At 29.3% G+C, this 65,556-nt stretch overlaps 4 protein-coding genes and 2 pseudogenes across 4 annotated transcripts; 1 reads left to right on the forward strand and 5 right to left on the reverse strand.

Annotated features, from left to right (window-relative positions):
• Window positions 1–22,202: 22,202 nt before the first annotated feature.
• Window positions 22,203–24,256, reverse strand: LOC110631765 (berberine bridge enzyme-like 21). The gene has a single exon (XM_021779723.2). It carries the CDS (start codon window positions 24,050–24,052, stop codon window positions 22,433–22,435), a length of 1,620 nt encoding a protein of 539 aa, XP_021635415.2. The 5' UTR covers window positions 24,053–24,256; the 3' UTR covers window positions 22,203–22,432.
• Window positions 24,257–31,120: 6,864 nt separating this feature from the next.
• LOC131175256 (VQ motif-containing protein 4-like) lies at window positions 31,121–33,975 on the reverse strand (annotated as a pseudogene).
• An 8,506-nt stretch (window positions 33,976–42,481) lies between these two features.
• Window positions 42,482–44,283, reverse strand: LOC110631759 (berberine bridge enzyme-like 8; annotated as a pseudogene).
• Window positions 44,284–46,185: 1,902 nt separating this feature from the next.
• Window positions 46,186–48,063, forward strand: LOC110631749 (berberine bridge enzyme-like 8). Its single transcript, XM_021779701.2, has one exon. It carries the CDS (start codon window positions 46,314–46,316, stop codon window positions 47,853–47,855), a length of 1,542 nt encoding a protein of 513 aa, XP_021635393.2. The 5' UTR covers window positions 46,186–46,313; the 3' UTR covers window positions 47,856–48,063.
• A 2,172-nt stretch (window positions 48,064–50,235) lies between these two features.
• On the reverse strand, window positions 50,236–52,033 carry LOC110631740 (berberine bridge enzyme-like 8). The gene has a single exon (XM_021779689.2). It carries the CDS (start codon window positions 51,986–51,988, stop codon window positions 50,378–50,380), a length of 1,611 nt encoding a protein of 536 aa, XP_021635381.2. The 5' UTR covers window positions 51,989–52,033; the 3' UTR covers window positions 50,236–50,377.
• An 11,461-nt stretch (window positions 52,034–63,494) lies between these two features.
• LOC110631876 (tetrahydroberberine oxidase-like) lies at window positions 63,495–65,473 on the reverse strand. The gene has a single exon (XM_021779893.2). It carries the CDS (start codon window positions 65,307–65,309, stop codon window positions 63,684–63,686), a length of 1,626 nt encoding a protein of 541 aa, XP_021635585.2. The 5' UTR covers window positions 65,310–65,473; the 3' UTR covers window positions 63,495–63,683.
• Between the last annotated feature and the right edge of the window lie 83 nt (window positions 65,474–65,556).

Raw genomic sequence — 65,556 nt, forward strand, 5'->3', positions numbered from 1 at the left:
TGTGTTTAGATTGAAAAAAAAAATGAAGAAAAATAAAAAAAATCAATAATAAGAAAAAAAAATATTTTTCTTAGGAAGTGAAATTCTAATTAATATTTGATTAAGTATATCCTACCAAAAATATCTTACCAAATATTCATGGCAATTTAAAAGAAATTAACAACAAGAATAAAATCTTTAATATTATGCTTAAATTAATCGACTCGACTCAACTCAACTTAATTAAATTTTTATCTTAAAAATTTAGAGTCGATTATATGAATTTTCTTTCTCCATTCTAAATGATTTTGGATCAACCAACAATATGATAAAAAATTAACCAAGTTCCATTTCAATAGGCTATTATACTTTTTTTAAAGTAATCATAATTAAGTGTAATTATGTGTTTAATGTACTTAATCGCCACTAAAATCTTCTATGCCTTGGTTGGGAGTGCAGGGGTACTCTGATTATTCCTGAAGAAATTCTCTGGATCTCGAGTGGGTTGGACATGCTTAGGACTGATATTTTAGAATGAGAAATTTTAATAAAATTATCATAGTTTTATTAAAATATCAAATTCTATCTCTAAGCATTATAAATATGCGTTGCCTACCGATAAAATAAAAACTGCAGTCTTCACTTTCGCCAATTTCAAAATTAAAAATATAATAATATAAAAATTATATTATATAAAAATTATATTATATAAAAAAATAACATAAAGAAAATAAAAAATGAACTTCTAAAATAAATGTATTCCTATATATTCATTAAAATGGTTATGTATTAATTAAAAAAAAAAAGTTTCTCCAGAGTTTTTTTTTTTAATAATTAAGGAAACTTATTACAAATTTATAATCTATAATCTATACTAAATATAAATGTGGGAATGGAGAACATTAATTTTACCAAAAATGCCATTTATTTTTTAAATTAATTATAATTACATTTTATTATTAAATTAATTTTAATATTTGTACAAACTTAAAATTCTTAATTTTAAAATTTATATAAATTTAAAATTTTTAGTTCTACTTATACTTAATTTTAATTAAATATAAAATTTTATTAGAAGTAATTACATAAAATAAGAAATTAATAAATAAAAAATAAAAAAATATAATTAATCTACAATATATATATATATATATATATATATATATATATATATATATATATATATATATATATATATATATATATATATATGAAGAGGGGACATTAGCTTATGATTTATATTATTTTCGAAATTAAGTTTTATTTATAAAATAAAATTCCAATTCAAATAGAAGTCTACACTAAATTATATAAATGAATTATAAAATAAATTTTAAATAACCGAAGTTATATATTGTCACGACTCAAACTATGTGTCTGACTGGCACTAAGACTTGGGTCAGCATAAGGCCCCCAAAGCCTGTAGTCAACTAACTGTTCCTAGCCCAACCATGAAACCCATAACTATAGTCCAATTTTAATAAATCAAACAGATAGAGTCCGACCATAAATTAGGTTATCCAACGGGAAGTTCTTAGCTCACCCAACTTGTGAATACAAAATATATCAAATTGGGGAGCTCAACTCACCCTCACAATCCTTAGTCAAACACATAATCAAATGGGAGCTCAGCTCCGTCTTCCAAACACAATCTATCTCATGTATCCATTCAAATTCATATAAATAATATTACAACCCTAGAATTTAGTTATTACAAATCCAAATAAATATTACACTACTGATGCATGCGGAGTTTTAGAATGAAAATAAAGAAAGATGGCAATGCAATTAAACTTCTTTGACTAAACCTGTGAAAAAGAAGACAGGTTATTCTCAAAAAAAGACCCTCCTGTAACCTGAAAAAATAGAGTAAACAAGAGTGAGCATTCGACTTATAGAGTAAGATATTAATTTTAAATACAATTTCTATAATCATCTAAGGCTAATGCATCCCTAAGTATGAAATGCAACATATACAAACATATTTAACCAAATTCAAACAATACTTGCATAAAAGATAATTTGGAGCACTCACACACCTGTGTGTCACATCACTGTATATAAATATGAGAGCTAATCCCCTATACAGCTCTCTTAGTCCAATACCTGCCAGTGAGATCAACTCAAGCCAGACTTTCTCTTAATAGTCTAAATGCGAGGGTTAGTGAAATCAACTCAAAGCCGTACTCATCCTGACTTATCCACAAAAAGGATAAAGTCCCAACGAGTCAAGCTCCAGCCGTTCTACCTGTCCTCCCCATATCCAATATCACACTAAACGCACGCCGACACACGCACACAGCTCCAAATTACCTTAAGGTATCATCTACAATAGTTTCATCAAATAAAAATATAATACAAGGCATGTCTAGTATTTAACTACATAAATATATTTATAAGTGAATGCATGAGCATGTCTTAAATATATAATAATATTGAAATTGTAAATAAAATCAATATATACTCACAGATCAATCAGAGACTACTGTGACTACTAGGTGGAGGAAGATAGCTGACACTGATCATCTAAATAATTATATTATGAATTTATTAGTACTAACTCAAATAAAAAATTTAAAGAGGCAAAGACACCTTAATTTATGCCGAAAATCCGGCAAAATTTTTCCTGTATCTAGGACTTACCCAACCTGCAAAGTAATTCAAACAACACTTCTAAGACCGCAAGCCTCTAGCTCACATATTATCAACATCACATGGCCCCTCTCAGGCCCTCCAAATTAGACCAAATTCAGGCATTCAAATAATTCAACTATAATTCTTAAAACTAATATTTTGCAAAAATATCCAAACTAGCTCTAAAAATTCTAAAATTATGTCCCGCGGTCCACAACAATGTTATAATACTATTATAAAAGGAATTACAATTTTCTAACTACCCACGAATATTTTATGAATTTTATTATAAACTCAGCATTAAGTAAATAAGGCAATTAAGAGTTCGGGTTTATCGATGCCAATTCTAATGCTTGGAATGCGTCCAAGGGGTCTGAAAATGGTGAGATAGATTGTAATATTGACCTACTTCTAAAATGGGTCCAACAGCTCGTCTGTCCAGATCGAAAATGCAGATCTGGGCATCGATAGAATTTCTGCAAAACAAAAGTATCTACGCGAAGCCCACAATATCAGGAGTTAGAATATAATTTTTATTTTATTAATTAAACTCAATAAAGGCCCAAAAAAACTGCAAAATTTATGGGACCCACCATAATTTTGATATTGAAAAAATTTGAAATTTACATCACCACGAAGCACTCGCCGAGTAAAGTGTGCCAGTAGTCTCGGAATTACCGTGGGGTTCCCGGTTTGAGAGAAATTTAGTCCAAAAGTCGAAATTAGCTAAAATTTCCCAGGCTTGATTCGGACAAATCGCTAAATGAAAATTTGTATTCTTAGAGTCTTTAGAAAGCTCTCGAAGAGTAGAACATGTTTGGGACTGGACTCGGTCCAATTGATAGCCGAATTGATCGAAATCAGGCCCGGAAGTCCAAACGGTGTGCTCCACGATAGGCAGTCTTTGGTGCATTTTTACGACCACTAAGGGAGGCGATTGGTGGCCAGGAAGCTACCCCATGGGGCACCGCCTTGGGGGGAGCAGGGGGTAGTGGCCGATTGGCATGGGGAAGCGGAGGAGAGAGAAAAAAAAAAAAGGGAGAGAAGGAAGATGGGCAAATGCGCGAGGGAGGGGGAAAGGAAAAAGAAATGGATCGGTTTGATTCAATCGATCCAATTCAATCCGGTTTGATTTGATTGGTTTGATTCAAGGCACCTAAAATTTGATTTTTCAGTTTGATTCAAAGTGCTCGAAATTCGATTTTTTACTTTACCTTGGGACCCACAACGAGACTCGAAAATTTCAAAAAAATTACAGAAAACTCAGAAAAATTTGTGAAGTCCAAATATTTTTTTAAATTTATTACATGATTTTTAAATTAATTTTTAAAAATCAATAAAATTTATTGTCTAAACAAATCAAACCCGATTTTAAAAAAGATCAGAAAATTTCAATTTAATTGTCATAATATTTAATAAAATAAAATGTTATAATTTACATATAAAATAATTATTTAAAAAATTATGGTGTTACATATCTAGAATTGAAATTCAAATAGGTTATACTTCTACAGTTAGCATTATATAAAAATCTTGATAATTTTAAAATTTTTTATTCATAAATTACAACATTAAAATATAATATCAAACAAATCGTAACTAAAATAAAAATTTTTAAAATAAATTAAGATTCTTAATAAAAAAAAAGTTTTGCAAGAAATTTGTATTTTTATAAATTCTCTAAAAAAACCATTAACTCAATAAGTTAAATTAACTAAAATAATATAACATTTATTTGATAATAATAAATACGAATCTTTCAATTATTTCAGTTGAAAGGTATATATTTTACTAAACTCTTGCAGCTCAACATTATAATGAATTGTTTATTCTTCTTGTGCATGCTTTGGTGTTCCTGATTTTAATTTTGGTTTATAGTTGTTTTTTTGGCTCTGTTGTGGTCAAGTGTTTTTTGTTTTGGCCTTCTCGGTTTGCTTCATCAGCGTTTCATCTTTTAGCTGGGTTTGGCATCATTGGGATTGAGCTTCTATGATTTGGCTAGCTTGTATCACCAGGTTCTGTTTTAAGGGATAGTCGTATTGCCCTTTGTCTCTGATAACTATTCAAGTTCTACTAGTGAGGTTCAGTGCTTTGCTCTGGTTGTGGCTTACTCAGTTTTGTCCTGCTGTTTGGGATTGATTCGGCTTATGAGTTGTGGTTTAAAGGGCCTTTTAGTGTTTTTGGACTTTGTTGTGTTAGTTCGCGGGGTTGTTAGCCATTTGTGTGTGGACCACTGCTTTCGTGCTCGTCGGGGTTGTGTAAAGCGGAAGCATGATTTTGTGGTTCCTGTTGCTTGCTTACTGTTTCCTAGTCTTCATCTGTTTTTGTATCGGCTTGTTTTGTTTGAAGATGGTTTCGTTTCTTGTCTTGTGTCCTTATTTCATTTGTTCTCAGCTTTTGCATCTTTGATTCCTGTTTTAAGTTCTCTTCTTTGCATCTTGCTTGTTTTTAGTTGCAGCTTTTTTAGGCTTGCATATTTGTAGATGTTGTCTTTGATTATTAATAATAATATCTCTTTGCCTATAAAAAAAAAATTATGAAATCTTGATATTTTTGAATGTTTATTTTATAAATTTTTATATTGAATATTAAAACCATAATGCCAGAAAAATCGTAATTAAAATAAAAATTTTTTAAATAAAAAGATTCTTAATAAAAATAATTGATACTAAATACATAAATTAGTGGCCAAAATCCATCGCTTCTTACCTTTAGCAATCATGTATTTGTTGTTAATATCATTAATATCATTTTTATATAAAAAAAGTATATTTTATATGTGATTTTATAAGATTTTAATTTTTTTATATTTATTTAGTTTAAATGTAGATTAATTATAATTTATTAATATCTTTATGTGCATGAATATATTTTTTATTTTTAATTTATTAATCAATTTTAATAGTTGATTTTTGCCATAAGATTATAAAAAAATTTAATTATATTTATATATATACATATTTATATAAAAAAGTTATGCTTCTCTCAATATTTTAAATTATTATGTTTTAAACTTTTAAAATAATAAAAATGAGAGTAAGATACAAAAAGAAAAAGCAATTTAACCACTCAAGAGTATTAATTATATAATTAGCATGAATTAATTAAAAATGCATGAATAAATTTATATTTATATTCTAATCTATAATGTATTTATAATATATATAATGTAATTTATAATTAAAAAAATAAAAATATTTATTAAATATATTAAATACGTTTTAAAATTATTTATATTAAACAATATAATAAAATAAAATTTCAAGATATCAATGAAATGAAAATTTTATAATTATAATATACTAAACTACAAAATATATTTTAAATTTTTTTTATTTTTTAATTTTGTAAATAATTTTTTTCACATTAATCTCAGAATGCAAACTAATATTATTTTAAATCATAAAACAAAAATATAATATAGATAAATCAAATTTTTTTTAAAAGTAAAATAACAAAATTTAAATAAATTTAATTCAATGAGCTTTCATTTTTATTAATTTATTTTAATTCTTAAACATCTTCACTCATTTATTATTATTATTATTATTATTATTATTATTATACATTTAAATTTATAATTATGTTATTATTTTATACAACACATGACTTTCATAAAATATAATCCAATAAAAGTATAATAATTTTAAATTAATAAATATTTACATCTATATAATCAATTAAAATAATGTTAAAATTAATATTTTAATTTAAATAATTAAATATAATTTTGATAACACTATAATAATATTATATCATATATAAAAAAATAATAAAAAATTATGTATAAAAAATTAAATAACAAATATGTATAACGATAACAATTATGTACAACGTCCGTAGTAGAAAAATTCAGTATATATAAGTGCATATATAAGGAGGTAAACTTTTGAATGGATAAAAATAATATTATTTTTTTTATTATTTACAATATTAGAAATTTGATAATACAACAAAAATAATTTAAAAAAATAAAATCATATTATTTATTATATTTTGCGTTAAACCAAGAGAAAAAGAAGTATTTTATGACCAAAATAATACAATCTTATTTAGACAAGTTATATTAAATTATATTTGAAATGAATTACTTGAAAATTAAAAGATTTTTATCCACAATATAATTAATTTCTATTTTATGCTTTTAACAATTAACATAATAAATTAAAGTTAAATTAACTATTAAATTAGAATTATATTACTAAATAATTTTTTACCTAAACAAACCTAATCTTTTCTATTTAGTAATTATATAACTTTAATCTCATAATAACCAAATTTGCTCATTACGATTCTCAATTATTATATCAAAATTTTCAGTTAATTTTTCCAACCATGCTATTTATGAGTGGGAGTAAAATTTTTTTTTTAAAGAAAATAATAGAAAATAACCAAAAAGAAAGCTAACGAGGGTGCCTATCCTATTTGTGTAAAAGACTTTGATATAAGAAAGCAATCACAATCGCTCATATTAAAAACTGTAATATTAAAATTTTAATAATTTATAATTATTAATAAGATTTTTTCACTATAATTTTATTATAATTTAATAAGTAATCCTGAACTATATAAAATTTATTTGTAAATAAATTTTATCAATTTAATTTATTTTTCGTTTAAATTAGCAAACTTTACTTTACAATTATCTTTTATTTATTTTCTTAATTTTTCTTTTAAAGTTTATTTCAAATAATAATAATAATAATTTATAATAATCTATAATATATATAAATATATAAATAAGGGATCAACTTTTAGACGAATAAAAATATCCTTAAATTTTATATTATTTATAATTATATTATTTTAATTATTTATATTAATTTTAGAGTTTCTATAAATTTTAAATTTCTAACTTTGCTTATAATTATACTTAACTAAAATTTCCATTGTAACCTGAGTCAAAATATTATAAAAAATTAATAAATTCATATTTCCTTCAAAAATCATAAATTCATGTTTAAAAAAAACAATTCCAATTTAAAAGGTTTTTAATTATATTAATTCTCTAAATTTTGATTAATAAAATTTCATATTTCTGAATTCCAATTTGGAAACGTAAACATAGCAAAATTACAATTAAACTTCAAACAAAAAAAAAATTAATAATATACTTAATTAAAGAAAAAGAAAATTTGTAGAATTGTAAAAAGGGCTTCAGCAATGAAAATTTTTTTTTTCAGACTTTTGTCAATGATATATGTAATTTGCTGATTTAAATATATTTATTAAAATATTATATAGATGTGATCGAAAGTCTTTATAAACAATTAGGAGCAGATACATAATTAAAAATGGAGGAGGACAAAAATTAAATAGTCATATAATTATTATAATTAATAAAAATTTACAAATTATACTTTTATTAAATAATAATCACAATTTTTTTATAAATCATGTATTTTATTAGCTTTAAATAATCAAGAATAACTAAATAAAAAAAGTCTATAAATCATAATCAATATTTATTATAATATTATTTTAGCCATTGATTAGGACATTAATTTTTAGGGAATTTAATTTAGGATTTGAGGATTAAAGAGTTAAAGTGCTATAAAAATAATAAATTTGAGGTTCAAAAGTTTAAATATGTATAGATATATTTTTAAATTAATTTTTGTTTTAAAATAATAATTTATAATTATTATAATAAATAGTAATTAAAAATTTTGACTCTATAGTATAAAATAAAAAAGAGATAAATTTTTATATCATAAAAATTAGATTTTTTTGCTTAATATTTAATCTATTTTCATGATTAAGGTAAAACTAATTTCAAATATTAATTAAATAAAATTATTATTTTTAAATTTAGAGAAAAGTTTAGAGGCGAATTAAAAAAATTAATCACTAAAATTAAAATTTTTAATAATTTAAACAAATGTAAAAAGAGAAAGTAATATTAGAAAAAAAAAAAGGGAACGTGAGTCTATCCATATACAACATTCATAATAAAAATATAGAATTAAGTAAATAAAAATTAATAAAATTTAATAGATACAAATAATTAAAATTTTCAATTATATATATATACACACAAATTGGAAGTAGGGGTGGCCATTGTAACACCACTCACCCGTCTACAGTGTAACCGAGTAAGGTGTGCTACATTTGACCGGAGTACCCTATTTTATCTTACTTTATTTTTTTTAAAATTTTGTTCTTGTTTTATTTTAATATCAATTATTTTTCTATAGAGAAACTAGCGGAGTTTTTTCTGTTTCTATTACCATTTGGCATATTTTACTATTCACCTGCTTGAAATTTCATCAATATTTTCACAATAAAATCTCATTAGTTATTTTTATAATCATCTCATCACACATTCAATTCTTGCAACTCATTTGCATACATATCCATTCATACTCAATTTATGTATCAAAATTCTCAAACTTCATAATTTACATGATCTACAAGCTAATTTCATAACTTCATAATTTATATGATGTACAAATTAATTACAATACCATAATTTACATTACAATTAATAACTAATTATAAATATATAAAATAACTTTTGTGAGCCCTATCTAGATGCATTGCTGAGGAGGTGACAACTTGAACACTTCTGACACTTCTGCAGATCCGGACTCTAAAATCTCAGTTTAATATCCACTGGGCTTTATCTTCAGTACCTGCGCGAAGGAAACAAATCCATCGTGCTAAACATTTCTGCTTAGTGGCGCAATAATATAACAAGAAAATAATATATACAAATAAGAAAAACTGAATTATAATTCTAAAGTATAATTTAGATCCTTAGGTATCAATTAAATTTGGTATGATATTTCTAATATCAACTATCTTATATTTTATTTTGTCCCTCTTTGGAAGTGCTGAGTTTATACAGTAATAATATTCGATATACAGATTAATTTTAGGAGTATTATATTTTTAGTTTCTATAATTCTGAAAATTTTATTTGTACTACCTGATTCAGTTATGTTTCCATTGCTAATCTTTTTCCTCATTTCATTCAATACTTTCTAATATTTTTAATTACTAATGTTCTTAAATAATTTCAATAATTTACACTGCTCAGGCAACCTATGACAGGCTAACTAAACTGGATAACGGGTCGTTGGCACTAGACACCGCGGTGCCTCGAGCCGTCATACTATGGGACGCAGAACGTCAACCACGTATGCAGTTAGTATGGCTAAAAAGCCATGATAACATATAATCGGACATAAAAGTCATGAGTGTGGGTATAAAGTTATGAGTGCAGACATAAAGTCATGAATACAGGCATAAAGTTTTTACGTAATATCGCAAAAACAATACCTTATTTGCATGCCAATCTATCCAATCTGACACACGTGTCTAGGCAATACATGGGCACATAGTACCATTAAATGTTAATATATTAATTTTTTATGACTTCATTATTTCATGACAAATTCCAATTATAATTTATAACATTTCAATTCTATTCCTAATAGAAGTATAAATTTTTAAAATACATTTCTACATAAATTTTACCTTCATCATAATTCATATATTTATTCATTATATCATTTGTGTTGATCACATTTCACAACACCGGTTCTCATGTACCATTGTACTCAAAATACTTTTCCTTTCTATAATAATGAGAACTAATGTCTCATTCATACATTAACATAATTCATTTATTCATTACATTATTTATATATAAATTATCAAGTAATCCATGAACATTTCATGGATATCAACCTCACTATCTATTTATCATTCAGCTAATTTATTACATCAATTTACAGGTACCTAGGTTCAAGCATTTTCATTTATATGTACCTTGATTCAAGTATTTTCATTTGTATTCATAAAAGAAACCTAAGTCTCAAATATTATTTGCACATCCTTTATATCTTTAATATTTCATTTATAGTCATTTATAAATCACATTTCAAATTAAATTAACAATATCCCCTAAGTTCTACTTGTGATGAGAATACAACCCTCATCTACACATTTACATAATTTAAACATTCATTAAATCATTTAAGTGGGATACCTTTCACTCCATTAATTTTGATTGTTACTATTCACTTGGCCATTCCTATATAAAAGTTGACTTTTTAATTGATAATAGATTTGGTAAGCCAAAGTTCACCAAGATACCTCATTTTGCATTTTATTTTTTGTTGGCATTGATTTCCAATACCATTTTAAAGCTTATTTTATGTTATTCAAAATTTTCAGATTTCATACTTTAAGTTTACTATTCATTGGTCATTGTTACAGTAGAAATTTGATAAACTTCTCTTCATCAAAGTTGTTTCTTTATGTGTCTTCTTTAATTTTCTTTTTGAATCACTTCATTTGGAGTTTTGTAGCTCAAGTTATGGTCAATTTACCATAACTGGCCGGATTGGTCCTTACCCAGATTTTCTGGGCAAGTTTGGTTCTGCCAGATTTAGTGTTCTAACTTGGACTAGCAATTTGAATTGGTTAGGTTCAGAATTTGAGTTTGTGTTCTTCATGAAAGTTGTTCTAAATTGTCTAATCTTTCTATTGATATAAAATTCATGTCATTTGGATATTTCTACGCTGAGTTATGGCTAAATGAATAAATACTGTTCATTTGGTCAATTTCTAGGACCATCAGGTTGGTTACTCGGATTTGATCAATTTTTAGGGTATTCTAAGTTTATTTTCTGGGCAAGGTTTCTTCATCAAAGTTATGCCATTATGTGTCTAATTTCATGTTCAATTAGCCTTGCACCAATTAAACCTACAGCACTCAAGTTACAGCTGCCCAAACTTGCTGGATTCATATCTAGCCTTGTAGGTCCTATGAGGCAGCATACCCAACCTCAAATTCAAAGCCATAATTCACTTCAATTCCTCATCAAACACAGCCAAATGGTCACTAATTGATCATTAGGACTTTTATTCACCAACACATGAGCAAAACCTAACTTCATGCCTCAAATCCTAATTCTCAAATATCCATTTATGCACATACATCAATTCAACATACTTAATGATGTTATAAGTCTCATATTCACATTCAAAGCCACCCATAAACAATTTTAATTCATTCAAAACTCATCAAAAACTTCAATCATCAAGGCTGCCTAAAAATCCTTTAATTTCCAACTCAATTCATGCTCCCAAAATGAAATCTGTACATGATATTTTTTTTTTTTTCCTTAAAAATTCCAACTCAAATCATGCTCCCAACATGAAATCTAAAAGACAAAGTAAAGAGAAATAGCACTAACCTCTTTGAAAGCTTGATAAACTTCTTTTTCTTTCTTTTTTTTTGCTGCCTAGGGGTTGTTCAAGGTGCTAGGATTAATTTTTGTGAAGACAACTAGTAGGTTTGGGGTGCGATAAGGAAGGAAATAAAGCTCAAAAATTCATCAATGGTGGAAGGCTCATGGAAGTGTCTCGGCAAGCTGAAGAAGAAGAAGGAAAATCTGATTTTTTTTTTCTTTGATTTTTTTTCTCTTTTAATTATTTTAAGAAAGCTTATTGCATTGTGATTTGTGGAGGCATGTTAAATGACATCATCTTATGTCATAATTCTAATTTTTATTCATTTTCTTTTCTTTTATTTCCTACTCATTTTCAATTTAATTTTTAGCAATATTTATTCATATTTTATGTTATATAATTCACTTACTTAAATGGACAAGTTGGTCAGTTATTATCTCTGAAGGTAAAATGACCAAAATGCCCTTAGTTTGGCTTAAGGAGCCAAAATCGTCTGTACTGATTGATAAAATTCTCCTAACCTTTTCTTGGCATTCGAATGTTACCTAGGGCTCCGTAAGTCTTCTCTGGCATCCCATAAATTATTTCACGGGATTCTCCTTGGGTTTAGGGTTACTAGCTGTCTTCACCGCTACTTCCCATTAGGGTCACCCATCACTAGGGCACCGGCCCATTTAACTTTATTGTATTTAATTTCTAAAATTTTTCCTTAATTTTTCTTACATTAGTTAAATTATTTATGACTCTTCACTCTAGTCTAAATATAGTTCTAGATATTCTAGCTGTCCAGACCGACACCAGTCACCGGAACAGTAGAATGTACGAACTTACTAAAGTGAGGGTGTTACAATTCTTCTCTTCTAACAAAAATTTTGTCCTCGAAATTTACCGGGTGTAGGTATTTGAGATAATTCATTTACCTTTCTATTGCTCCCACTGTCTACTCCTTTTATATATATGGTATTATTTAGTCTTTTCGAATCTATCATTATACACTTAGGCATATCATAAAGGAAGGATACTTTACCTCAAATTCACATTTGGGGCATCTTTCTCCTCTCCAGCTTGGGTGACATTTGCAAGTGGTGTTACTATTGCACCTACTCCTTCCACGACCTCTGTCTGGGTGTATGGTAAATTCCTCTTAGGACAATCTTTCAGATGATGGTCCATAGCCCCATATCTATAACAGGCTCCAATCAATCCTCTACATTCACCTTTATGCCAATTGTTACAATAGCCACATTTTCTTGCTAGTCTTGGTTCACTCACCACTAGTATCTCTAATTGACCTCTTCTGGGTATAGGCCAAGGTTTAGGTCTCCTACTTTAATCAAATGTCTGACTTAACTGTTCTCTCGGCCTCTTATTACTAGACTGTCCAAATTTCCTCTTTTGTTGATCACCACTCCTCTTCTGTTCCTCTTCATGAACACAGCTAATATATTTCTTTCTGAACTCTATTAGAAAGAATTCCCAAGTCACCTCGGCTGGTGGCATTATCTTGGTTACGACATCCCACCATCGATATGCAACTTCTTGTAGTAGTGAAACTACACACTCTAAACTCTGTTCTGGTGTGTAATGGAGCTACTGCAGGACTCTTTCAGTCCTTTCTAACCAATACTCCGCAGCTGAAGATTCGTCCTCCTTTTTATCATTGAAATCTACAGCTCCGTACTTCCTAATTTTTCCCAAAGGTGATTTTTGCTGAGGCGGTGGTGGAATAGCCCCAGCCATCTGTCGAAAGAATTCAGTCATTTGCTCAAACAAGGCCTGTTGGGGTTGTACAAGCACCTCTTGCACTAGTGGAGCAGGATCTCCCCGATTTCCAGCATCTCTCCCAGTCAGGATATGACTTACTACTTCTTCCTGTACTGCCCTCTGCGATTCTAGGTCCATACCTTAACCTAAAATAACCAAAGAAAACAAATCTGCATTAGTTTCACCTCAACTCATATGAATGCAATGCATGTTATGCACACAATCTTATTCTATCTATCGATGATTAGGAATGCCTAAACCGTGCTCTAATACCAATAAATGTAATACCCCTCACCCGTTTATAGTGTAGCCAAGCAAGGTGTGCTACATTCGGTGTCGGAACACTCTATTTTATCTTACTTTATTCCTTTAAAAATTTTGTTCTCGTTATATTTTAATATCAATTATTTTTCTATGGAGAAACCAGCGAAGTTTCCCCTGTTTCTATTACCATTTGGCGCATTTCATTATTCACCTGCTTGAAATTTCAATAATATTTTTATAATAAAATCTCATCAGTTATTTTTATAATCATCTCATCACACATTCAATTCTTGCAACTCATTTGCATACATATCCATTCATACTCAATTTATGTATCAAAATTCTCAAACTTCATAATTTACATGATTTACAAGCTAATTTCATAAATTTAAAATTTACATGATGTACAAATTAATTACAATACCATAATTTACATTACAATTAATAACTAATTATAAATACATAAAATAACTTTGTGAGCCCTATCTAGATGCATTGCTGAGGAGGTGACAACTTGAACACTTCTGACACTTCTGCAGATCCGGACTCCAAAATCCCAGTCTAATATCCACTAGGCTTTATCTTCAGTACCTGCGCGAAAGAAATAAATCCATCATGCTAAACAGTTTTGCTTAGTGGTGCAATAACAAGAAAATAATATATACAAATAAGAAAGACTGAAGTATAATTCTAAAGTATAATTTAGATCATCGGGTATCAATTAAATTTGGTATGATATTTCTAATATCAACTATCTTATATTTTATTTTGTCCCTCTTTGGAAGTGCTGAGTTTATACAATAATAAAATTCGATATACAGATTAATTCTAGGAGCATTGTATTTTTGGTTCCTACAATTCTGAAAATTTCATTTGTACTACTTGATTCAGATATGTTTCCATTGCTAATCTTTTTCCTCATTTCATTCAATACTTTCTAATGTTTTTAATTACTAATGTTCTTAAATAATTTCAATAATTTACACTGCCCAGGTAACCTATGATAGGCTGACTAAATTGAATAACGGGTCATTGGCACTGGACACCACGGTGCCTCGGGCCGTCATATCATGGGACGCAGAACGTCAACCACGTATGCAGTCAGTACGGCTAAAAAGCCATGATAACATATAATCGGGCATAAAAGCCATGAGTGCGGGCATAAAGTCATGAGTGCGAGCATAAAGCCATGAATAGAGGCATAAAACTTTACACAGTACTGCTAAAACAATACCCTATTGGCATACCATTCTATCCAATCTGACACACATGTCTAGGCAATACATGGGCACATAATACCATTAAATGTTATTATATTATTTTTTATGACTTCATTATTTCATGACAAATTCCAATTATAATTTATAACATTTCAATTATATTCCTAACAGAAGTATAAATTTTTAAAATATATTTCTACATAAATTTTACCTTCATCATAATTCATAAATTTATTCATTATATCATTTGTGTTGATCACATTTTACAATAATGGTTCTCATATACCATTGTACTCAAAATATTTTTCCTTTCTATAATAATAAGAACTAATATCTCATTCATACATTAACATAATTCATTTATTTATTACACTATTTATATATAAATTATCAAGTAATCCATGATCATTTCATGGATATCAACCTCACTATCTATTTATCATTTAGATAATTTATTACATCAATTTACAGGTGTCTAGGTTCAAGCATTTTCATTTATATGTACCTAGATTCAAGTATTTTCATTTGTATTCATAAAAGAAACCTAAGTCTCAAATATTATTTGTACATCCTTTATACCTTTAATATTTCATTTATAGTCATTTATAAATCACAATTCAAATTAAATTAACAATATCCTCTAAGTTCTACTTGTGATGAGAATATAACCCTCATTTACACATTTACATAATTTAAACATTCATTAAATCATTTAAGTGGGGTACCTTTCACTCCATTAATTTTAGTTGTTACTATTTACTTGGCCATTCCTACACAAAAATTGACTTTTTAATTCATAATAGATTTGTTAAGCCTAAGTTCACCAAGATACCACATTTTGTATTTTATTTTTGTTGGCATTAATTTTCAATACCATTTCAAAGCTTATTTTATGTTATTCAAAATTTTCAGATTTCATTCCTTAAATTTAGTGTTCCATTGGTCATTGTTACAGTGAAAATTTGATAAAATTCTCTTCATCAAAGTTGTTCCTTTATGTGTCTTCTTTAATTTTCTTTTTGAATCACTTCATTTGGAGTTTGTAGCTTAAGTTATGGTCAATTTACCATAACTGGTCGGATTAGTCCTTACCCAGATTTTCTAGGCAAATTTGGTTCTGCCAGATTTGGTGTCCTAACTTGGACTAGCAATTTGAATTGGTTAGGTTCAGAATTTGAGTTTGTGTTCTTCATGAAAGTTGTTATAAATTGTCTAATCTTTCTATTGATATAAAATTTAGGTCATTAGATATTTCTACACTGAGTTATGGCCAAATGAATAAACATTGTTCATTTGGTCAATTTCCAAGACCAGCAGGTTGGTTACCCGAATTTGGTCAATTTTTAAGGTATTATAAGTTTGTTTTCTGTGTAAGGTTTCTTCATCAAAGTTGTGCCATTATGTATCTAGTTTCATATTCAATTAGCCTTGCACCAATTGAACTTACAGCACTCAAGTTAGAACTACCCAAACTTACTGGACTCATATCTAGCCCTGCAGATCCTATGTGGCAGCATACCCAACCTCAAATTCAAAGCCATAATTTACTTCAATTTCTCATTAAACACAGCCAAATGGTCACTAATTGACCATTAGGACTTCCATTCACCAACACATTAGCAAAACCCTAACTTCATGCCTCAAACCCTAATTCTCAAATATCCATTCATGCACATACATCAATTCAACATACTTAATGATGTTATAAGTCTCATATTCACATTCAAAGCCACCCATAAACAATTTTAACTCATTCAAAACTCATCAAACACTTCAATCATCAAGGCTGCCAAAAATTAAAGTTGGTCCATACATGATTATTTTCTTCCAATTCCTTAAATTTCCAACTCAATTCATGCTCCCAACATGAAATCTAAAGAGAAAGTAAAGCGAAATAGCACTAACCTCTTTGAAAGCTAACCCCAAGCTTGATAAACTTCTTGGTTTCCCTTCCTTTTTACTGCTTAGGGGTTGTTCAAGGTGCTAGGATTAATTTTTGTAAAGACAACTAGAAGGTTTGGGGTGAGATAAGGAAGGAAATAAAGCTAAAAAATTCATCAATGGTGGAAGGCTCATGGAAGTGTCTCGGCAAGCTGAAGAAGAAGAAGGAAAATCTGATTTTTTTTTTCTTTGATTTTTATCTCTTTTAATTGTTTTAAAAAAGCTTATTGCATTGTGATTGGTGGAGGCATGTTAAATGACATCATCTTATGTCATAATTTCAATTTTTATTCATTTTCTTTTCTTTTCTTTCATACTCATTTTCAATTTAATTTTTAGCAATATTTATTCATATTTTATGTTATATAATTCACTTACTTAAATGGACAAGTTGGTCAAAAATCGTCTCTGAAGGCGAAATGAACAAAATGCCCTTCGTTTGGCTTAAGGAGCAAAAATCGTCTGTACTGATTGATAAAATTCTCCTAACCTTTTCATAGCATTTTAATGCTACCTAGGGCTCTATAACTCTTCTCTGGCATCCCAGAAATTATTTCACGGGATTTTCCTCAGGTTTAGGGTTACTAGCTGTCTTCACCGCTACTTCCTGTTAGGGTCACCCATAACCGGGGCACCGGCTCATTTAACTTTGTTGTATTTTATTTCTAAAATTTTTTCTTAATTTTTTTTATACTTATTTGAATTATTTATGACTTCTAACTCTAGTCTAAATATAGTTCCAGACATTCTAGCTGTCCGGACCGATATCGATCACCGGAATAGTAGAATGTACGGACTTGCTAAAGTGAGGGTGTTACAGCCACTGTCCGGTTTCGAACTGCAATTGAACCGAAATCGATTCGATCAAAACCAGACCAAAACGGGTCAAAATCAGAACCGGCTTCGAACCGGACTGAAACCGTCATTCTACGGTTTGGTTCAGGTTCATATTTTTTAGAAATCGTGAATCGGCGATTTCTAACCTAATCGAACCGATAGTTTCATACCGGATCAAATCGGCGACTTAAATACAAAAGAATTCAATAAATACCTTACTCCACTCCTAATTCATATATATATATATATATATATATATATATATATATATATATATATATATATATATATATATATCATTAATTCTCTACACAATTATTCTTTGCACTCTCTTTAATTCTTAATACTCTTTCAATTTCTCTTAAATTTTCTAAATAATTATTTTCTATACTCCTTTTAATTCTCAGTACTCTCACAATTCCCCTACTTTATTATTTTATATCTTCAATAAAATTTTTAATACCCTCTATTTTATTTATTTTTTCTTTTATACCTTTTTAATTATCAATTATCATATAATTTTTTCAAAAAGGGCAAGTAATACTCAACTCAACTCAACTCAACTCAACTCAACTCAACTTTTATCCTAAAAATTTATTGAGGCCGACTATATAGATTATCTTTCTCCACTCTAAACGGTGTTAGGTTAAATCATAAAAAATGTGTAATGCTTTTAGATCATGTTGTACTACTCTCCTCCAAGTTAGTTTAGGTCTACCACAATGTGCTCTACTTGTCTAACTGGAGCTTTTGTATGTCTACGCTTCACATGACCGACCAACCTCAATCTCTCTTCTCTCAATTTATAACTGAAAATTTTGATTCCTCTAAATCCTAAAGGGATACATAGGCAAAATTAAGTTTATGCATCTTTTTTTAATTTTCTGTAAATTAATTTTATATCTAGTTTTTTAATAAGTTCAAGTCTTTACTTATTAAATTTTTCTTAAAAATAAGTCATTTTCATTCTTTTTTTTTCTTATTTTATTTTGATTGAAAGATTTCTAAAAAAAATTAAAATATTTTTATAAATATAATTTAAATTCTAAATCAATAAAATTTTTCTATAATTTTTTTTCTTTAAATCACTCTTGAATCGCCCATAAATTACTTTCAAATCGTCCTGCAAATAGTCTTGAATTGTTATTTTTTAAATTGTCATTTAAATTATTTTAAATCAAAACTTGAATCGAAATCGGTGATTTAGGAATAACCTTTCAAATCATTCTATAATAATTTAATTTAAATTTATAATTTTATTAAATTTAAATCGATGATTCAAAAAGATGATTTTTGAACCGTGACCACTCCTAATTAAAAGTACACAGGCAAGACGGAAAGATGCAAGATTTTGGCCGAGATCGTATGGCTCTTGGACAAGACAAGCTGCTGACTTTTCAAACGTGGTGCCCCACAACTGCTTTTATCAAGGCGGCCATTTAGTTGAGAGTAGAGAGCCTAATAACACGGTGGTCCATGTAAATGGTCCGGTCCATTGACATATGTGGAATAGGAAACTAATTAGAAGGAAATAAGCAAATGAAAGTGAGTCTCAGTGGACCCATAAAAAATAATCGCTTAACAGTTTTTGTTTTTTATAAAAAGTATAATTATTTATATATCGATTTATTATTGGTCTGTTAATTTATATTAAATGCTAATAAAGAATTACAGTTATATTATATAAAATTTTATAATAAAATAATAATTTCATATAGATTTGTTAACTGAAAGTGACAAACTAATGATAAAATGGTAATTAAATAATAATAGGTCCCATAAAATTTAGTTACGTTCATATTTTTAAAATATTTTTTTTCAAATTATAACTACTATTTTAACTTATGTATCTCTCTTTAATTGAGTTATCATTTCATATAGTATTCTATATGAAATCACTATTTCATCATATAATCTCTCGTACAAAGGATTAGAATTTAGATTGATTCCTTTCTAATTTGGCTTAATGACTCTAAAAATCCAAATATCTGGGAGTTTAGGCATTTAATTTAATTCTTCTAATTTAGAATCAATTTGTCAAATTTTTAAAATTTAGTTAAATTTTATCCACATTTGAAATTAAAATTGAGGAGAGTGTGCCTCAGTTATGTGTCATGATAGGTAGCTTTTTATATTATAAACATATGGATTCCACATGACACCACATAAACTTTCTCTCTTCTCTCTTTTTTCCAGAAACGTGAAATTCTTACAAGTGGCAATAAGCTAGCTAGCAGTTGCACACTCCTAAGTTGCTGTTTCACAAGTTGATTAGATGCAATTTGTGAATGGTGATCTTTTATTACCTTCCTAACAATGTTAGGAATAGGTTCAACAATGCTGCAAGTTTCCAGTGTACCACATGTAACACTTGGTAGCAAGGGTGTGAAAGCGAAGTAGTTGCTAGGTGATACCACTTGCACATCATGTGAAGGGGTTATTTAGTTTCTTCAAAAAACTTGTTTGTGCCCAACCAGTTCCAAGCACAACAATCTTCTTTTTCTTACTCACCTTCTCAGTTGGTGCCAAAGCATGTATACCATTGGATGGGTTTGCATTAACATAGGCTAAAAGGCCCCACCACTGAAACATATGGCAATTGGCACAACTAAGGGAAAAATGAAAGTAAGAATAAGCAGTAAAATAGTGAAGTTGCAAATATTGAGGGACACCTGTAATGGGAATGAAAACATACAAACTTAATACATTTTGGGCTGAATAATTGAAGCTTATATATGTGCCACAATGATAGAGAGAGAAGAATGCTCTTTTTAATTCTTTATCAATGAACAAATCCACTCACAGAAATGCATTTTCAAAGAAAATTTTTAACTATAGCAAATTTTTTTAACTCACAATCACATATTTTATTATTATTTGAATTCAGGAAAGGGAGAAAAAAAAAAAAGATGAAAACAAGTTATGACGGACAAAATTTGAAATATTGAACCTGTTTGTTGAAGTATCATAGATATAATAATATGCAAATAAACATAGCATTAAAAAATCTCGATAATAGCAATCAAAGAGTTCAAAGTCTATGAACATCCAAGAGACTTGGAATGAAAACAGAGAACATTTACATGATCAAATTATATTATTAGCGTTACGAAACACTTTTAACTTTCATCTTATTTCTATTGGCTAGCTTAACTTTTTCTCTTTTCTTCTTTTCAATTCTATCAAACCACTCATTCTTTGAGAAAATATAAAATGAGCAAACAGAATCCATTAACCACTCATCTTATAATGGATCCTTTGTCTTTTCCTCATCAACATCCACATTTATAATGTCACTGTCATTATCTTCATCACATGCAATCGCAGCAACAACTTTTTTTTTTGCAGCTCTTCTTGAATTATTTGAACTCTACAAGATCTTCTTTCATTTTCTTACAAATGCATTGAATTTAGCCCTTCTCATGATAGTAGTAGCATTTCCTTTCAGCGAAATCTACTCATGGTCTTGAGTAATAAAACAGTCATTTCAATCACCAAAATACAAAAAACATTAATTTCCAATTCCACGACTCATTCAACGCGTTTGCATCGTCAAAAACTATGTTGAAAATTATGTCCTCTTTTAATATTCTTTTTCTTTTATTTTTTTAAGTCAAAAAGCATTCCTTAGTCATTAATTATAAAAAAAAAAAACTTATCAATCAATATTAAATTAACAATTAAAATTAATTTTTAAAAGGAATCCTCAGCCATTAATAAAAAAAAAAAACTTGCCAATCAATTTTAAATTAATAGTTAAAATTAATTTTTAAATTATATATATACATAAAAAAAAAACTTATTCTCGTCTGAGCACGATTTTCTTTCAACTGCGAGTAAGAAAATCAATTGAAGAAAGGAAAACAAAATCTGCACGCACAAGGCAGACCACCGCCCATCATGCAGTTTATTTAGCACATCTTTTTTATTGACTTATCAATTTAGTACTTGCTTGGTTTAAAGGAAGTATCTTTTGAGAAATTAATTTTTTTAAAAGTAAATTATTAATTTAGGGTAAATAATTTATTTTTTAAAAAATAAAAAAAAGATGATTTTTATATCTGTTTGGTATTGAGATATTAAAATTATTTTTTTAATAAAAATATTATTTTAAACGATGTAAAAAAATATTTTAAAAAAATATTTTATTAGTTTAATATTTTATAATTAAAATTTATTAAATTTAATTTTAAATTATTTTTTAATATTTTAATTAATATATTTTAAAAAATAATTTTTTAACAGTAATTTTAATTACAATATCAAATACATCTTTTCATTTTTTATAAAGTTAGACAATTACTCTTAATCAAATAAATCAATTTTAGGCTTCTTAAAAATTTGAAAATTTTCAACTCATTTACCCAGCCAAACAAAACCTTCATTAAATATATCTTACCATATATTTATCGCAATTTAAAAATTAACAACACAAATAAAAACTTTAATATTATGCTAGATTAACCAACAATATGAAAAAAACTAATCAAGTTTCATTTCAATAGGCTATCATACTATTTTTTTTTTAAAAGTAATTATAATTTATCATAATCATGCGTTCTGTGTACTTGAATCACCACTAAAATCTTCTATGCCTTGGTTGGAAGCGTAGGGATACTCTGCTCATTCCTGAAGAAATTCTCTGGATCAACTGCAGTCTTCACTTTCACCAGTCTATCAAAGTTTCCGTTAAAGTACTTGTACCCATAAACACTACCCTCTTCATAGCTATTTTTACCAGCTTCCATCACACCAATGTCAAGATCCCTGTAGTTCAAAAATGCGCTTCTTGGATTCTTGGATACAAATGGGGTCATATAGCTGTAGAGCTTCCTTGCCTGTGTCAAGTACTCGATCTCTGCTGTGCTTCCTGCATCTTCCCAATTCACTGAATATTGGACCTTGAACAAGTTCCCAGCCCTATGTGGAAAGGGAGCATCTGTCGCTGGAATTTCGCTCATTCTTCCACCGTAAGGATTGAAAACCAATCCAGTTTTCCCCAATTCAATCATCCTTTGCCAAATCAAATTCAACTTGTCTTTAGATATTGGAGTCTGCACATAATCTGATTTTCTCTTCAGGAAATTGGCAGAGTCAAGATCTCTATCAAGCAGAACCTCAGGGGATGTTCCAATATCGTAATTTGCCCACCAGATAACAGACTGAATCCAACTCGTCTCATTGCAATTCTCCTTCTTCAAACCCAATTCAGGGAATTCCTTCCCCAGTAAAGACACAAGGGTATCAGCGTTTCCCAAATATAAAGCCACAATCGATGCTCTAATGGTCTTCTCAGTTTTGTTTTTCTTGGACGTTACAGGCTGCAATAGCATTCTCATGAAGAGACCATTATCTGTTTTGGGAGCAACAAATTGCCACTTAAAAACAATATCAGTGGCATTCTCATCAAGAGTTCTTTCAACTCTGAAAACGGTAACAGTCTCAGGAACAGGAACAAGACTGATCTTGTAAGAGATTATAACACCAAAACTTCCACCTCCACCTCCTCGAATAGCCCAAAAGAGATCCTCACCCATTGCTTTTCTATCCAAAAGCTTGCCATTAACATCAACTATTTGAGCATCAAGCACGTTATCCACCGCCAAACCATACTTCCTCAACATATTCCCATAACCACCCCCACTAAAATGCCCGCCAACACCAACGGTAGGACAAATCCCAGCAGGGAATCCATGAGCTTTGCTTTTCTCCCAGATTCTGTAATAAACTTCACCAAGAGTAGCACCACTATGAACCCAAGCGGACTCATTTTTAACATCTATGTCAATAGATCGAAGATTGAACATATCAAGAACGAAAAAGGGAACGTCAGAGATGTAAGAAATCCCTTCATAATCATGGCCGCCGCTGCGGATTTTGAGTTGGTAACCAACCTTCTTGGTGCAGATAACAGCAGCCTGGACATGGGAAATCTGTTTTGGGGTTAGAATGATCACTGGTTTAGGGGTTGTGGAGGTATTCATGCGAGCATTTCGAATGTAGGCTCGAAGAACTGAAGTGTATGACGCATTAGTCTGGGAATAGACGAGGGTTGAGATTTGGTCTTGTGGATTTGTGTTGTTTTCCAGGCACTGGAGGAAAGATTCATAGACTGAATCATCTGTGGCAGCGCATGTTAAAGAAGAGAAACAAGAAAGGTCGAAGAGAAGAAAAATAAGAAAGGCCAACGGAGGAGTTGTTTTGGCCATTGAGGAATGAGCGACGTTTATTGGATTGTATGACGACAATATAAATAGGCTTTCTATGTGCTTAATTTGGCTTAAAGTGGAGAAAATTGAAACCAGAAAAATCAAAGTCTATGGGCTTAATTATTATTGGAGAGTTGAGATAGTTATTATTTTCTATTTTCAGATTTGTTTTCCTTTTTTTTTTTTTAATTTCTGTTAAAAATTAGGGAATTTCTTTTTTTTTTTTTAAATTAAAATATATTAATATGTGATTGACAAAGTTGGATGCAATATTATGGGAGTAATGTTAATTAATTAATTTTTTTTTAAAATTTTTGGATATGTAAAAAAATACTATGAATTAAGCATATTTTTGTAGCAAATGCCGTTTGCCTAATTTTAATAATTTTTTTACATAATTAATAAAGAGTGAGTTGAAATCTGAATCTACTAAATGAATTATATTTTTTTAATTATTAGATCAAATTAAGTTAGACAACGTATAAGAGATTAATCGAGTGATATGTGATTTAATATAGTAATATATTTTAATGAATAAATCAATCAACTCATTTTATTTTCTAAGATTAAAATATGTTGTTATGATATTGAAATTGAAATTCATAGGTAATACGAGCTGAGCACATCAGTAATTTTTCTGTTTAATTAAATTTCAATTGGCTACATATATACTCACAATTTTATAATTATTGTGAAAATTCTTTCATATATAAGTTTCGTTTGTTTTATAAAAAATATTTTTTAAAAAAAATTTTTTATATTTTTTAATATTTAAGACACTCAAAAAAATTAATAATAAAAAATATTTTCCTGATAAAAAAGAAAATTAAATCACTTTTAAGAAAAATTACTTTTACTTTTTAAAAAAGAAAGTTATTTTTTATTTTTTTAATTTTGATAATTTTATTAAAATATCAAAACACTTATACATATTTAAAATAAATATATATCATAAATTTAATATTATAATTAAACAATAAAAAATATTTTTTATAAAAAATAATTTTTATATATAAATTATTTTTTATAAAATAAATAAAATCTTAAATTTAATAATTAAGAGAGAAAATTCAAAGAAATTTTGTTTTTTCTCCGTTTGATAGTTATAGTATTAAAAACTTGAAAACCTATAAGTTACCACTATTTTGAATTCAAACTCACGCAAAAATAAACTTAATAACTATTTAATTAAATATTTATATATAGATTTATGTATTTTTTATACATATAAATTAATTTTATATATATTTTAATATAAATATTTAATTTAATAATTTTTAAATTCATTCTTATATAAATTTAAAATTATATTAAATACACGAAAAATTATAATATTCAACACTTAGAAAATTAAAAAAAAAATTGAATTTTAAGTGAGGAATTTTCAAATGGAAATAATTTTCTTACAGATAAGAAAAGGAAAGGTTTGGTCAAGCCTAGAAAGCTTAGCGCGGTGGAAAAGTCTTCAATCTCTATACTTTTCTCATCTAAAAAAAAAATCAAAATAATGAATGTGAAATCATCTTACTCCTTATCTTAATGCTACCTCAATCTATGAATAATAGTCATATTTAAAATTTTCATAATAATTGAAAAAATAATTAAATAATTTTATTTTTATATAAAAAATATTAATAATTTATGTAATTTTTTAAAAATTTTAAAAAATAAATATTAACGTGTCAAATAGTTAATTTAATTAAGGAAAATGTGACAATATTAATTTTAAAAAATTATATAAATATTTATTATATTTTATAGAGATAAATGATAAAATTAAAAAAAATAATTAATTTTCTTTGATTTTTTTAAATGTGATAAATAATTTTGAATAAAATAAAAAAATAAATATGATATATAAATAATCATGTTTTGCTTATTATCATATGGAATCTGACAACGAACATGCAAGAAAATGCCATGCAGAATTGGTTAATTGCCGTTTGAGAAAACAAATATGCCAGGATCCCATATGATAAATGAGATAAATTTTGGATTAATAAAATTATTAATTTAATCATTAATCTTCAATTTTTTTCATGTATTAGAAGAAGAATCCATTTATTAAGTGGTAATGGCATTGAGTGTATTTCATATTTTTATTAAATTTTTTAATGAGAAAATGAGGAAGTGAGGGAGGCAAAGGAATTAAAAAAAGAAAGAAAGTAATGATACTACACAATTAAGACAAAGTCAAATAGTCAGCACTAATGCAGCAGTTAAAATGAGGATGCTTGGTCAATGAGTAATATCAAGCGAGAAGTTGTCCAAACATCTAGACCAATGAAAATCGAGTCGAGCAAAGGATGGTTTGGCGTAGGCCCGAACCGGAGTAACAATATGATAGTAAATTCTGTGATAATGCTCGCTTGCCAAGCCGAGCAATACACATACCAAAGTAGCAACATTGTTAAGTTAAAATTAAGCCCTAATTTATAAGAGACAATCTTGGGATATCAATTTAATTTTCAAGATTGTAGTAAATAGCTACAATGGTTATTTTACTTAAATCTATAAATATTAGAAGCAGTCAATAATTAAGTATAAAAACTCTATCAATTTTACAATTCAAATATTTTTAGAATTTCATATTTCACTTTTATCTTGCGAGTTCTAACTTAAACGCTAGAGTGGTTGGCCAAGAGGCCACTGACCTTACTTTTCTTTGTTTTGCAGGCTAGCATAACTTTGGATTGGATTTCATAAACTCATGACAGCATTAGAAAGCATGCATTTTCTGATGAATATACCATTTTTAATTTTATTTATAATAATGTCAAGCATTTATCTTAATATTTGTATCTTTATCACATTCATACTGTGAATATATTGTATTTTAAATGTCTAATATTCAATCTCATATAACATTGTTAGCATGTTCATAATTTATTAGATTACTTTGTCAAGAATTTTATAATTGTATAACAGGTTCATCTCACTATTTCATTTCATTTAACATGTTTTGATCTTATGAGTTATATCTTTATTTATTACTACATAGTTTTGAATGATAAAAAATTTAAATATTTAAATTAGTTGCAGTTTTTAATACAAAAACTCCATTTAATCAAATATCTCTATTTTTTTCTTTGAAAACTAAACTCATATAATGCATATATTCTATCAATATAATTACCTTCATGCTATGTTATTTGGATATTAATATTTAAAATAAGAAATTTATATTTAATTTTAGTATAAATTATTGTTAAATTTAAAATTTCTAATAATATCATTTTACTTATTAAGAACATCATTATAGGAATAATAAAGTGAAATGTCAAAAAATTTTTGTCAAATTAATGCCTTTTAAGGCAATACTTCCCTCTCCCTTGATTTGATCCCATCAATCTTCTTTCTTCTAAATCCATCTCTTCTCACCACAACGCAATCCACTTAAAGAGAGGGTTGACTTTTTTTTTTTTTTATTTAATTTCAAATAGTGCTGCATTAAAGCTCAATAGGCAAACTTACAGAGTTCAAGGCTCAAGATCTAGAATTATAAATAAATCTCAACCTAAACAGAGGTCCAACAAAAATAAGTCTAGAATCCTAAACAGCCAAATTCTAAACTGTCAAACTCTAAACAAACACTTACACAGTATTTAGATAGAGAAAAAATAAGAAAGAAAAGAAAATTTGAGAGAAAAATAATTTTATTTTCTATTATTTTATGTTTGGATTGGTAGAAAATAAAAAAGAAAAAGAAATTTGAGTTTCTACTTTCTTTCTAAAATGGAAGGAAAGTGAGAGAAAAATATAAAAAATTACAAATATATCTTCATATTTTATAAGTTTTTATTTATTAACTTAAGGTTAAAATTATAATTTTACTATTTATAAAATAACTTTATCTCTAATATTTTATTTTTTTTATTCAAATATAAGGGAGAAAATATATTTTTCTCTTATTATTATTTTTTAATTTTTTTTCATTATTTTTCTTTGATTAATCCAAACACAATGTTAGGGGGAAGAGTTTAAATGTTTTATTTAAATATATATTATAAATTCAGGGGTTAAATTAAATTTCGTTCAGAAAAATAAAAAAAAAAAAAGGAAGAGAAGAACAAGTTGAATTTGAAATCCTCTTACGCGGAAAGAGGTGAAAAAAAAGAAAGTATGTAATCGGTCCACAAGACAAGCCGTTGACTTTTAAATCGAGGTGCGACACATCTGCTTTTATTAAGTCAGCCATTATAAGTCGAGACTTAGCAACTTGCGACAGCATGAGAAGGATTGGAATTTAGATTGATTCCTTTCAGATTTTCTAGAAGTATCACTATTCGTATTTTTTTTTTTTAAATAAAATAAAATAAATGTAAATAAAATTAAATGATTATTTTACTCTATAAAATATATTATAATTTTTATTTTGAAAATATTTTAATTATTTTTCTTGTCAAATAACATTTATTCCATATTTTTGAAAATGGGCCAACAGATTTTTAAATTCTACAAGCCAACTCAACTCAAACTCTCTTGCTTTAAAGGTTGTTCCTCAATTGGACGTGTTTAAGAATGTTTGGGACTTTTATGCCCCTGGTGAAGGCTGGAATTGGGAATCTATTGAAAGTTTTTACCTATGGAGATTCTACATAAGTTAGTTGCTTATCTGGTTAGTGATGATATTAACGAGTATGGTGTTGATCTTTGGGCTCATTCGTCCACCGGCCAAGAAGGAAACCGCCAGTGGATTGGCTAGCCAGTTTAGTCCTCATGCATGATACAAGCGTCCAATCCTCTTAAAGGTCGAGCTTCGCTGTGGACTAATTTTTGTATATATGAAGAGCAATAAAAAAACAATTATTTTCTTATATAAATTTTTATTTTTAATTTTAAAAATTAAAAATAAAATTTATATTTTTAAAGAGAAGGTGTTTCGAAGTTAATAATGAAAAAAATAATAGGAGAATTTTGACTAAGAAACTCATGTTTTTTAGCCTACTACCCACTATTTAAAGAAAAAAAAGAAAAAGAAAAAAAAAAAGCTCTCCTACCAATTCAAGAATTCTATTAAAATTTTTTTTTCTTTGGATAAATGCATATAGAAAGAAAACTAATAACATTTTATTATTTTTCATGAATCCGAACACATTACAATGGAGAAAAAAAGAGTAAAATTAAATAATAATAATAATAATTTTTATATTCAATAACTTCAATTTTCTTGAGTCAGGCTCAGAAAATTACTTCCTTTGTGGAGAGTAAATTAACTGTCAATTTCCTGAAAAATTAAAAAAAATAATAACAATAAAAAAAATAACATTTTCATATTTTTTAAAAATTTTCACATTTTCTAAAAATTAAAGTTCTCTGGCAAGTTACCCAATTAAATAAGGCATAAGACACTGACATATTTTCCATTTTATAAGCATTGGAATTGATCATTATTACAGCCATCTGAAATTGCTCATCCATCAGCAGGGCCATAATTTATTAGAATATTACTTTAATAATTCATTCTAACATTATCTTGAATTATTTTAGACATAATAATTATGTCTTTCTGGACCCTACTTAATATTTACTAATTTTTATCATTCAATTAATTTTTTAAATAAAATTGTCTAAGATACCGTAAATATATAAATAAAAGTATCCACTTATAACTAAAATTTAAAACTATAATTTCATAAAAATTTAATTTAATTATTTTTTTATTAACTTTTATACTTGAAATGAAATAATTTAATTCTTTTAATTTTAAAATAATTTATTTTTAAAAAAAAAGAATTCATAAATAAATAAGTAAGAATTTTTTTAAATAATTTATTAAAAAAAAATAGAAATTCCTGCATACTGCAATTATCTCCCAATTAAATCCCATACTTCCTAACCTACACAATGAGTAAAATTTGATATCAAACAAATATTTATAAATATAAAAATTAATTTTATTTCAGGACAACCTGCCTTGCACGTACGTGTAATCCAATATCTAAACATTAAGCCACCCACTAGATCTTTTCGAACTTGTAGGATTTCATCTCATGTAAAGTGTAAGCATTCATAGGGAATTGCAGTGTTTTGACATGCACGTGCCATGCCTGGTAATGCTGGACTGTGTTGGCTTAGGCTGATTATATCAAAATGGCAAGTCGTTTTGAGTTTAGGACTAGCGCTGTTGGGCTTGGTCAACCGGCCCGTTTCTTTTTTTAAATTTTCTTTTTATTCTCCTTCAATTTGAGAATTTATTTTTTTATTATCCTAGAGAATGTATTTCTCTTGTTTCATAAATTTTCTAATTTTACATTAAATGTATAATTTAAGAAATTTATAAGGTTTCGCTTGGAAAGAATTATTCATAAAAAGAATTTAATTTAATTCTCACATGATCATATTATTTTTTTTACATGATTTCGATTTATTTTAAAATGAAAATTTTTTAAGTTAAAAAAAAAAATTATTTCTTTCCGCCTATTGTGTTTTTAAATATGGAAATTGATAAAAAAAAATTAATTGAATTATATATACATAAAACTTAAAAAATCAAAATTTTATTTTTATTTTTAATTTTTTTTAATTTTATTTTCTAAAAAATTAATAAATATCCAATTAAAACTTGTTTTTGAGATTCCTAATTGAAACTTAAAAAACTAAAAAGGAAGTTAAATATAAGTTTAATTAAGAATTTTACATTTGAGTATAATTTTTATTTTCCATAATTTACCATCTTTTTTAAAAAATATATGATTTATCTACAAAAAGATAAAAGTTTTTAAATTAATTTAAAAATATTATTAATAATTTTTTACTTAAAATAAAAATTTTAGTTATTTATAAAAATAAAATTACTATTTATTAAAAAATTATTCATACTTAATAAATTAAAAAAAAAGTACTTATATATATATATTATATATATAAAGAATGTTTGGAATTCTTTGACTGATTTTCATTCACCGTTCTTGAATTTTAGGGATTGTTTTAACAAAGTCTCTAAACTTCAATTTGTATTAGCTAATGGATTGAATTCCTGTACATGCCATAGAAAAAAAAAATTTCCTCTCTAACATGTGACATTTAAATAATAAAAAAATAATTTTCTATGCTATCATCTCTCTCTCATTTTCTACAAATATCCAACATTACAAGATTGAATCTTACTCTTTCCCACTTCCATCACCATTTCCCGTCATCATCGATGCCAATAATATATTATGTAAAAATCTTACACAGAACAAAAAAAAATAAATAAATAAACAAGGCTTTTATTCAAAATGAAGGATTTGAAGAACCTGACACACTCTAGGGGATGTGACTGGAAAGAGATGCAACAGCCGTGGCTCCACTTTTCTTGGTGTAATTGCTGGCGACGGATGCAAGTAAAATCCCTTCTCTTTGATTGCTTTCTCCTTTGCATAAGCATTTAATAAGTTACCATTCACACTATTATTGTTATGGCTTTTGTGGGGATTATTCATGGGACTGTAACAATTAGTGTAACTTGTCATTCCAGATCAGTCAAATGGGTTAGGTATTAAGGGAGTGACAAGGCTGAGAACGAGGGCAAGAAGGTCAAGGATGCTAGGAGAAAGATCTCAAGTTTTCGAGGCAAGAACACAAAAGTGGGAGGAGCGAAAATTGGGTTGAGAGATTGATCTTAAGTTTTTGAGGGAATTTCTATGTTTATAGAGCTTGAACCTAGAGGATTGATTCTTTTTGGGTATGGATTTGATAGGAGGGATATTGTGGGCTTGGAATTTAGGTGATGGGTTTGGTTGGGAGACGGCGGCAGCGACAACAATGTTGGCGAGTTTTGGGGATCCAGTCAACATTTGGACAACTTATTTGAAGGAGGATGTATCTACTTGAACGAAGGTTGTTGAGAAGGATTCGTGGATTAGGATCTGGTTGTGGGTTTGGGTGAAGGAAGTGGTGGTTGATTGTTGTGAAGTCCATTATCAGTGTTGGGGGAGCTACCGTTGCTACTGGTACTGCTACTACTGTGGCTATTAGGGGAGGGGAGAAGAGATTGTGGGTTCTGATTATCTTGGTGTTTTAGTGAGGTTTCCCATCTTATTTTGGTTTATTCGTTGCAATTGAGAGAGAGAGATCATAGTATGGTATAGAAAATTATTTTTTTATTATTAAAATGCCATAAGTTAGATAAAGATTTTTTTTTATATATTTAAGTTAACATGGGATGTACAGTCAATTTTTTATGGGAGTTTTCAACACAATTCAGTTAAAAGAGTCTATAATTTTATATAATTTTTATAATATAAATTAAAATTCAGAAATTTTATTAAAAAAACCTTTAAAATTCAGAAATTTTATTGAAAAAACCTTTAAAATTCAAAGACGTAGCTGAAAATTAGTCGAATTCTCCTTAAACAAAATTATTATTATTATTATTATTATTATTATTATTATTATCTTTTAATTTTATAATATTTTTAATTTATTTAAAAAATATATATTTTTTCTTTCAAAATATATTATACTTATAAATTCAAAATTTTCAATGATTTTATTTTTAGTAGAAGAAGAACTTATTTTTGTTCTTTTTTCAACGATTTTATAATTTAATTAAATTTTTTAATTTTTTAATATCACAAATAATATAAAGAGAATTTTTATTAATTTTAAAATTAATTTTAGTTTTTAATAGTCAATTAAATTTAATTATTTATTATTATAATTAATTTTAAATTATATAGCCAATTAAATTTAGCCCTTAATTTTAATTTTTAATAGCTAATTAAATTTAATTATTTAATATTTTAGTTAATTTTAAATTATATAATCAGTTAAATTTCGTCATTCATTGTTATAACATTAAATTACTACATATATTATAGATATAGATTATAAATTAATAGTATTTTTTATTTTTTACTTATTAATTTCTTATTTTAATTAATTATTTTTTACAAAATTTCATATTTAATTGAAGTTAAGTATAAGTATAATTAAAAATTTTTTAAGAATTTTAAATTTATATAAATATTAAAATTAATTTAAATAATAAAAATATAATTATAATTAATTCAAAAAATGAAGGGCATCTTTGAAAAGCTAATATTATCTCCTCTCACATTTATATATAGTATAAAAATGTCATATTAAATATAAAATAAAATATATTTTTATTAAAAAATGATTTAGTTAATTTTATTGTAAAAATATTTTTTATTGACTTTCTCTTGTGATAAAACATCCAATCAAATGTGAGATTCTATCATACAAGATGCAAGCAAGATTGGCCAAAGTTTGATTTTTAGGTTTGATTTTGATTCTGGTGCGAATCTTGTTTGCTTTTAATTTTGAGCAAATTCAATTTCATTTGTTTGAAAAGAAAAATCTAATTTGGCCCGAAACTAAGTTAACTAATTTAAATTTCAATTTAATATCAATTTTAATAATTTAATTTTGATTAATTTCAATTAAATTTTAATTTCAATTTAAACCCACTCAATTGAAATCTTTATGAGCTAAATTAATGAAAAAAAAATTCAATAAATATCTGTATTTTTAATCGAGGACTAAATAAATTTAAAAATAACTTTTTAACTAAATAAATTTTTGTATTTTTTTAATTAAGGTTAAATAAATTCTCATTTAATGAAATATTATTTTTTTTACTAATAAAATATTAAAAATAATTTTAGTATTAAATAATTTTTATTCTTTATATTTTTCTTTATTTTTTAAAAAATTTTATTTTAATTAAAAATAATAAATAATTTTTAATAATTAAAAGATAAAAAATAAAATTTTATTATTAGAAAATAATATTTTATTAAATAATAATTTATTTGATTTTAATTAAAAATATATAAATTTATTTAGTCTGGAATTTGATTTTTAATTTATTTAACGCTTGATTCACAATATACGGATTTTTTTTTCCTCAATCAATAGTGCTGAAATCAGACTTCCAATCCTCGTCACATCAACCGTCACGAATACGACATAAACTGAAATATATACATAAATTTATAAATAAATATTAATTATTTAAACAATTAATTTAAAAATATATTATTTATCAATCAATTATTTTTTTTATTAATTTATATAAATTAACTGATAAAAAAAATCATTTGGTAAATGATATAGATTAATTAATATATTATGTAACAAAAGATATTAATTAATTGATATGTAAATAAAGATATAAAAATAATAATTATTTAAAATTTATTTAATTTTTAAAATTTAAATTATAAAAATATATTAAATATTAATTTTTTTTTATTTAATATTATATATGAACTAATAAAAGAATTAATTTATTATTTATTAAAATTTAATAAAATTTATTAATACTAAAAGATAAATTCATTTCTTAATTATGTTAGATATTAAATATAGTGCTTATTAAAATTTTTCTATTTTCATGCTGATTTTAATAATTTAATTATTTTTATATAATTATATTTTTAATTATTTATTTTTTTAAAATCGTGATAGTTATGTTAATAAATTATTTATCAAATCTCATTTATTTGTGTACATAAATATATATTGTGCTTCAAGAAATAAATGTTTATATAAAAGATTTATATTTTGAAACTATTTAATATTTAAAAAATATAAAAATTATAACTAACTTCTATTTATAATTTAAAAATAATATATTAATCAATTTATTTATTTATTCACATTCAAAATAAAATTAAAATTAATTAAAAATTTTTACTAATAAAATTTTATAATATAATTATAAAAATATAAAAATATATATAAACTTATATTATTAAAATAATAAATAATTCAAGTCATTAATGATATTTGGTTCCATTTGTTATCTGATGCCAGGTAATGCAATTTACCATCCGGATATGATGAAAGTATCTAAAGTACACACGAAGGTGGGCCGTCACATGAAGTTCTGATTGAGATTCAAGTTGTAATTATTATAATCTGAATTATCAGACCCAATATTTCTATATAAATACTTATACCAAGAGCTTTGTTCTTTTTCAAAATTTGAAAGGTCAGCATTTTGGATAACTTCATATTATTTCACTTTCATAAGATCCTGAAAATTTTATCAGAGTAAACAAATATAGTCAGAATCGAAAAATTTAAGACCATGTATCAAAATAAAATCTAGCTCAGAGAGTAGTCATATTTCAGCAATCTTGGTAGGTGCAACGTGTTATCCTCCAGATTTTGCTCCCGCAATTATCCAAATTTTTCTTCCGCATGATTGGCTGCCCAAGCAAAGGAGTACATGAGGGTCGTGGCTGCATGTGCTTGGCATTAGCTAAATGGGCAAATTGGCAAGGAGAAGCAACAAGCAGCATTGGAAAGGGACTCTACGTGCATGGGAGGTAGGAGAGCCATGCAAAAAGGGTTGGCTAATGAAGGGGAACTTTAGCCTAAGAGGGGTACCAGCTGGGCCAGGAGAGGAGCCTAGCACTAAGGCGCCATTCCCTTGGTTTCCCTCCCACATGCACCGTCCACTAGGTGAGGTGGCAGTAACAGCTCAAACGCAACCACTAACTCAAGTTTCCTACCACTTATTATTTTATTTGGGGCATTTGAATTGGTTTAAATACAGCCACACATTGGAGGCTCCCTTGGCAGAATTGTGTCCATAAATAGGGGACTTAGCTCTCATTTTTGTACATGAGAGTTCACACACACAAGAGAGAGTTTGAGAGAATTTCCCTTATAATTGCACAACCAAATTTATAGCAATACAAGTTCCTTTGCATCATTCTTCTTCTTCTCCTTTCCCTTATGTGTTGAAGCTATATTTTCTGCCTTGTATATTCAGCGATCCGTTGGCCTAGTGTTTTAGCCATTGTTGTTTCAAGCAAGTGAGCTTGCTGTCGGGTGATCAAGGGACAAGAGGAGGCTTACTTGGGTGAACCAAGTACCGCACATTGGTTGTTTAGGATGAGAAACATTTCCAACATGACAGTTGGTATCAAAGCACAAGGAGCGTGTTCGGTAATCATGGCTGACTCCAGTGAGCAAGTCTAAGGCATTAGGACCTCTTTGCTGGAAGAACCTGTGACTGGAGGCAAGAGGAAAGGAAGGGCGAAGTCTAGACAGCCATCTCAGGTAAGAGAAGAGATCGGGGACTTGGAGTCAAGGCTGGCCAAGGTGGAATTACACCTAATCAATGGAGATGGGAGGTTTGAGGAGCTAGAGAATCGGCTGCTGGAGCTTGTGGAAGGGATGGAAGAAACCCGAGAGGAGATGCAAGCTGCCCTCAACAAGACCACTGACAAGTTGGCTAGCGAGAATGAAGCCCTAACGATTGCCTATGCCGAAGAGATTTCTGCCATAAGGGAAGAGAGTCTGCTCCTTAAGGAAGAGGTGGACTGAATGGCTGGAGAGATGAAGGATGTTAGTGATGCATTACTATTGTCGAGGAGAATGGTAGCTTAAGGAGTTGGGGAAAGCTCTAACCCCTCTACACTTATCCCTACGGCAAGGGTTAAAGTGCCCAAGCCGAATGCCTATAAGGGAAGGGAGATAGACAACTTATTGTAGGGGCTTGAGCAATATGTTAGAGCTCTCAACATAGTGGAAGATGAGAAGAAGGTGGACCATGCGCCTCTCTACCTAGGCGATAGTGCTATGGTATGGTGGAGGAGGAGGTTAAGTGATATGGAAAAGGGCACCTGCAGCATCAAGACTTGGGAAGAGTTCAAGAAAGAGCTCGAGCGCCACTTTTACCCAGAAAATGCAGCGAATGAGAGGGCGAAGCTAAGGAGACTTTCACAAAAGGGTACCATCCGGGAGTATGTAAAAGAATTCTCAAAAGTCTTGTTGGAAATCCCCAACTACCCGGACCAAGAGGCTCTCTTCTCTTTTAAGGATGGGCTCCAAACGTGGGTAAAGCTTGAGATAGAGAGGAGAGGAGCTCAAGACTTAGCTACTGCCATAGCAATAGCAGAATCCCTTATTGAGTTCAAGAAGATGGATAAGAATAAAGGCAAGGACAATAAGGGAAAGAATGGGGGAGACAAGGGTAGTAGCAAAGAATGTGGTAATAAGGAAGGGAGTTCTAGGGAAGGGAATAGAAGGGAGATTTCAAGGAAGGAAAATTCAAGCAGTTTGAGAAGTTTACCAAGCAAGGTGATAGGCTGCCATGAAGTGTTTCCTATGTGAGGGTCCCCACAGGGCAAGGGACTACCCAAAGACTACTGCTCTCACTGTATTGGTTGGGTTCATTACAATTGGCCGCTGCAAAAAAGTCTAAGCTAATTGAAGTCAAGGGATGAGTAAAGGATGACTGTTTGCCTTGGTGAAGAAAGCTCAGTAGGAGATCCATGCATTAGTAGATACTGGAGCCTCGGACAACTTCCTATGGTTGGAAGATGCCATGAGGCTAGGCATTCCATTTGATAAGGAGGCAGGTTGGCTCAAGTCAATAAACTCACAGCCCACTCCAACGCATCGTGTAGCAAGGAAAGTGCCCATCCAGATTGGAGAGTGGACTGGTTTGACAGATTTCTCCTTTGTGTCCATGGATGACTATTCTTGTGTGCTAGGTATGGACTTCATGGACCAGGTAAAAGCCATTCCCATTCCTTTTGCTAATAACTTATGCATATTTATGATGGTACTGCCCAAATTGTTCCACTGGCGCGAGGCAACACTGGCACCAGCACACTGTTAGCTCTTCAATTAGCTAAGGGAGTGCAAAAGGAGGAGCTAACTTATTTGGTGGCCTTGAAGGCCGAAGAAGTAACTAAGCCATTTACTAGTGTTCTTGCTGAGATTCAAAGAGTGTTGGAGGCATATACTAACATTATGCTAAAGGAATTGCCCAAGCAACTGCCACCAAAGAGGGAGGTGGATCATAGCATTGAATTGACACCAGGGGCAAAGCCACCTATTGGGGTTCCTACCATATGGCTCCACCAGAATTGGAAGAGCTTCGAAGGTAGCTAAAGGAGCTTCTCGATGCTGGATTCATCCAACCTTCGAATGCCCCATTTGGTGCACCAGTATTGTTTCAAAAGAAGAAAGATGGGAGTCTAGGGATGTGCATCAACTACCAGGCACTCAACAAGATTATGGTGAAAAACAAGTACCCCATTCCTCTTATTGCCGATCTATTTGACCAACTTGGGAGTGCTAGATGGTTTTCAAAATTAGACTTGAGGTTAGGCTACTACCAAGTTTGGATAGTTGAGGGAGACGAACCCAATACAGCCTATGTAACCTGTTATGGATCATTTGAATTTCAGGTGATGCCCTTTGGCCTGCCAATGCCCCAGCCACATTTTGCACCCTGATGAACAAAGTATTTCATCTGTTCCTTGACTGATTTGTTATTGTTTATTTGGATAACATTGTGGTCTATAGCCGAACTTTGTAAGAGCATGTGGAGCATCTTCGGCTTGTGTTCCAAAAGCTACATGAGAATCATCTCTTTCTAAAGAAGGAGAAGTGCACCTTTGCTCAACAAGAGGTGCCATTTTTGGGACGCACAGTGGGGCATGGCATGATTACAATGGATTGGGCCAAAGTCCAAGCAATTGAGGATTGGGAGCCACTAAAGAAGGTGCTAGAATTGAGATCATTCTTAGGGCTGGCCAACTACTATCGAAGGTTCATTAAAGGGTAATCCAACATTGCTGCCCTATTAACGGACTTGTTGAGAAAGGATAGGCCATGGAGATGGGATGAAAAATGCCAGCATGCATTCAAGAAATTGAAGAATGTAATTAAGGAAGAGCCTATTTTGAAGTTGCCCAATTACTCCAGTCCATTTGAGGTGCATACAGATGCATTCGACTTTGTAATTGGAGGAGTGCTAATGCATGAAAGGCACCCCATTGCATTTGAAAGTAGAAAATTGAATGACACCCAGAGAAGATATATGGTGCAAGAGAAAGAAATGACTGCTGTGGTTCATTGCTTGAGTATTTGGTGAAATTATTTGCTAAGCTCCAAATTTGTGGTGAAAACAAACAATGTAGCGACAAGCTAATTCCTAACCCAAAAGAAGCTCTCACCAAAATAGGCACGGTGGCAAGCATTCCTTGGAGAGTTTGACTTTGTGATGGAGTATAAGCCGGGGAAGGCAAACCTAGTAGCAAATACCCTAAGTGGCAAGGTAGAAATGGCTGCCATCACTGTCTAGCCAAGCCCTGATTTGCTGGGGCACATGAAGGAAGGTCTTCAGCATGATGCGCAGGCCAAAGCCCTTGTGGAGTTAGTTAGCTAAGGCAAAACTAGACACTTTTGGACAGATGAGCAAGGGCTGGTAAGGACCAAGAGGGGTTGTGTTTATGTGCCAAGGTAGGACAATTTGAGGAGAGAAGTAATGAGAGAGTGCCACGACAGTAAGTGGGTTGGTCATCCAAGAGCTCAGTGCACACAGGCCTTGATTAAAAGGGGCTACTACTGGCCAAGGATGCAAGATGACATCCAGCTCTATGTAAAAACATGTCTTGTGTTCCAACAAGACAAAGTTGAGCAACAAAAACCCGCGAGACTGTTGGAGCCACTCCCTATTCTAAGCCAACCATGGGAAAGCATTTCCATGGATTTCATTGTAGGGTTGCCTAAGGTGAATGGGCTAGGCAACATCATGGTCATTGTAGATCGATTCAGCAAGTATGCAGTGTTTCTATCGACTCTAGCCCAATTTGATGCAAGGGAGGCAACAAGGTTGTTCTTCAAAGGAGTGGTTAAATATTAGGGACTGCTGAGGACTATCATTAGTGACCGAGATGCCAGGTTCACAGGTAGATTTTGGATCGAGTTGTTTAAGATGCTAGGGATAGAATTGAATTTCTCCACCAGTTTCCATCCCCAAACTGACGGGCAAACAGGGCGGATCAATGCCTTGCTGGAGCTATATTTAAGGCACTATATGAGTGCTAACTAGTGCAACTGGCTAGAGTTGTTAGATGTTGTGCAATTCTTATACAAGCTATAGAAGAGTGAAGCAACGGGGGCAAGTCTTTTGAGTTGGCCACTAGACATTACACCCCACACAGTGATGATTCCGTACAAGGGCCCAAATCCTAGTGCTTATCGGTTTGCCAAGGACTGGAAGGAGAGAGTAGAGCTTGCTAAAACTCCCTTGGCAAGGGCATCAAAAAAGATGAAAAAATGGGTCGATGCTAAAAGAAGACCATTGAAGTTCAATGTTTGGGACATAGTGATGGTCAAGATGTTCCAACGGACCTATGGCAAGAGGCACGAGGGCCTGTTAAGGAAGTATGAAGAGCCATTCCCCATAGAGCAAAGACTTGGAATGTGGCCTACCGTGTTAAGCTGCCAGTGTACCTAGTGCCACCCTGTGTTCCATGTTAGTCTTTCAAAACCCTTTCATGCTGACAAAGAAGATCCTTCAAGAGGCAAGTCTCATAGAGCTCCTGTGGCAGTCACAACTACGTTCGAGCATGAAGCCAAGGAGATCTTAGTGCATAGAGTGGTGGCTCAACATGGTGCCCATTCCGGGTACACAGAGTACCTAGTGAGATGGAAGGGGCGTGGGGATGAAGAGACTAGCTGGGAACATGAGCGAAGTTTATGATAGTATGAAGAATTAGTGCAGCGCTACTGGCAAGAAGCAATGAGGGTGTTGCCAGTAGGGATGAGCAATCGGTTCAAACCGAACCGAACCGAATCGAATTAAATTATAAAATCGAACCGTCAATTTTAGAAACCGAACCGAACCGAAATTGGTGAAAAATCGAATCGAACAGAACCATTTTATTTCGGTTTGGCTCGGTTTAAACTGATCGGTTTGATTTTCGATTGATTTTTTAATTTAAACTTGATTTTCAAGTTATTTGATCTAATTTTAACTTTGGTTTGAACCAAATAACCATTAATCAATGAAATTAAATAATTAATATATATAAAATTAAATATAATTCATAAATTTTTCATAAAAATAAATTAATTCAAAAATCGATTCGGTTCGATTTGACTATATAAATCACTATTCGGTTCGGTTCGGTTTAACCGATTTTTTTCTATTAAAAATCTAACCGAACTGAAATAATCGAAATTTTTATAAATTAAAACCGAACCGAATCGATTAAAATTTAAAACCGAACTGATTGAACCGAATTGACTCGGTTCGATTCGATTTTTCGGTTTGAACCGAATTCTACTCAGCCCTAGTTGCCAGATTAAATGGGGGAGGATGTTACCCTTCATATTTTGCTCCCGCAATTATCCAAAATTTTCTTCCGCATGATTGGCTGCCCAAGCAAGGGAGTAAGTGAGGGTCATGGTTATATGTGCTTGGCATTAGCAAAATGGCCGAATTGGCAAGAAGGAGCAACAGGCAGCATTGGAAAGGGACTCTCCATGCATGGAAGGCAGGAGAGCCATGCTGAAAGGGCTAGCTGATGAAGGGGAACTTCAGCCCAAGAGGGGCAACAGCTAGGCCAGGAGAGAAGCCTAGCACCAAGGCGCCATTCCCTTAGTTTCCCTCCCACATGAAACGTCCACTAGGTGAGGTGGCAGCAGCAGCTTAAACCCAGCCACTAACTCAAGTTTTCCACCGCTTATTATTATTTTTTTTTGGGCATTTGAATTAGTTTAAATACAGCCACACATTGGAGGCTCCTTTGGGCAGAATTGTGTCTATAAATAGGGGACTTAGCTCCTATTTTTTGTAAATGAGAGTTTACACACACGAGAGAGAGTTTGAGAGAATTGCCCTTGTAATTGTACAGCCAAATTTATAGCAATACAAGTTCCTTTGCATCATTCTTCTTCTTCTCCTTTTCTTTGTGTATTAAAGCTATATTTTCTGCCTTGTATATTCGGCCATCCGTTAGCCTAGTGTTTCAGCCATTGTTGTTTCAAGCAAGTGAGCTTGCTGCCGAGGGATCAAGGGACAAGATGAGACTGACTTATCAATACATATATGGGAGCTGATTCCCTATATAACTCTCTTAATCCAATACCTCCTAGTGAGGTCAACTCAAGCCGGACTTTCGCTTAATAATCCAAGTGTAGAGGTCAATGAGATTAACTCAAAGTCGTGCTCACTCCGACTTATCTATATAGAAGGATTGGGTCCCAACAAGTTAAGCTCAAGAGTTATTGAGAGTGATTTCATCAATATCAAAACATATTTAAGTTTATGTAAGTGTGAGGACACACTTGTGAAAGGTTTTTAAGCACCTAGCGAAGCTTGTGGTCATTTGTGAGAAGCAAAGACATTGTAAAGGTTTTAAATACCTAGGAAGCTTGCTGAGATTGTAAAGACTTTGAATCTTGCCTGTTGAAAAAAATCAAATAGTAGAGTGACTCTCAAAGTGGGACTTTAGGAAGAGTGGATATAAGACAAAAAAGTCGAACCAGCCTAAATACTATGTTTGATAATCTTCTTTCCCTAACTCTTTAATTTCTAGCACTTTATTACTCCGTTATATATTGAATGTGTTGAGAATTTATTTTTTTGAGTTAATATTAAGCTTGAACAATCCGACCTACATATTTTGATTGAGAATTTATTTTATTGAATTAATATTGAGCTTGAACAATCAGATCTACATATTTTGAACTATATGTGAAAAGAAATATTTGATATTAAGTTATCATCTTGTGATTCAACTGCTGTTTGTGCACAACTTGTTGGGTCACTTAGATTTCACTTTGAAAACAGAGTTATAAACAAATTTATAAATGCTTAGCAACAATTTTTCACTAAGCCTTAAGCAAGGACTAAAAAATGACCTAAAGTATCTAATTCACCCTTTCTGGGTCACTTTCTTTGGGACAACATTTTAAAATTACCTTTGAAGTACTTGATCCCAAAAACTTTCCCCTCTCAGTAGCTTTCCTTCCCATTATGGTTGATACCCAAATCAAGATCTCTGTAGTTAAGGAATGCCTTCCTTGGATTCTTGGATACAAATGGAGTCATATAATTGTAGAGCTTCCTCGTCAATTCTATGTGGTGATTTGCTTGCTCTTTTCCATCTTGATTCCAGTTTGTCGCATACTGAGTCTTCCATAAATTCCCAGCTCGATGAGGAAATGGAGTAGCTGTTGCAGGAACTTGGCCCATTTTCCCACCATAAGGGTTAAGCGTCAGGGCTGGCACCTGCAACTCCATCATTTTCTTCCAAATTCCCTCCAATCCAGCTTTCGGAATTGGTTTTTTTATATAATCTTATTTTCTCGAGTGGGTTAGTACTTGAGGTGTTCGACTCAGCAAAGCCTTAGTTGGTGTACCGATTGGGAACTCTGTCCAGTACAGGACTGATTCTAGCCAAGTCATTTTGATACAATCATATTGAACCAAACCAAGTTCAGGAAAGCTCGATTTCATCACTGAAAGAAGTCTTGCAGAATCTCCAAGAAACGGGGCTCGAAATGTAGCCCTTATCGTCTTTCCATCACTTTGACTCCCGTTAACGACATCTAGGACAAGTCTGATGAAGAGATCTTCGTCCAGCTTGTGCCATCGACACACAATACCTGTTGCATTCTGTTCCAGGGCTCTTCGAACCAGGAAAACGGTTACTAATTCTGGAACTCGAACAATTTTTATTTTATATGCCAGAACTACACCAAAGCTAGCTCCTCCACCACCTGTTATAGCCCAGAAAAGATCTTCTCCCATAGATTTCCTGTCAAGAAGTCTGCCATTGACATCCACCAATTGAGCATCAATAATGTTATCGACTGAAAGTCCGTACTTTCTCATCATGTTTCCATATCCACCACCACTGAAATGACCTCCAACACCAAACTTTAGGGCAAACACCAGCTGGAAAACCATGAACTTTACTTTTCTCAGCAATTCTATGGTAAACTTCACCGAGAGTTGCCCCAGCCTGAACACAAGCTGTCTCAGTCTGCTTGTCAACATTTATTTTACGGAGATTAAACATGTCAAGAATAAAGAAGGGGACTTCTGAGAAGTAAGAAATACCCTCGTAGTCATGACCTCCGCTTCTGATTTTCATTTGCAAGCCATGCATTCGAGCACAAACAATGGCAGCTTGGAAATGAGATTCATGCAATGCAGTGAGGATAAGGAGTGGTTTTGGGGTCGTGGACATGTTGAATCGAAGATTTCGAATATAAGATTGTAAAACAGAGGAGTATGAAGCATTGTTTGGAGTGTAAATTGCTGTGGAGATTGGATGGGAAGGATGAGAATGGTCCAAAAGACACTGCAGAAAGGTTTCCCTTCCACCATGAGCTGAACCTGAACCTGAACCTGAAGCTGATGCTGCCTCCCATGAAACGGAGAGCAGAGGAAACAAAGAAAGAAGGAATATAGGTCTTGACACTGTCATTTTTTTAATTATTATTTTGCTGCGTTTTGGTTTTGTGTTGTAATTTTGGTGGATGGAACAGAGATTTATGGCAATGGATTTGGCTAATTCTTGACCAGAAAAATTCATGGTTAACAATGGGAAATAGGAACGTAAAATGATTGACTTTTGACATTTCAATTTTATCTGTGCTACGTTCCCCACATCATAATTGATGAAAGCTCTATTGGGGGAACTACGAGGATTTGTTTTCCTTTGCGGACGAGCACTGAGATTTTTAAGATTGGCTATGCAATGTCATCCACTCGTCATGGAAGCACTTCACCGTCTGACTGTGGTGGTATAAATGGACGATCAGGATGTGTTTGGATCATTTACATTTAGGTTATTTTAATTTTTTCAATAAATAAGTTTAAGTTGGATTATTTAATTCAAATTATTTATTGGATTGTTATATAAAATTTTTTTACTAAATATAAATTATTTAATAAATTACAAATTATTTTGATTTGAAATATTAATTTTAATTTGAAAAATTAATTTTTATTAATTTAATTTGAATTAAATAATAATTTATTGGATTTACCCTCAATATTATCTATCATAATTAGGATTAAGTTGTGTATGTTAAATTTAATTACAAATGATTTGAATTGAATAAATTTAAGAAAGTGTTTGTCTTAATTTATAAATTAACCAAATCAGTTTATAAACTCTAAAAATAAATTGACTTGTTTGTTTATAATATTTTTTTTAACTTATAAGTTAAAAAAAAAGCTTAATCAACTTTTATTTTAATGCTTATAATCACCATGCTTGTGACCTTCATTTAATTCAAAAATTCTACCACATATCTCATTTAATACCCTTTCTAGAAATTTTAAAAATAAAAGTACTTATAAGCCATTTTTCATTAAACATGTAATTTAATTATCAATCACTTACAAGTATATATGTCAATTAATAATTAGAAGTTTTAAAATAATTAGGTTTTAGTGGCCTATATATATAACTAGTTGATTGGCTATTATATTGTAGAGAGCTCACGAAGTGGAGAGGTACATTAAATTTTGGAGTATTATTTGAGTGATTCTGAGGGTGAGAAAAAAAATAGTAATTGTATAATTATTTTCCTTGATAGTTGATTTGTTAGTGGAGTAGGCTTATACTCAATCATATTAAATTTTGTATTCTTTAATTTGTGTGGGCATGATTTGCACAACAATTTGATTCATATTAAAATTCTAATAAAAATATTTAATTAATAATATAAATTATTATAATATTGTTAAGTTTATTCTATTTCTAATAATAAAATATAAGAAAATTAAGTCAATATAAGTATGTCAATTTATATATTTTTTTTTAATTTTTTTGTCATTAGTCTTAAAATTCAACCAATATATAATTAGGATAATGAATATTAAGTGAAAATTAAGAATATTTTATTTTAGTATTAATTTTGGATATGAATGTAAATATATTTTTTATAACACTAGTTATAATCATAATTTTATTTTTTAATTATATATATGAGTATATAAAAATATATTGTACATGTGCAATGCACGTATAAAAAAAACTAGTATATCTAAAAATACAAAAATGTTTGATAAGTAGTTAGTTCCTCTAACCACAAAATTAGAACCCTAATAAACTATATACTTAATAAAACTCATTTTGTGTCAGGATTTTCTTAACCAAGAACTTTGCTTCTTGATAAGTACTTTCTGTTACTGTTTTCTGCATCAGGATTAGAACTTTGATCCCCAGAATTTGCTTAACAAGTAACTTAATTTCCTTACCTAGAAGCATTCTCCAAAGCAAAAAATAATCTTTCTCTATCATCTTATTGTCTTATTTGTGTGAAATTTTAACTTGCAATATTATTACAAACATTAAATATTATTATGCTATATCAACTAGATGAATAGACAACATTAAAAAGTGGTTGTATGTATAGTATCCATTGCCTTAGGGAATATTCATCCACATTTTCTCTATAAATTCCCATTGAAAGAGAGTAGAAGAGCAGAAATCATTATTTGGATTTGGAAAATTTTCCAAGGCCAATGGGTGAAGCTCCAGATTCAGCTCAAGAAACCTTTTATCAATCACTTCTGAAACACTCTCACCCATCTTTTCCAATCTCCAATGCAATTTACACTCGTGAACATCCTTCCTTTCCATCTATTCTTCAAGCTTACATTCGAAATCTCAGATTCAACACATCAGAAACCCCAAAACCTTTTCTCATTCTCACTGCATTGCATGAATCCCATGTGCAAGCTGCTGTTGTTTGTGCTAAAAAACATGGCTTCCATGTGAAAATCAGAAGCGGAGGCCATGACTATGAGGGGACTTCTTATGTTTCAGATGTTCCGTTCTTTATTCTTGACATGTGCAATCTTCGATCCATTGATATAGATATTGAAAATGAGACTGCTTGGGTTCAGACTGGAGCAACTCTCGGTGAACTCTTCTATAGAATTGCTGAAAAAAGCAGGACTCATGGCTTCCCTGCTGGGGTCTGCCCTACTGTTGGTGTCGGTGGCCATTTCATTGGAGCTGGATACGGTAATCTGATGAGAAAGTATGGCCTTTCTGTCGATAATATTACTGATGCAAAAGTTGTTGATGTTGATGGTAGAATTCTCGACAAAGAATCCATGGGTGAAGATCTGTTCTGGGCAATTAGAGGTGGAGGAGCTGGCTTTGCAGTGGTTCTTGCATACAAAATCAACTTGGTTCGAGTTCCAGAAGTGGTTACTGTTTTCCGAGTTGAAAGAACACTGGAAGAAAGTGCAACTGATATCGTATATCAATGGCAGAATGTTGCTCACAAGATTGATGAAGACCTCTTCATCAGGCTTGTCGTAGATGTGGTGAAAAATGGCAAATCTGGTGAAAAGACGATAAGGGCCACATTTATTGCCCTGTTTCTAGGATATTCTGAGAGACTTCTTTCAATCATGAAAGGGAGCTTCCAGGAACTGAGATTGCTCAAATCCGACTGTATAGAAATGAGTTGGATTGAATCAGTCCTGTTTTGGACAAACTTCCCTGTTGGGACGCCAACTGATATCTGTGTTAGTAGAGAGCCTCAAACACTGGTGCATCTGAAAAGGAAATCAGATTATGTGCAAGAACCAATTCCCAGGGAAGGATTGGAAGGGATTTGGAAGAAAATGATAGAGCTAGAGGTGCCAATTATGGGGTTCAATCCTTACGGTGGGAAAATGAAACAGATTTCAGCAACGGCAACTCCATTTCCACATCGAGCCGGGAACTTATGGAAGATTCAGTATCAAATAAACTGGACCGAAGAAGGGTCTGAAGCAGAAAACCAACACCTGGAAATGGCGAGACAGCTCTATGAGTACATGACTCCGTTTGTTTCCAGGAACCCAAGAGCAGCATTCCTGAACTATAAGGATCTTGATTTGGGGATCAACCACCATGGCAAGGCAAGCTACATGGAAGCATGTGCTTATGGGATCAAGTACTTCAAGGATAATTTCAACAGATTGGTGCAAATCAAGACCAAGGTTGATCCTGGTAATTTTTTCAGACATGAACAAAGTGTTCCAACTTTTCCTTGCTTGAAAATTTAGATCATGGATGCTTTTTTATTTTTAATTTTTAATTTTTAATTTTATTTTATTTTATTTTTACTTATTCCTAGGAGACAGTGTAGGATTGTGACAATAAATTGGTTGCTTTCTCCATTATTGTTGTTGGGCAGTACATGATTTCCTATCTCTAAAAGGAAAAGATGTTTGTGGAGGAAATAAATCTATCACTTCCTCTGTTTCTCTGTTATCGCTTTCCCTTTATATATGGGCCCATATATATATATATATATATATATATATATATATATATATTAAAAAATAATATTATGTGACATATTAAAAAATTAAAATTAATATAATTTTAAAAAAAATACATTAATTAATTTATTTTAAAAATTTAAAATAAAACGATATATTTTTATATGCTTTATCAAATATAAAATTATAATAAGATATTATATTATTACATTTTTATAAAAATATATTTAAAGAAAAATAATTAATAATTATTTAAAAAATTAAAATTTTATCTAATTTTAATAGAGATATAATTAAATGAAAGGTTAATATAAATTAAAATTACATTTAATATAATTAATTAAAATTTTTATTATCAATAAAATATTATATTTTGATTTTAAAATATAAAACAAATATGAAATTGTGGTATTAAAATAAAATAATAAATGATTCACGTAACGCACGGGGCAAAAGAAGAGTTTATTTTAGTATTTGTCACTTTTCACAATTAACCTTTTTTTTATTTTACTTTTAAATAAATATTTAAATTTTAGTATTTCTTAAAAATTAAAATTACATAGCATTTATTTTTGTTTCGGCAAATTATATGAGATAATCGGTGTATTAATTAAAAATTTTATACCGGATGCTTAAAAAAATTGAATATTGAATTTAAAAAAGTTATACAAGATTTTATATATATATAGTTTGATTATATTTATAACTTTAAGTACTGCATATGAATAATAATAAAATGAATAAAAAATATAATAAATTAATAATTATATAATTATTTTAATATTAAAATAAATTATATAATATATATATTAATTATTTTATATATTAACAATAATAATTAAATATAATTTTATTAACATTTAATATAAATTAATTATAATTAATTATAAGCTATTTAACAGTTACAGTGAAGATTAAATTTCGTAACTTTTACAATTCTAGAAACGATGTTTATATTATTATAAAAAAATTTATTAATTTAAAAATTATATGTTTTGAAACTAAAAAATATATAAAAATCATGGGCACATAGATAGAGATTAAAGAATACAAATAAACGATGATATATCTCGCAGGAATTCCATACTAATAGTTTTTGCCCTATTTAGAAAATGGCCAAATTAAAGTAAGAAAATTAAAAAATATTATTCTCTAAATTCAAAAATTACAAAATTTTTTATATTTTTACTTTTTAAATTTATATAGAATAATATTTATTTTATCTTTATTATTTATAAATTGATGTACAAAGAATTTTATATTATAAAATAAAGTTTATGAACAACGTAATTATAAAGACTAAAAACTAGAAGATAATGAGTGAAATTTATATGAAAAATTACAAATTCACCGAATTCTCTAATGCAAAATAAATAACATAACTTTTTTAGAAAGAAATAATATAGTTTATTCATTTAATAACTATGCATACATCATATTAATATATGATATATATGAAGTTTAATTTTAATTTTTTTTTTCATTTTGATTATTGGTTTGTGATAATATTAGTGACATTATTTTACTTATCATTATTATATCTCATTAATAAAGTTATGACAAAATGTTTAGTAAATTATTTAATTTTAAATATATTAATATATATAAAAATTTGAATTAATACTGATAATATATAATTATGAAAAAAAAATAAAATTATCATATTTAAAAAAAATTATTTTATAATTTTATTATAAATATAAAAGTATTTCCTATAATATTAAATATATATTATATTACACTAATTAAATTATAATATTATTATAGAATTTAATATTTTAATATAAATAATTACACAAAAACTTAATTCTTATATATATAAATATAATAATTACGTATTTTAAATTACTTAATGCATGTCCAACTTCAAATGCTAGTATTATAAAATAAATAAGTAAATACTATTTTTATTGAGTAAAAAATTTTAATTCATTAAATATCTTGTCAAATCACAGATAGAAGCTGAGGGGATGGGAGGCCCGGTCCACACATGTTGGGCCTATGGACCCAAGCCCATTGACTTAAACTTGAAGTTTTCTCTTTATGGAGGCCATGTTGTTTGAATTAAGGGAAAGCATCACGCAATCTATAATAACATATTCACAATGTAAATGCAATTTTTTTTTTTTTTTTTAAACAATATTTTATTAACTAAAGAGGATTATCTTTAAAAAACTTTTCTATAAATTATATTATTTATTTATCTATTTTTTAATTTAAATTACAGCAGCATAGCAGCGGTAAATTCATAAAAGGAAACACCCTACAAATTAATCCTTGTAGCCACCCTAATTCTTCAAATATTAAGGAAAAACTGGGATGCTCTGCTCATTTCTAAAGAAATTGCCAGGATCAACCTTGGTCTTGATTTGCACCAACCTTTTGAAATTACCCTTGAAGTACTTGATGCCATAAACTTTCCCTTCTAAGTAGCTTTCCTTCCCATTATGGTTGATACCCAAATCAAGATCTCTATAGTTAAGGAATGCTTCCCTTGGATTCTTGGATACAAATGGAGTCATATAATTGTAGAGCTTCCTCGTCAATTCTATGTGGTGATTTGCTTGCTCTTTTCCATCTTGATTCCAGTTTGTCGCATACTGAATCTTCCATAAATTCCCAGCTCGATGAGGAAATGGAGTAGCTGTTGCAGGAACTTGGCCCATTTTCCCACCATAAGGGTTGAACGTCAGGGCTGGCACCTGCAACTCCATCATTTTCTTCCAAATTCCCTCCAATCCAGCTTTCGGAATTAGTTTTTTAACATAATCTGATTTTCTCTTCAAGTGGGTTAGTACTTGAGGTGTTCGACTTAGCAAAGCATTGGTTGGTGTACCGATTGGGAACTCTGTCCAGTACAGGACTGATTCTAGCCAAGTCATTTCGATACAATCAGATTGAACCAAACCAAGTTCAGGAAAGCTCGATTTCATCACTGAAAGAAGTCTTGCAGAATCTCCTAGAAAGAGAGCTCGAAATGTTGCCCTTATCGTCTTTCCATCACTTTGACTCCCGTTAACGACATCTAGGACAAGTCTGATGAAGAGATCTTCGTCGAGCTTGTGTGCAACTTGTTGCCATCGATACACAACATCTGTTGCATTCTGTTCCAGGGTTCTTCGAACCAGGAAAACAGTTACTACTTCTGGAACTCGAACAATTTTTATTTTATATGCTAGAACTACTCCAAAGCTAGCTCCTCCACCACCTGTTATGGCCCAGAAAAGATCTTCTCCCATAGATTTTCTGTCAAGAAGTCTGCCATTGACATCCACCATTTGAGCATCAATAATGTTATCGACAGAAAGTCCGTACTTTCTCATCATGTTTCCATATCCACCACCACTGAAATGACCTCCAACACCAACTGTAGGGCAAACACCAGCTGGAAAGCCATGAACTTTACTTTTCTCAGCAATTCTATAGTAAACTTCACCGAGAGTTGCTCCAGCCTGAACCCAAGCTGTCTCAGTCTGCGCGTCAACATTTATTTTACGTTGATTAAACATGTCGAGAATAAAGAAGGGGACTTCTGAGACATAAGAAATACCCTCGTAGTCATGACCTCCGCTTCTGATTTTCATTTGCAAGCCATGCATTCGAGCACAAACAATGGCAGCTTGGACATGAGATTCATGCAATGCAGTGAGGATAACGAGTGGTTTTGGGGTCGTGGACATGTTGAATCGAAGATTTCGAATATAAGATTGTAACACAGAGGAGTATGACGCATTGTTTGGAGTGTAAATTGCTGTGGAGATTGGATGGGAAGGATGAGAATTGTGCAAAAGACACTGCAGAAATTTTTCCCTTCTACCATGAGCTGAACCTGAACCTGAAGCTGATGCTGCCTCCCATGAAACGGAGAGCAGAAAAAGCAAAGAAAGAAGGAATATAGGTCTTGACACTGTCATTTTTTTAATTATTATTTTGCTGTGTTATGGTTTTGTGTTGTAATTTTGGTGGATGGAACAGAGATTTATAGCAATGGATTAGGCTAATTCTTGACCAGAAAAATTCAAAGTAACAATGGGAATTAGGAACGTAAAGTGATCGACTTTTGACATTTCAATTTTATCTGTGGTTACGTTCGTCACATCATAATTGATGAAAGCTCTATTGTGGGAACCGAGAGGATTTGTTTTCCTTTGTGAACGAGTACTGAGATTTTTAAGATTGGCTATGCAATGTCATGCACACGTCATGGAAGCACTTCATATCTGCCGGTGGTGGTATAAATGGACGATTAGGATGAGTTTGGATCATTTACATTTAGGTTGTTTTAATTTTTTTCTAAAAATAAGTTTAAGTTGGATTATTTAATTCAAATTATTTTTTGTATTGTTGCATAAATTTTTTTTGCTAAATATGAATTATTTAATAAATTACAAATTATTTTGATTTAAAATATTAATTTTAATTTGAAAAATTAATTTTATTAATTTAATTTGAATTAAATAATAAATTATTGGATTTACCCTCATTATTATCTATCATAATTAGGATTAAGTTGTGTATGTTAAATTTAATTACAAATGATTTTGAATTGAATAAATTTAAGAGAGTGTTTGTTTTAACTTATAAATTGATCAAATCAGTTTATAAACTCTAAAAATAAGTTGACTTATTTCTTTATAACTTTTTTTAACTTATAAGCTAAAAAAATAAGTTGGAGATTAACTTTTATTTTGATGCTTATAAACACCATATTTATGAGTTAGTTTGACAAAGTATATTACCATATTATCTTTATTTAATTTAAAAATTCTACCACATACCTTATTTAATACCCTTTTTAATTTCTTAACAATAAAAATACTCATAAACGTCAATTAATTATCAGCTACTTACACACCTTTTAATAAAAATATAGCTCTTTAAATTTTTCTATACTTATAAATTTAAAAATTTTCATAAATCAAGTTAAACACTCCTAAATTAAATTAAATTGAGGCTTCTATTTGGAAGCCACCAAAAACCCCAGACTCAGATCATTCATATTTATTCAAATAAGGGGTTGGAAATAATAATTTGATCATGTGATGGGCATAGAGGATTCCAATTTTATGTTGTTGGAAATTATTATTTACAAAATCTTTTTTTTTAATAAAATTACATCATTCGTAATGAAAAATTAAAGCATCAAAATTAATATATTTTCAGAAAAAAACTAAAGTATTTTCCTTAAAAAAAGTAATTAACTTTAAAAAAAACTAAAATATTAAACTAAACTTTGGAAACTCTTGATTTGTAATTTTACGAAGTAAAATTAACTTGAGTAATATATGAATGAAATGAAATCATAATAAGATGGAGAAACCTAAATATTCATAGAAAAGCATGCAGTAACTAAAGGTATCCAAGAAACTGAGCTAATATTATCATGATTTTTTTTAATATATTAAATTTTTTTTGACAAAAATGAAAATATTTAATTTTCAATATTACGAGACAAACATATAATATATAATTTGGAGATTATCTGTTTTTTATTAATAGAGAAATTTAGGAACAAAAAAACGATTTTGATTCTGTAAATTCAGAAAATATCCAAATTAAATATCATCAATTAATTAATTTTGACAAATGTTGAAGTTCCTGAGCATACCTCAGTTATCTTGTAAGGCTGTATTTTTTTATTTTTTTATTTTTATAATTATTTTAATTAGAATAGAATTCGAGATCTTATAGTTTTTCAGACGACTCTAAATTAGAATTCATTAATAGGGATAGCAATAGATAAGGTATTTATGAAAATCATCCTATCTAAATTTGATTAATATTAATTTTCAATAATCAAATCTGTCCTGAACCTAATTAAAATTTTTCTTCAAATATCTAAACTCATCACAAATTCGATTATAATTACCAAATAAATATTCAAATCTATTTAATTTTATATATTTTAATTAATAATCTTCATAAAAATATTTTTTATTTAATATTTTATATTTTAAAAGTTTTATAATTCTTTAAAATATTTAAATTTTATATATTTAACATATTTATAATTAATTAATTAATTAATTAATTAAATATATTCGGCTAAAGGATATCAAATATTAAAAATTTGGATCGACCTACTTCAATGTCGATATCACCTTTAAATACTATTAATATTTAATTATATACTACTTAAATCTATTTTATTAATTATCTAAAAATATTCACCCATTGCGATTTGATCTGTAAGCTATATTAGCAAAGCAATTTACGCACGTGCGAAATAAGATTATACTAATCATAATAAGTAATGTGAACCGAGTTGATATAGGAATATCTGGCCGCCCTTTAAAAGAGACCACTTCTGGAAGCACCAAATGTTGAATTTTGACAGAAAATTAAAGTAAAATACATTGTATACAAATATATATATTTTTATATGATATATATCTGGTCAAGATCGATTGTCAAATTTAACCACTAAAAGGGGATTTATATCTTGCATGTCAACCACTCATAAATAAGAAAAAATCAACCATTCTCTAGGCTAATATTGGTATCAATTTGTGAACTCATCCAATCATTATTCCTAATGGATAAATATCATTTGCCGTGATTCAATTGGTCACTCATGTACATATATAATCAATCTTGAATTTTAATCCATCACTTAAAAATATTATTGAACTTTTATTACAAATAGTATTATTAGCCTAAATGTAGAGTAATTATATTCTATCCTACTATTTCATATAAGATTAATGATGCTGTCACGTGAATTTTCACTAGTTTGAATTTATAAAATAAAAAAACACTGAGTGGATTAGTTGATCACTACTTTAATGCCCAAGTTAGTACTGAAAATTTAGAGAATGAGAATAGAATTGAAAGAATAAAAATTAGAACCTGTATACATGCCAATCCCCATATATATAAAAGTATCAATTAGACTCCCATTAAGATTAGGAGTGTTGAGTTATGATAAGGATTGATTTTCTAATATCTCGAACCATCATAGTTTTCATTAATATAGGAGTCATTCTCTTGTTGGGATTCTAACTCATCGTGCGAGTATCTCAAAATTCTATGTTGGGAAAGAAAGATCCCCCATGTATGAATATCCGTAATGCTTGTTGAGCGAACGTAGTTCATAAGCGAGTGTTCTTATACCAACTAGATGGGCGAATGCCCTATGGGCATGATCCATGGGCAAACATCCTTGTGCTAACTAGACAGGTGAATGCTTCGTGAGCGAGTGGTATTTGGGCGAGTAGCATTAATTAATATATAGAAAAACATATTAATAATAAAATTATATCTTAAAGACGTGATTATTGAAATGGATTCTAAGAAAATTATTATTGCTATTCATCCTGAATCTTCGAACCTTTTATGTCATATTATTCATTTTGATGTTGCAATAGGTTTTTTTTTTCACTTAACGCTGGATCCTAGGTTTGGTGTATGGGATAAGCCTCCTGACCTGGATTTAGTTTGGATCTATTTTATTAAGTTTTCACTTATTATTTTATTTTAATAAATTTTAGTTTAAAAAAATAATAAAGGGACAATTAAATTAAAAATAGTTATATATATATATATATATATATATATATATATATATATATATATATAAATAAAAAGCGGATAAGCTGATGTGGACTTGGCCTTATACAAATTCTGAAAATTTTAAGAGTTAATTTTTATTTAAAATTTATAAATTTTCAATTGGCGCACTTGACCTTAATTTTGTCAAGATGGCACAGTCCTTTGAGCATGGTAATGGGTTTGTATAACCTATTTATTTAAATAGATTAGTTATGTCATCACGTACGTGTTAATTTGTATAATAATAATAATAATAATAATAATAATAAATGTGTCGTATTTAAATTGAATAATATATCTATCTAATTAATTGTATCTTCTTCAAATTGACCAAATCTGTATCTAATATTTGTTTAATATTCATAAAATGACTTGGACATAATATTTCGTCAACCCTAATCTTTATTGGACTCTTGATTATCTTAATTAATTATAGCAGTTGAAATACAAAGTCTTGCATTATCTTACAAGTGTTCGCCCAAAAAAACCAGGCCTCTTTCACACTTTTTTTTTTTTTTAATGAGCTCAGTGGATCAAATAATTGTTAATGAGCTAGACAGTAAGGGAGTAGTCATCTCCCTTCTGATATAAAAATAATATTTTACAAAAATATATAAATAAAAATATTTAAATTCGAGATTTCCCTATTTTTAATATTTTAAAATTTTAAAAAAAAGAATCAATTATACTTATCTCCCCATTATATATATTTAAAAAATCATATAAATAGAATTATTTTATATATCTAGTTTTGACAATGAATTTTTTTTTTCTTTTCATTTACGAAATGATCATCCCAATGATTTATTCAACAATGATTGATGACTAACAAATTTCTATCAAATTGATTTGAAATTTTTTCCACTATTGGATTGCTGAATAATAAATCTTTAGAATTTTGACCAACATATGTTAATTGTTTACTATTTTGATGCTAATTTCAAATCATAATTTCTTATATATATGTAAGTTTATTCTTGGTAATAGGAGTTCTTATATATGTATATTTTTGACGAAGGTGATCTTGAGTCTGTCTCATTCAACAGTAATGGTAAGCAGACAATAATTAGAGGTAAACTATTTATAATTAATGGTTATAATTAAATGTAAAATATTTAATAATGTAGTGATTGAGATAATCTTCATATTATAAAATAATGAATAAAGACTGTTTTTATTTTTATTATATTTTATATGATAAATTTTACTTATTATGTATAAATAAATTTCTTCTTTTAAATTCACTTCTAATAATACTAAAATAAGGAAGTCTAAAATTAATTTTAATATTTTGTATTTTAATTAAACTCAATCATATAAATATATGTATATATATTAAAATTTTAAAATTTAAAATAATAGTATATTTTATTGTTAAATTTTTAGTAATTATTTTTTAATTATTTTAAAATATATGTATATATTTTATTGTTAATTATTTTTTAGTAATGATATATGTGTATTTTAATAATAATTTATAATTTTAATTATAAATTGGTGTAGCAATAACAAAATAGAAAAAAAAGTTTTTTTGGTAAAATAATTAAAAAAAATTTTCCTTTTGCTTATAAAAGCAGTGATTTATGAAGCAAAATTTGTTTTTTATTAAAATATGGCAAAATAACATAAATTTAAATCCTCATTCATTTAAATTTTTTATCTATTTAAATAAATTTTATAATATTATCTAATTATTCAAATATATAAATATTTAAAATTGTTTTAATTAATTTCTTATATTATTGCACTTGCTTTGAAAATATTTCTTTTAATTAGTTTTTACTAATTAATTAGCATAATTTTTTTAAATTGTATATAAAGAAAATTAAGTTACAAATAGGTACGAGAGTTACAGATAACGTGCAGGGCAATGCTTATTTTAAAAAATATATATAGTTTATTTAAATTTATCTTCATTAAAAATATATAGTTTATATAATTTGTAAAATTAAAAATAATTTAATAATTTATATAACTCAATTTAAAATTAATATATTTAGATCCACTCTAATAATATAAATTTAGTTTAACAAATTAAATTTTTAAAAATTAATATGGTAATAAATTACAATAATTTATATCTTACCTAATAATTTCACAAATAAATTAAATTAATTTATTAAAAAATAAAATTTAATAACTCACAATTTAAAATAATATCCAAATTCATCTAATCCAATCATTTTGCCCATAATACTTTTGGAGAAATTATTAAGTACACTCGATATATACACGTTATCTTTCACAATCATGTGGAACTTTTTCTCTCTATTATAAAAAAAATTCACTTTTCTATGAGAGAAGAAATACTATTTTTTAATATTTCCAATATATATAATAATTAACCATACTTCTATGCTTGTTTTTCAATATGCATTTTCCATTTTTCTCTTGCACCGTTTCTTATATTTCTTCTTCTTGCCAATCAGGTTTCTTCTCTGCAGTCGTTATGATCATATCCTCCAATCCTTAAGCCTACATTCAACACTCAGGTCCTATTTTCTGAAAATAAAAAAAATATATAGTTAAACTTGCATTCAAATCAATCAAACATTATGAAATTACATACGAAATCCTAACAATTGATGGTGATCGCAATTTACAAACTCAACATGCACCCTTTTTTAATAAATTTTTGGCCGTCAAAATTATTAGATTACGCACGAAACATAATTTCACTTCAAATTATGTGAATGTTTAATATACAATATAAATATTATCAACTGTTGTATATATGATCATTAATTTTGATGAAATCCTCTTATAATAATTAATTATTATACTTGTATTTTAAAATTCTTCACCTGTAAGGGGACCCTGCCAAGTGCCAATAGAGATCAACAACTACTTTGTGATCCCTTATGATGGGATGCTTTGTTTGTTTCTGAAGAAATTAGCAGGATCAACTTGGGTCTTGACATGGACCAGCCTGTTAAAATTAATCTTGAAATACTTGATACCCCAAATGCTTGCTTGCTTGTAACTTGTGTTTCCCTGCAGGCTGTTAATCCCAATGTCAAGATCCCTGTGGTTGATGTATGCTAATCTTGGATTTTTTGAAACACAAGGAGCCACGAAACTGTGAAGCCTTCTGATCCAACTTATGTGCCTTCTTGATTCCTCTATTCCTTCCTCATCCCAATTTTCCAGGTGCTGAATTTAGTATACATTCCCAGCTCTATGTGGAAATGGAATGCTGGACTCTGAAATCTCACTCATTCTTCTCCCATGAGGACCAAAGATCAATTGACCTGAACCCACTTCTAATTGGAACAGCCTTTCCCATATGCCTTCCAATGCAACCTCAGGCATAGGAACCTTCACATAGTCAGATTTTGCTTTGAAAAATCTCACGGATGGTTGAGTCCTGTTAAGCAAAATCTCCAAGGATGTATTTCTTGAGAATCCAGCAAAATAAAGGACGGACTCGATCCAGCTCATTTCCCATATTCTTAATTTTTAAAGCTTACTACATTTTTTATTTTTTATTTTTTTACCAGGCCAACCCCTTTGATTAAAGGGAAAGTAATATTAGGGGCTGAATTAGAAGTTTATTTTTAGAGAGTCAAAAATAAATATAAAAAACTAAATGAAATCTTGATAAAAATATTAGAACTAAACAAATATAAAATATTAGAATATCAAATTACATAATATAAAAAATATAAATAAAATTTACATAAAAGTACAGGGATTGAAAAAAAAATATATTAGAGGACCAAATAATAATTTTTTAAAAAACACACACTAAAATTTATAATTAAAAATTTAGTTTTGAAATTTTTTTTTTGGGAGAGGAACAATAACCTTTTTTTAAAAAAAAAAAATATATATTAAAATTTATGTATAAAATTTTAATTTTAAAAACTTTTGAGGTCCTACCACCTAGTTCTGCTAATTATTTTTTATTTATTTATTTTTTTAAATCAGAAGATAGGATTCATAATTCATTGATAAAAATGGGGTTATATAAAGTCCACCAAAAGTAACCCAATCTACAAGCAACATCAAGACCAAACCAAATAAAACCCCAAGCCCAAGACACTAGAAATCCTACTCTAATAGGGTAACTTGAAAGAAATAAGGTAGATCCAAGAAACTTCATGCGCCGCATGGAGGAGGAACCGAACAAGACACCAATAGAGCGTGGGGGCGGAGCTCTTTCAGCCAAAGAACGACAAAGCCTGATGAAGTCCCCGTAGAGTTGTTGCCCAAACGTAACCTCCCACAATGCAGCCAAATTAGCATCTCATAAACAGTGAAGGAGGCAGAAACTTAACTTAGAGAGATTCAATTAAAATATATATTTTATTAATAAATTACTTATATAGATATTGATTAAATAGACTAACATTAATAATTTTATAATAGTTAACTAATAGAATCATTTCATAACTATAAAATAAAAATATTTAATAAATACATTGACAAAAATAAACACTTTAGTTTTTTTTTTTTTAAATTGATTTGCTAAAAGTTAAATAGGATTATTATTAGTTAAAAAATATAATGAATGATTAATATTATGAATTATTAAACTTAAAATATATTGATAGCCTAATATTAAAAATTTATCCAATTTATCTTAAATCTGATTTTTTAAATTATGAAAAGTAAATTTAATTAAAATTATGGATTAAATAAATTAAATGACATGCTTTAATTTCAATATTATGAAAGAAAAAAAAATTATAACTTGAGTATGAAAAAATTTCAACAAGAAAAAGATTCCAAAATAGAAATGAGATAATGAGAAGAAAGATATTAACATTTTAAATTGATAAAAAAAATAATGAGAGAATTATGTAAAATTTTATTTTGATAATATTGTCCAATAATTTAGATTTTAAAGCGTAGAAATTGGTGATTATTGATTTGTTAAATGAGAAAAACGGTAAAATAAAATTGATGGAGAATATGAGGCCAAGAGCCGATAATGATTTGAATTTTTTTTTAAGTAAGAGGGTTTGTATTCATTATTAGTACTATTCTTTTAATAAAGAATTTGAATTTTTTTTTATAAAATTACTAACAAACCTTTAAAAACTTTTAAAACTCTTAAAGTACCATACTCATCAAAATTTAATAAAAGTAGAAAAATTATTTTTCTTTTTTGAGAAATTATTATTAGACCCTTGAAAATTTTCAAAATTTCAAGGGGCCTAATGCCCCCTTGGCCCCAAGGTGGCTCTGTCATTGCTTATAAAGGTATACGAAAAACTCCAAAGCAAGTAAACATATAACCCATAGTAGCAACTTAAGATAAGCAACCGCTTACAAAAGTTGATGAGGCAGAGCTCTAATGGTAACAAGCCTTGGAGGTTGGCCATGAGGGTGAAGCTGGCTAGTGAACCCTAAGGTGCCATTATCGCTAAAACAATATCCCTCCTAGAGCTAAAGAATAGAGCACAACTTAAGCAAACTAATCTAGCATGCAAACAACATAAGAGATAGATCAAAAAAATCCTCACAGCTAACTACCAATGTGCTAGCCAAAACCATAGTTTGTTTATCTATAAATCCCACCCAAAGATGAGGAGGGACAACCCACAACCAGGTAGGGGAAGGAATGGCCAACCCCTGTTTGGAAAAAGCAGAGAATGATCGATGAATGCCTGGCAAGGAAGAGAACTATTGTCTCAGAGTTAGGAATATTCAAGGATTAGAATTTTCACATCAAAAAGAGATGGGATAAGTAAGAGATGTATGAGTGAGAATGACCCATGCACCCATTGCTTTAAGGTTTTGGGTTGGATATGGTATCAAACTTATAAATATGTTATTTCACAAGATCCATCAAGAAGGATTTTCTCCAGGCGCTTTGGGTTCTCTAGATCTCTAACAAGTGCTATCAATTTGTTATAGTGGGCACATAAAATTTATGTGACTCGACTGTAAAGTGTACGTCAATGGGCAAAATGAGATAAAAAGTTTTATTATGATGAAAAAGAGTACAATATAATTATTTAAAACTCTCAAACTCTAACCCCAATTTATTTTCTGAATATCTCATAAATTTACCGCAAAGGGTTCATGCCTTTCACTATTATCGTATACCTCACTTTTTATTTCGATAGGGTTACAACGCAATAATACTTAGGAACCACTCAAAATGGGAGAAAATTTCGAGAGCTCCTTTCGATTGAATTCAATCCCAATTTGCAAGGGATAAAAAAAAATATTAAAAATTCTTGTTACATCTTATGTAGATGATATTATTTAAACACTTTATTTGAGATAATTATCACACGTGATTATTTAATTTTATGAGTATTTTCATAAAAATTACTGAATTTTAATTTTTTTTTTAAATTTAATGAACTTAAATTTAATTTTATAAAAGTCACTGTAACAAAAAATTAAAAGTTTTTAAATTATCTTGTTAACATATTAATTATTTTAAAATTACCTAATTAATAATTATTGATAGAGAAGAAATAGAGAAAAGAGAGGAATTTAATGGTGAAGGGATAACTAGATATGTTTTATACATCTTTTTTTTTATAAAAGAAATTAATAAAATAAAATAATTTTATTTATAAAATAGTTAACCATTCGACGAGTTAATTTAATTTTTCATCACAATAACTTTATTAAATCAAATTGAAATATAGTAAACTTTATAAAAAAAATTAAAATTTAATATTTTTTATAAAAACTCATAAAATTAAATTATCATGAATAATATTTACTCTTATATCTCTTCGACTCTTTATATGAAATATTTAAATGATTTCACTATTTTATATAAATATATAATTTTGTTGGTTGTGCTGATTCAAAACTGGTAGATTTATTTCTGATAGACCATCTCATTGCATTAATTAGGCCTTTTTTATGGGGAATTATATAATAAATCAGTTATTTTTTTATAGATAATTTTATATGAAATGATAAATTGATGATAGAGTAATAATTAAGTTAAAATGAGTTTTATAAATTTTAATTTTATTTATATATTAAAAATAATTTTTTTAAAATAATAATTATTTTTTTATACTTAATCATTTTTTTATAATTAATTTACTATTTTATATTAAATATTAACATGAAATCACGATTACACCATGTAATATCTCCTTCTAATGTGGTTTTATTAATCTGCGGATTGCTGTGTTTGCTGTTGCGTGTTTTCATAGGTTGCTGCTTTTTAATCCAATCTGGGCTCCTATTAATTCTTATCTGTTGCTGGATGACCTTTTTTTTTTCCCACTCATTTGTTGGATTTGAGGTAATTTATAATTTATTTAAAATTATCTTCATAATTTATATATCTCAATTCAAAATTAATATATTTAAATTCACTCTAACAATATAAATTTAGTTTACTAATAAATTAAATTAAACTTTTAAAATTAATATTCTTTTTTAATTAAAAATTAGGAATGTGAATATTTGAACTTGCCATGCTAAATAAATAATATACCTTAAATAACTAAATCAAATTAGGCCAAGTAATATTTTAATTAGCATTATAAGTTATAACATATAAATTGATTTGAAATATGTTTTAATATAATAATTTGATAAATAGTTTAAATTAATTTATTAAAAAAATTTAAAATAAGTCACAATTTAAAATACCCAAATTCATCTAATCCAACCATTTTGCCACTAATACTATTGCGCTGGTTTTTGTAATATGCATTTTCCATTTTTCTCTTGCACTGTTTCTGATATTTTCTCCTTCTTGCCAATCAGGTTTCTTCTCTGCAGCCATGGTTATGATCATCCTCTCCAATCCTTAAGCCTACGTAATTGTAAGTTAAGACTAGGGGTTAAACCCTCAGATCCTTATTGTGAAATATATATATATATATACACACACACACTTAAAATTCTATTCAAATCAATCAAATATCATGAAAATACACAAGAAATTCTATAGCATTGATGGTTTCGAAATTTTCAAATTCAACATGAACCTTTTTTAATAAAATTTTTGCCATCAAATTTTATTCGATTATGCATGAAACGTAATCCACACAGAAGCACATGGATGCCCACTATAGAACACAAACATCCTTATTAGGGTGCCCGGTCAATGGAGATCAATAACTAATTTATGATCCCACATGAAAGTGGCGGGATGCTTTGTTCGTTTCTGAAGAAATTAGCAGGATCAACTTGGGTCTTGACATGGACCAACTTGTCAAAGTTAATCTTGAAATACTTGATACCCCAAATGCTTGCTTGCTTGTAACTTGTGTTTCCCTGCAGGTTGTTAACCCCAATGTCAAGATCCCTGTAGTTGATGTATGCTAATCTTGGATTTTTTGAAACATAAGGAGTCACGAAACTGTACAGCCTTCTGATCCAACTTATGTGTCTTCTTGATTCCTTAATTCCTTCTTCATCCCAATACGCCAAGTGCTGAATTTGATATAAATTCCCAGCTCTATGTGGAAATGGAACGCTGGATTCTGAAATCTCACTCATTCTTCCTCCATAAGGACTAAAGATCAATTGACCTGAACCCATTTCTAATTGGAACAGCCTTTTCCATAAGCCTTCCAATGCAACCTTGGGCATAGGTTCCTTCACATAGTCAGATTTTGCTTTGAAAAACCTCACGGATGGTTGAGTCCTGTTAAGCAAAATCTCCAAGGATGTATTTCTTGAGAATCCAGCAAAATAAAGGACGGACTCGATCCAGCTCATTTCGGTGCAATCTTCTTTCACTAAACCCAGCTCAGGAAAGCTCTCTTGCATCAATGGAAGAAGACTATCGACTTTACCAAGAAACAAGGAATTAAATGCTGCTCTTATTGTTGTCTTTCCTGGTTGACTGCTAGAATTAACTCGCTCTAAGATAACTCTAATGAACAGATCTTCATGAAGCTTATCTGCCACACATTGCCACCGATCCACAAGCTGGGTTGCATATTGTTCCAAGGTTTTTTCCACTGTGAACACAGTCACTGTATCTGGAACTGGAACCAAATTTAGTTTCCATGCAACAACAATTCCAAAGGTATTTCCTCCACCTCCTCTAATAGCCCAGAAAAGATCTTCACCCATTGAAGCTCTATCGAGGATTCTACCATTAACATCAATCAACTGTGCATCAATTACATTATCTGCCGCGAGGCCGTATTTACGGAGCAACGTCCCATAACCTCCACCGCTGATGTGCCCTCCGATCCCCACAGTAGGGCAAGTACCTGCCGGAAAGCCAGAAGTTCCACTTTTCTGAGCAATAGAATAGTAAACTTTGCCTAAATTTGCACCAGCTTCAACCCATGCAGTGTTGCTGGTTGCATCAACACTGACAGATCCAAGATTGATGAGATCAATAATGACAAATGGGAGAACAGAAACGTAGGAAAGACCTTCATAATCATGGCCGCCGCTTCGAACTCTAATATGCATGCCATGTTTCTGAGAACAAATGACGGCAGCTTGGACGTGGGAAACATTCGAAGGGGTGACAATGACAAGAGGTTTTGGGGTGATGGTGGTGTTGAACCTTCGGTTTTGGATTGAGAATTGCAAGACATCAAAGTAGGAGGACTTGATTGGAGTGTAGACGAGTTTGGAAATAGAGGCAGAGTATTTGGATTGAAGGCGAAGACATTGAAGAAAATCTTCATGGGTGTGAGCTGAAGTTGCCCCTGAGAAAGACAAGAGAAGAACAAAAAGTAATGGAAACATTGAAGGAAATACTGAATAGAAAAAAGTCATGATATATCTCTCCCTCTCTCTGTAAATGATTTCTCTGTGTGGATGTGATATGATCGAGTAGGATGGATGTGAATCCACGAAGCTAAGAAAAATTTTCCTGTCCGGTGTGAGAGTCTAGATTGAGTTTAATTTGCTGAAATTATGGGATGGGGACCTACGTAGAGACTAGAAAGATCAATCAAGAAAAGACGAACTAACTATATATTGCATGTCAAGAACCAGAAAAATTGATGTTTTTGACCATTAA

The sequence above is a fragment of the Hevea brasiliensis genome, chromosome 17 (genome assembly GCF_030052815.1).
Source record: "Hevea brasiliensis isolate MT/VB/25A 57/8 chromosome 17, ASM3005281v1, whole genome shotgun sequence".
In the NCBI taxonomy this organism is placed as follows: domain Eukaryota; kingdom Viridiplantae; phylum Streptophyta; class Magnoliopsida; order Malpighiales; family Euphorbiaceae; genus Hevea; species Hevea brasiliensis.

Excerpts from the sequence above, each read along its gene's own strand:
- LOC110631765 (XM_021779723.2), bottom strand. The coding sequence starts at position 24,052 with ATGGCCAAAACAACTCCTCCGTTGGCCTTTCTTATTTTTCTTCTCTTC.
- LOC110631749 (XM_021779701.2), top strand. The coding sequence starts at position 46,314 with ATGGGTGAAGCTCCAGATTCAGCTCAAGAAACCTTTTATCAATCACTT.
- LOC110631740 (XM_021779689.2), bottom strand. The coding sequence starts at position 51,988 with ATGACAGTGTCAAGACCTATATTCCTTCTTTCTTTGCTTTTTCTGCTC.
- LOC110631876 (XM_021779893.2), bottom strand. The coding sequence starts at position 65,309 with ATGACTTTTTTCTATTCAGTATTTCCTTCAATGTTTCCATTACTTTTT.